The 51,523-nt window shown below is 42.4% G+C and overlaps 6 protein-coding genes across 16 annotated transcripts; 3 read left to right on the forward strand and 3 right to left on the reverse strand.

The window, feature by feature from the left end:
• Nucleotides 1-699: 699 nt before the first annotated feature.
• Nucleotides 700-2,723, reverse strand: LOC116205990. The gene is made up of 3 exons (XM_031538711.1): nucleotides 2,269-2,723; nucleotides 1,852-2,017; nucleotides 700-1,511 (listed from the first exon to the last, which is right to left on the reverse strand). The coding sequence occupies exons 1-3, from the start codon at nucleotides 2,510-2,512 to the stop codon at nucleotides 1,001-1,003; spliced, it is 921 nt and encodes a 306-aa protein (XP_031394571.1). The 5' UTR covers nucleotides 2,513-2,723; the 3' UTR covers nucleotides 700-1,000.
• A 2,834-nt stretch (nucleotides 2,724-5,557) lies between these two features.
• LOC116202779 (probable serine/threonine-protein kinase PBL15) lies at nucleotides 5,558-8,493 on the forward strand. The gene is made up of 5 exons (XM_031534394.1): nucleotides 5,558-6,152; nucleotides 6,978-7,113; nucleotides 7,300-7,436; nucleotides 7,560-7,683; nucleotides 7,768-8,493. Exons 1-5 carry the CDS (start codon nucleotides 5,592-5,594, stop codon nucleotides 8,199-8,201), a joined length of 1,392 nt encoding a protein of 463 aa, XP_031390254.1. The 5' UTR covers nucleotides 5,558-5,591; the 3' UTR covers nucleotides 8,202-8,493.
• Nucleotides 8,494-10,072: 1,579 nt separating this feature from the next.
• LOC116202530 (alpha-monoglucosyldiacylglycerol synthase) lies at nucleotides 10,073-12,033 on the forward strand. Its single transcript, XM_031534109.1, has 2 exons — nucleotides 10,073-11,190; nucleotides 11,332-12,033. Exons 1-2 carry the CDS (start codon nucleotides 10,292-10,294, stop codon nucleotides 11,909-11,911), a joined length of 1,479 nt encoding a protein of 492 aa, XP_031389969.1. The 5' UTR covers nucleotides 10,073-10,291; the 3' UTR covers nucleotides 11,912-12,033.
• A 979-nt stretch (nucleotides 12,034-13,012) lies between these two features.
• LOC116204021 (pentatricopeptide repeat-containing protein At4g19440, chloroplastic) lies at nucleotides 13,013-21,041 on the forward strand. Of its 11 annotated transcripts, none has more exons than XM_031536044.1 (8): nucleotides 13,013-15,970; nucleotides 16,068-16,158; nucleotides 16,277-16,340; nucleotides 16,456-16,569; nucleotides 16,860-17,110; nucleotides 17,828-17,956; nucleotides 20,090-20,279; nucleotides 20,376-21,041. In XM_031536044.1, exon 1 carries the CDS (start codon nucleotides 13,392-13,394, stop codon nucleotides 15,867-15,869), a length of 2,478 nt encoding a protein of 825 aa, XP_031391904.1. In that variant the 5' UTR covers nucleotides 13,013-13,391; the 3' UTR covers nucleotides 15,870-15,970; nucleotides 16,068-16,158; nucleotides 16,277-16,340; nucleotides 16,456-16,569; nucleotides 16,860-17,110; nucleotides 17,828-17,956; nucleotides 20,090-20,279; nucleotides 20,376-21,041. The 11 variants fall into 11 exon arrangements, with proteins under 11 accessions (XP_031391904.1, XP_031391909.1, XP_031391906.1 ...); XM_031536049.1 differs by having other exon boundaries at nucleotides 16,282-16,340; XM_031536046.1 differs by having other exon boundaries at nucleotides 16,068-16,143.
• Nucleotides 18,095-19,598, reverse strand: LOC116204022 (anthranilate N-benzoyltransferase protein 1). Its single transcript, XM_031536051.1, has one exon. The coding sequence runs from the start codon at nucleotides 19,553-19,555 to the stop codon at nucleotides 18,200-18,202; it is 1,356 nt and encodes a 451-aa protein (XP_031391911.1). The 5' UTR covers nucleotides 19,556-19,598; the 3' UTR covers nucleotides 18,095-18,199.
• A 3,375-nt stretch (nucleotides 21,042-24,416) lies between the features above and the next one.
• On the reverse strand, nucleotides 24,417-28,955 carry LOC116204847 (splicing factor 1). The gene is made up of 9 exons (XM_031537177.1): nucleotides 28,524-28,955; nucleotides 27,290-27,617; nucleotides 26,920-27,045; nucleotides 26,775-26,814; nucleotides 26,616-26,698; nucleotides 26,450-26,527; nucleotides 26,312-26,362; nucleotides 26,056-26,190; nucleotides 24,417-25,956 (listed from the first exon to the last, which is right to left on the reverse strand). Exons 2-9 carry the CDS (start codon nucleotides 27,596-27,598, stop codon nucleotides 24,589-24,591), a joined length of 2,190 nt encoding a protein of 729 aa, XP_031393037.1. The 5' UTR covers nucleotides 27,599-27,617; nucleotides 28,524-28,955; the 3' UTR covers nucleotides 24,417-24,588.
• Nucleotides 28,956-51,523: the final 22,568 nt, after the last annotated feature.

The raw sequence follows: 51,523 nt of genomic DNA on the forward strand, positions 1-51,523 counted from the left end.
GAAATCTATCGAATACAAAAATTCTAATAAATTCTGAATCGAAAAACACAAAATAAATAGATCCAAAAGTTTTCAGATAATAAAAAAAAGGCAATTTTTATATACTACCCCTTATATTTGTTATCCATTTTTTTAATCGAAAAAGACTTCTTTTGTCACATAAAAATACATCTTGTATCACAAGAAAGGAACCCATAAGTTCTTTCAGAGTGAAATTATGCGATACCAGACACGAGATAAATCTTCCAAAGAACAATTCATTTGAGACCTCACAGATCCACTCTTTTTTCCTATTCAAAGATCAGCCCCTTGCCTATGTGTTTCCACATCCGAGAAATATAGGCGAATTCCATAATATAATAGGGCGCTATCAAAACCCGATAACATCAAGATCAACTAAGTCTCAAATATCAGAAATAATTGGCATATATGTCGTAAATGGCATTCTGTCAATTTGGAAATCCTTTTACTAACCGATTTGTAATTTCATGACCTCCATATCCACAGCTGAGCGTGTTTAATTATCGCAGGATCAATTCAAATCAGGACCGATCTTTTATATAAATTTTACTGAGGGTAATTGCATGTAGATAGTGCCTTAAAAAGATCATCGTGTTGCCAAATGAAACATCCCAAACGACCATGATCCTCGCATTGGACATCATCATGGGTTGGAGCGTAAATAACTAATAGCATTGATGTTATGAACATTCATTTAACCACCAAACGGGATCGGAGGCAACAAGCAAAGCCAAGTGCCCGAGAAAACGTTTTGCAAGCAAAAAGCCTTTAAGGTGCTCAATAAAATTCTTTCGACGAATTACAACTCCTCGGCATTTAACCTTTGAACTAGTATTCCGAAAGAAATAACCCTATACTTACTGCCTATACCACACAAAAAACAGAGTACATATTTGTCTTTGCTACGTATATTCGAGATATCCGAACACTTGTATTCTGTCTTTAGCAGTACCTCTATAAATGCTGGAGCCTGCCCGAACTATATATGTTTAGGGCTGTCATCATCGCCAAGCTCATCTTCAATCGAGGTCACAGTCATCCTCGCCGAAGCCTGTTTTGCCATCCTCACGATTTTCTCCGCTTCCCGACTTATCCTCTCTTCCTCTTTCATTGCCTTCTTCAGCATCTTCTGCTGCTCTTTCTTAGAGAAAATGCCCAAGTCCGACAGAATATCATCCTGCTGGGACCAATCAAAGCTCATGCCTTTGACTCGATTCTCCTTACTCTTTATCTTCGGGGAAGCTTTCTTGGGGGAGCACCAGAAGCAACCAGTCTTTCTCGGAGGGGAGGGGGAGTTCATCCACGATCTGGATGAGCCCAGAGGAGAGGACGCTGAGCCGAGTTTCGATTTGGATTTGGATCTTGAACGGCTCTTCTCTTCTATGTTTAGTTCCGATGGAGAGAAAATATCATCTTCCATGGATGAATCTGAAGAGTCTGAAGGTGTCAGGATCCCGAGCTTTCTTTCCTTCTCAGTCTCCTTGATTTTCCTGTCACGACTCTTTTGAGTCAATTTACATCACCACGATATGGTGCGTGAAATACTACATGCTACTTTTTTCCGAACTATAATTTGCGAGTGCCCTGTATATTTGTAACGCGCTCTATATACACCACCATGAGATAAGAAATCACACAAAAAATGCATCAACTCAATGAAATGAAAGCGAGGATTTGGCTAGGATGCCGGACCAGGTTTGGCATTTCATTTACTTCAGGCCGCATAACCCAGTAAACAAACTGCACAACAGTTTCCATTATAATCTGCTGCTACCAGCGATTCTGAATAACACAATCCCGATCTCCAATCAGTAGGGAGATGAAACATACCCAGATTTTCCAGTCAGCTTTGAAACCCTTTTCCCTTCCTCGAAGTCCTCGAAATTCGATGATACCGGAAAGGAAACCGACCTCGAACATGACTGCTTAGATCTGCCTCCCCCGTCTGCTGAAGCCGACGAGGATTCACTCTTCTCCTCTTCAAACTTCGCCCCACCTGTTATTATTGGTAACACATACTAAAAAGAACATGGCACAGGACAAACAAGACACTCATAGGCGCAGCAAGACAGAGAGCATACAACCATGTTCTTTGCACTATATACATATATATAAGGAAATTTTCACAGAACTGCAATTTCCTAAGAAATCAATTGAGCACGAAATTGGCAGTGAATCTATCAATATCATAACACCTTCGTTACTGTAGAAGGAAAAATTTGGGAAGAAATAATCGAAGAGGAGCACCGTTTCTGTCGGTCGGGGCCGCCTCCGGCCTCTGCCGACCGGGAGGAGCAGAGGAGTGGGGCTTGGTGAGGGGGAAGGACTTGAGCCTGCGGAAGCGGGAGTCGAGGTCGGGGGGGAGAGGGGAATCGGAGAAGCCGGAGCAGTTGATGGCGGCGACTTGCTCGAGGACGCAGAGGTCTCTGGTCTGAGAGATGAGCTCCTCCACGGCGGAGGAGTCGTCCGTGTCGGAGGAGAAATCCGCCATAGCCCACGGAGCTGAGCTCAGCTGAGTCTCAGTGTGTGAGTGTGAGAATTTCTTCGTGTTTCTTGTCACTTTCTTCTTCTCCACTCACTCACTCATTCCAAGCTTTTCTTCCTGCTGTCTTAGCTTTCAACGGCTATAGCTTAGCTTTCGCATCAATCAGCAATAATCATGCGGGCGGCGTTTCGTCGTCAAAAGCGGGACCCACTGCTCCCCGTCCCCATCACACCCGTCCCTCCCCTCGGGACCCTGCGGGATTGCTCTTTCTTGGCTTTTGGCTCGTTCCATCGGCTCCTCCTTCTTGATTTATAGTGTTCTATTATATTCAAAAGCTTACGTGCTCAATTAATACGACTCGAGTCCGGTAGACTTATTAAGAGTTCTCTTAATCAAATATATATATTTTTTATTTATAAAATTTGAACATAATATCTTATTTAAGAAGAAGTTGAGGCGCATCAGTTGACTAGCACTGTTTCGATGCGGGCAGCGGGAGAGGTTCCAAATCCACTAAATTAAGTTTTGGTTTAGGTGAAGGAAGTATGACTGCCTTACTAATAGTTGAGACCTTCAGTAGTCATATTTCATTTCTGTTGAAAAATGCAATCAGACATTAGGGGTAGTATAAGTGATAAAGGAGTGCTTATATCACGGGAGGAAACTTTACCTTAGAACATATATTAACTCATATATCCAGAATAAAAAAAGAAAGCCATTTCATTTCGATAAAAGATCCACATTCAAGTTCCATAGCCTTTGGGTTCACTATCCCGATCACGATTTTCCTACCCCGTTACAATTACAAGTGATAGAATTACTTTAAACGATTTGTTTGATGGGGATCAAATGGCTGTTCATGTACCTTTATCTTTGGAGGCACTGGAGTACCGATGTGGACCATGCGTCTGAATTTACATATACCATGAGATTTTGGGTCTACAATGTCCTTTTTGGGCCTAACATGGGCCTCCTTTCCCTGGGAAGTTAGATTGGGCCCATTGCCAGTGTCACCCAGCTGGGATGGGTTACATTCACAAGCTTCTCACGGAAAGTTGGAGCTCATCATTCTTCTTGTTCCATGATCAAATCGTCATCAAAGTGGCCACTATCAGGGGTTGCTTGAACCCACCTTCCCCTTTACAAAAATCAATTATGGCAACAAGTTGCATCCTGCCTGATTTGCCTGTCTGGTAGTGTGTGATACAATTTGTTTCTTTTTATATATTATTAAGGTATTTGAACCTCTTAGAGCATCCGACTGATTCTTGAGACATGTGCAGTTGTCTAATGTTCGTAGATCTCGAGCCATAACTAGATGCATCTATGGAGCACGCGCCAATATTCAATGCCATACACCCGTCGAAGAGCACGCATGGCAACGTGACGATTTGCGAGTCACGGAATCAGTAATGAGTCATGGATGAGGTGAGCTTAGCATAAGTAGATAGAGATAAGGAGGAAGAATTGATTAGGGCAGACACTATACGGTATTTATGGGATGGAAAGTGGAGCAGGAGGAAGCTTATTGTTAACATATCTTGAGAGCCACATCATTCTTAGCAACTCCTCTAAGATATTTTGTACAAAGCAAATGCAAGAAATGCTCTTCTCATCACTTCATCCACATCATTCTTACGCACCTCATTTCCAAAAAAAAAAAAGAGAGAGAGAGAAACATGCATTGTTGGTTTTGACTCTTGGTGGATTCCACCAATTCTTCTTATCAGCTGGCATCTTATGACATGAAGTGTGGATTTGAGAATAGTCATGCTTTGCACATTTTGCTTAGGCTTAAATTTTACCCCAAGATATAATTCGGGACGAGGAATCATGTGGATTGATCTAAGGATCAGTTCTGGCAATGAATTACATAGATGTTGCCCACGGGTTGGTTTCTGCAATAAGCTATTACGGTTGAAGTCTAAGCAAAAAAATATTACGGTTGAAGCCCTCGTATACAGATGTACATCGAATGAAATTTCCGACTCAGTCTTGAGTTGAATTGCATATACATCAATTCCACATATCATCTATTAACCAAAGTGGTCCAAGAATGGCTTTAAACAGTGCCAAAACGATATTTTTTCTACAATATTTTAGGTTCAAAGTCGGTTGAAATTGTTAAAGGAGCGGACTGAAGTGTAACGGTACATTTTAGATTCGATCCACAGAACTATCATTTAACAAGATGTGATTGCAAATACAATCTTCGTGAATAGTCCCAAACTTATGGATTCGGCAAACTTGTGCACATGGATGAGATGTATATAGTGCTTCCTTACAAGTTCTCAAACTCGAAACTAAGCCGTTTGATGGGATACCTTGAACTTGATTCGACTTAATTAACATGCGTGACCTTGAATATGGATAAGGATCTTCATTAATAGATCCCATGCTATGGCTAGGAGAAAAGGCCATTAGATCGGGGGATTTGAAACATTGCAGCATAGCTCTATAGATTATTATGTTGCATTGCCGACTAATAAACTTCAGTAAGAGAGTTGGTACATGCTGGCCTTTGCCCAATTGGTCTGTAACTTGTAGGAGTTGGTATAGGATGTTTGCAATATTGGCTGCTAGCACGACCCTACACTTGCTTAGGGTCCCACAGGGGCTTCATCCTGATTCCTCAGCCGTCCCATGCAGTGTGACATAAACAAGTGATCATTCAGAGGCAACCGATGGCTGATAAAGTCGCCTGATGCACATCCGATGCTAAATACATCGGGCAATAGATTGCATACGGTAGTCACTGTGCAGAGGCAATCCCAATTAGACTCGCATCAGGTAAAAGATATATCCAATGATAATTGATCGAATATAAATGATAATGCGATCTAAGTAATATGGAAGCAACGGGATAATTATTTTTTTTCTTCATTTGGCAGGCTGACCATGGCTTACTACAAAAGGCTAAAGGGCTAAACCCTATGATCTAAAGCCTCGGCAATATTTCTGCATGAGGACATGACATATGTGATGACCCAAAGAACAAAGATATTCTTGAACAATGTTGGATTTGTAAAAATATTATATCCCCCTCCATTAATTGGTTGAGTGGTTAAGAGCAGTTGAAGAAAGAATGTCTCTTCCCCCCACTCAAGCCTTGTGTGATCATATTAAAAGCCTTAAAAAGCTAAACAATAATTCCATCACTCATCAACAAGCTCAATCCCCACCCATTCCTCGATCCAATTCCGATATCCAGTTTTGGCGTTGTTCAGCGATGAGAGAGCCGAAAAGCTCAAAGCCGTGGCGGCCCTTCACGGCCAAGTACTGCTGCTCGGCCGAGGATCAGACAATATTCGGCCGGTGCCGCCCCTCGAAGTCGGAGTTCTCCAAGAACATTGCCCCTATGCCTTCCTTCAGGCGGCTCTCATTCTCGGACCTGAGCCACTCGTCCTCGACCCGGATCAACGAGGACCTGGCCCAGTCGTTCGGGCCGGACCTGTACGACTTTCAGCTGAGCGAGCTGCGGGCCATAACTCAGAACTTCTCTAGCCACTTCCTGCTCGGGGAAGGCGGGTTTGGGACCGTCCATAAGGGTTATATTGATGAGAACCTGAGGCAGGGGCTGAAGGCTCAGGCTGTGGCGGTCAAGCTCCTGGACATTGAAGGTCTTCAAGGTCACAGAGAGTGGCTTGTAAGAAATATTTCACCTTATGTTCATTTTTTTTAATATTGCGAATTTGCGAGGCTTCTTTAAGGGAAAATTCAATTAAGTCAAATAAGTTCGTATGACTTTCGTTATTTTTTTAATTAATTACACAAGAAGCGTTACCTAGTACTAAAAGAGGATAAAGGGGACCATAAACAGACAGAAAATCTCAGCAGTGTCAATCAAATGTACAATGTTTTGGTTGCAGGTGGATCGGTATCCATTCCTCCAAGTCCTTTTATTAATTAAAAAAAAAAGTTATGTTGCTACCCTTCATTTTTGCATAGTTTAATTACCGTTCGCTTTGGCCTCCTAGTCCAATCGGAAAAAAAAAAAAGGAGTCTTAAGCTTCAAGTGATTGGTGGAGCTATGTTAGTACTAGATTTTCTTCCTCTGTGCTTCTTTCTTTTCAACCATTTGACGGAAACAATAACTAGTTTTTGAAAAGGAATATTATTTAGTTGAATTTATGTTCCCTTTCAATTTGTTTATATGTCAGGGTAGTCCTGGTACTGTAGTTCGGTGTCATGTCAATTAAAACGATGGCCGTTCGATATGGACCATCATTAACAATAATGATAATTATAATAATAAAAGATTCTGTTTAATTCACATACAAAGCCCGAGTAGAGTTTCCCCTGTATCTTGGATGTCACAGGAAGAGAATAGAAGATGAAGTTCATTTAATTATCTTGAGCCTGCAGGGAAAAGAAAAAAAATAGAAAAATAAAAACAGACAAAAAGCAAAGAAGTCCATTTGATTATGGATGTCTTTTATTATTAATTCCTGCACATACTGAAAAATTGCAGGCAGAGGTGATATTTCTCGGGCAGCTTAGGCACCCACATTTGGTTAAATTGATCGGATACTGCTGTGAGGACGAAGAACGACTCCTCGTTTACGAGTTCATGCCTCGAGGCAGCTTGGAGAATCACTTGTTCAAGAGTAAGCTCGTGCAAGCGCTAGCCCTTGAATTCAAAGTCCATATATATGTTTTGATTCACTTTCACTAACAGAGTTATTAGTCTAAAGCCGGATGACGACAACCTAACACAAGATGCAATCTGATCAATGATACCACTTCGAGCTCAAGATCAACTTTTATATATATACATAGATTATTAATTGCAGGGATCTCGATATCGTTGCCGTGGGGAACGAGACTAAAGATAGCGATAGGAGCAGCTAAGGGGCTGGCCTTCTTGCATGGTGCAGAGAAGCCAGTCATATACAGGGACTTCAAGACCTCCAACATATTGCTTCACTCTGTGGGTTATTACAATTATTTTGTTCCATCACCTTTTTCTCCTTCCCACTTCTTTGGTCTAACCAAGCAAACTGTGGCTTTTCGATCCTCTGGTTAATTTTGGACAACTATTTCCCGTGTTTAGGATTTTACGGCGAAACTGTCGGATTTTGGGCTAGCCAAGATGGGGCCAGAAGGTTCAAAGTCGCATGTCACTACCCGAGTGATGGGTACCTATGGATATGCTGCCCCAGAATATGTCTCAACCGGTAATTGATGTTGTTCATCTGTAATTGTTGAACATGTCAATTTGCGTTTCTGAAAGTGCGGTCTATGGCATGGCGGTTTTGCAGGACACTTGACCACCAAAAGCGACGTTTACAGTTTCGGAGTGGTGCTATTGGAGCTGCTGACGGGGAGGAGGGCGGTGGACAAGACCAGGGCAAAGACCGAGCAGAACCTGGTCGACTGGGTCCGCCCCTACCTGACCAGCAGCAGGAGGCTGAGGTGCATCATGGACCCTAGGTTTGCAGGGCAGTACTCCATAAAAGGGGCTAAGGAAATGGCTCTCTTGGCCCTTCAGTGCATAAGCTTAAATCCTAAGGACAGGCCCAAAATGCCCTCCATTATTGAGACACTTGAAGGGCTCCAGAATTTGAAGGACATGGCTGTTAGCTATGGGCAGTGGTCTGCCACCCCAAAATCCGCCAAAGTCAATGGAGTTTCTCCTAGTAAGGGAGGGCATCATCGGAAACCTTCTCCGGTGACTCCGACTAAGAAGGCATGACAATGGCAGAAAATTGGCCGGGAGACTGAAATTCAATCGATCTGGGTTTGGTGTGATTATGTTGGATTGAAGGAATTAAAACAGGCATCTCCAAGAGTAGAGTCGTGTGTACGAGTAATCGTGGTAATTTAGTTCATGAAAACATGGCAGTTTGTTGCCTCTGTATATATCTATATCATATAGTATATAATGTATATATACGACTGGGGAAGAAACCGTTGGGAGTGTAAAATAAAGCCTCTCATATGAAAATGCAGGAACGAATTCCAATTATCGGAATCGGAACTACCTTCGTCTATCATGCGGTGTACTCTTCCTGTCCATTAGGATCGATGCGTTAAATACAGTTGGCAAAACACGAAACGATGCAATCCAAGCAAGGAAATGAAATCTATGCTCGACGCAAGTCACTGATAGATAAGTTGATGGTAATAGTTAATATGTGAGAACAGTTTTATAAACGAAATCAAACAGGTGGCAAGCTACCAAATTATAATAATACTAGATTGACCTGAGCTTAATATAAATTTGATCAGAGTTCAGATGCGACGGTCATGTTTGATTACAATTTAATTAAATAAATGGTTAAAAGTTTATTATAAGTTAATTACATAGGAAAATGAATAGATGAAAGGGAGAGATGAAAGATAATGATCACATTTACTTACTTAATCATTGAGTCAAAAACCACTTAATGAGTAAGTAAAATTTTTTGATTTAATAAAATAAGTTATTTTCCACTTATTCATACTATTTTCCCGTGACAAAACATTATCTTCCTTATCATCCATTTTCTCTTCCTATACATTTTTTCCTTAACTGATTAAGTGTTTTATTTTTAAGCACTTACTTTATCAAACACCGTTGTATATTCCTTGCACTCGAGTTTCATGGATCGTGTTAACCTCAAGTGCTCACGCAATAATTGGAAGTCTCCTTTATCATCTTTGCTTATAACTGTTTACTCTTTATTTTTCCATTACAAAGATAGGTCCAATAAGAAACTCGATTGATTAGGGCTCGAACTTGAAATCTTTTGATTTTCATGTGCTTCTTGTGTGCGAATAATGAGTTGAATATGTTTGCTATGTTGGCTGGCGATTTGAAGAAAGCGGTTATTGTTGCAGAAATCAAGGGAAGATATTACAAGCAAAGGCCCACATAGCCCATGTGAGGTTGAGAGCTTCTACTTTAACGTAGACTGACTAAGCTTAGCATTGGATATGAGATATGAGATATGAGATTAGAGAGCAAAGCAAGCAAAGTGACCCTCTTACGTGCTTTCAGACCAAGCAAAGCCTATTTTGTGAGGTTGCCTTGGCCTGCCCCTCCCCTATCTTCATTAGTTTAATTATATATATCTATAAAAAACAATTTCAAAAGTCAAACTCGGAGGATTGCATGCTGATCAAATTCTTCAGCCACAAAACACCAAAAAATTAGGCACAAAATCGCTTCAACATGTAAAAATCCATTAATGTATTTTGGTATAATTCCATTTGATGATATATGATTCAAGACACTTGAGGCTTGTCCTGTATCGAACCCCACCGACCCAGCCGGCACGTACAAGTAATGAACACACGCAGCTATTGATTTTTTTTTTTTCACTTAAGTTGGAATTCAATCTAGCCCATGGAAACGTTTGAATCTTACTGGATGTATACGACATAAATCTGAGTTGTACCAAACCTCAGAAGCCAAAATTCAACCATTGCAAATGCGTCCGGACCAAACAAAGTCCAATATCATTCCCCACCATAAGTAAACACCCAACACAACAAAATAAAAATAATTAAACAAATGGAAAGGAAAAAATTCAAAAAAATAATTCCATAGCATGCGAATATTGAATCCTTTCTGCTTTCAAAGGGAAGGGGCGTGAGAAATGCACTCAAAAGAGCAAAACTCCAAACGCTCCCTTGCCCGAGTGCGTGTCATCTGCCTTCTGCCCACTTTTCCTTCACACTAACAAACCCATCCCTCTCCATCCATCGAAATGCATTTGATTCCATGCTTAGAACATCATTAGAACTCAAACCTCGTTCATAGGATTAAGATAAATAAAACACAAAGCTAGCGGTTGCTCCATGGCTTTCAACAACAAAACCAAGAAGGCCAGTCCCACCTTCCAAGCCAACCTCTGCACCACCCTCTTCTTCGTCGTCCTCTTCGCCATCCCGGCCTTCTTCCTCCTCCACACTCCAACCACCACCTCCATCTGCACCAACCTCACCGGCGGTTCCAGTAACAAGCCCTGGTCTGGCGATCTCCGTGCTGCAGAGTTTGCTTGGAACCGCTTGGACTTCTCTGACGATCATGGACACCCCCAGCCGCTGGTTTCCCTGAAGATCGCGGTCTTCTCACGGAAATGGCCTGTGGGGACAGTCCCGGGTGGGATGGAGCGCCACGCCCACACCCTCCACACCGCCCTCTCCCGCCGGGGACATCGGGTCCACGTCTTCACCTCCCCAGTTCCGGGTGGAGCTGGCGTCCCGGTCCCGTCTGAGAATGCCGGCTCGGGAGACCCGCATCTACACTTCCATGAGGGGGAGCCGGGCCGGTGGCGGTACAACAAGGCGTGGGAGCAGTTCGAGGAGGAGAACGCTAGGGAGCCATTTGACGTGGTCCACTCGGAGAGTGTGGCCCTGCCCCACTATGTTGCCAGAAAGATCCCGAACCTTGCAGTGTCGTGGCACGGAATCGCCCTGGAGAGCCTTCAGTCGGACATTTATCAGGACCTGGCACTCCGGCCTGACCATGAGCCTATCTCCCCGGCCTTCAACCGCAGCGTGCAGGGTGTGATCCCCAAGGTGCTCAATGAGATACGGTTCTTCAAGTACTACGCCCACCACGTTGCCATCAGTGACAGCTGCGGCGAGATGCTGAGGGACGTGTATCAGATTCCGACCAAGAGGGTCCATGTGATCCTCAACGGAGTGGATGAGAATGACTTCGGAGATGACCCCAAAATAGGACGCTCTTTCAGGTACTCAAGTCTCTTACAAAACTCCCGTTTCAAACTTAACAGTGCGTGACGATTGGATTAATAATGGACTTACATATTAATCTACCGATTACCTTATAACTTGAGCATCGATGAAATGATCCCTATTACGTGTTTGATCAGGTCCAAGATCGGGGTGCCTTCAAATGCCACCCTCGTGCTCGGAGTCGCTGGAAGATTGGTTAAGGACAAGGGCCACCCGTTGCTCTTCCAAGCCTTCTCAGACATCTTCGCGAAACACTCCGATGTGTATTTGGTAGTCGCAGGCTCTGGCCCATGGGAGCAACGGTACCGAGACCTCGGTCCCCACGTGATTGTGCTCGGCTCAATGAGCCCATCCCAGCTGCGTGCCTTCTACAACTCGATAGACATCTTCCTCAACCCGACCCTCAGGCCCCAGGGGCTTGACCTCACGCTGATGGAGGCGATGATGAGCGGGAAGCCCGTGATGGCCTCGAGGTTCCCAAGCATAAAGGGGACAGTGGTAGTGGACGCGGAGTTTGGCTTCATGTTTGCGCCGAATGCGCAGTCGCTCACGGAGACCATAGACGGTGCGGTCAAGGAGGGGCCCGCCAGGCTGGCCCAGAGGGGGCGGGCCTGTAGGAAGTACGCGGCGTCCATGTTTGCGGCTAGGAAGATGGCCTTGGCGTACGAGAGATTGTTCCTCTGCATTAAGAACGATACCTTCTGTATTTACACATAGATTTTCTTTCCTTTTTTGGATTAAATTTTTGCGGATATATTCGTCTTTGATTCTCTTGCGGAAATTAAAGAGACCTGATTGATTGATTTTCACCCAAGAAAAAGGGAAAAAAAATTCTATAATATCCTTTTTTTTTTTCGCTGTGAATGAAGGGGCCAAAGTCCTAGTAGGAACTAAAATTTAAAAATAAAAAGGTCGTTGATTGAAGTGGTAATCCATAGAAGGAGAACACAAATTTGAATCTCAGGAGATGCACTCATTGAGATGAGAAGTAACTTTTAATACTTCATCCAAAATTACGAGAGTAATGTATTTCACAATTTTTATCTATAAAAAAAAAGACCACGATAATATCTACCGAAAAAAAGACCACCATAATATCATAAAAAAAGAAAGAGAATATACCCCATATATGCATTTTCAACCAGCCCAAAAGAGAGACCCGATTGACAAAGAAAAACAAAATTACAGAAAAGGAATTAATGGATTTTTTTTTAAAAATTTTGGTGGGTTTGCGGGGCAAAGCCTGGTAAAAAAGGAAACAAAACAAACTAAAAAGAAAGAAGGTGGGATATGGAAGTCTCAACTATGATGCTGAACAACACAGATCCTAGAGATGGAGGAAAATCTTCATTACGATCCAGCGATGTTATATCCTCCAGCCAATTAGCCAAATTCCTCGGAAAAGTAGAGTTTGTGGCGAACGGCTATTTCACCGGAGAGGTAGCACACTCACGGTACCTCTTCTGGTGCCATTTATCACAGGCGCAGATTGCATAACACCTGAAAAGTGACGGTAATTGCCTAAATAACAAGATATGAGTAACCGACCCCGGTGCGGGCAACTTTAGTACCCCTACACATTTCATGCTTAAACTTACCTGAAACCTACTCATTGTGATAGGTCCCAACCGGTTTGAGATCTATCTCGTACCCGAGCACACCCCTAATCTGAATTCTCCCTCATTTGGTCCTGATAAGTGATGGGCCAATCCATTGTAATATATCCCAACTAGGCAAAAGCTCTTTGGGCCATGCTCATGTTTCAGCCCAAATGGCGGACAATTTGCTCCCCCCCCCCCCCCCCCCCCTAAAGTCCCAATCCACTCTTCCTCCTCCTCCTCCGCCGCCGCCGCGGCGCAACGGCGGAACCCTGGTTTTGTTTTATTACGCCATGTCCTCCGCCACCCTACCGTGACTCGCTGCCACCGTGCCCTGACCCGTGACCGGGGGAAGAGGAAATGAAAATTCAAACTGGGAGCAATGACCATTTCATTTCCTCTCTCCTCCCTTTCCAATGGTGTGATGCCCTGGAGCGTGTCCCTCTACCCGCCTCTCTCGTTAACCCAACCCACACCCCTACCAATGTCGGCTCCTCCTCCTCCTCCTCCTCCTCCCCCTCCCCCTCCCCCTTCTCAGCTTCTTCTCCTCCAATCCCTTGCGTCGCCCGCTTTCTGAATCACGTCCCCCGGTAACTTCCATGAGGCTCTCCGCCGCCAGAACGGCGCCGGTACTCCCCCCCAGCACCCGTTCCTTAGCCTCTCTCTTCTCCGACCCCCGGCCACGCCCCCGCCGGTCTCCGCCGCCAAAGCAGCTCCAGCCCTCTGCTCCTAATCAGGACCTGCTCAAATCACTATCCTCTGTCCTCTCCGACCCATCCCTCAATTCTTCCAAATGCAAATCCCTGCTCGGGTGTCTGTCCCCGCATTCGTTCGATGGCCTGTTCCTCGCCGCCCGAGCCAATGCCAACCCGAAAACAACCTTGAACTTCTTCTACTTCGCGTCGAGATCATTTAAGTTCCAGTTCACGTTCATTTCCTACTGTATCTTGATCCATCTGCTCATTTCGTCTAATCTCTTGCAGCCCGCAAGGCTGCTCTTTATCCGCCTGCTCGATGGGAAGCTGCCAGTGCTGCCTGTCTCGGGCGGGGCCAACCACGTCGAGGTAGCTCTTGCATTGGCAGATTTAAACTCTTTGTCTGAGCCCGTCCCTACCATTCATGCAGTGGACATGTTTATACATGTTTGTTGCTCTCAGTTTAAGAATTCTGGTTCAAAATTCGCGATTGATGCTTTTAAGGCCCTGGCTGGTCGGAGCTTGTTTCCCTCCCTGAGGACTTGCAGTTTTTTGTTGGGCTTCTTGACTAAGGCCAATGAGCTCGAGATGTGCTATGAAGTTTTTGAGACTCTGTCTCGCAATGTTCCTATGGATCTTCAGCTGTATAGTGCTGCCATTAATGCTTATTGCAAGGGAGGCAAGGTGGAGGTTGCCCTCGGGTTGTTCTCGAATATGGAGGAGTCAGGAGTCCCTCCGAATGTCATTACTTATAATAATATCATGGATGGTCTTTGCAAGAATGGCAGGTTACATGAGGCATTGGTGCTGAAGGAGAAGATGGTGAAAGCCTCCGTGAGTCCAAGCCTCATAACCTACACCATTCTCATTAATGGTTTAGTGAAGCTAGAGAAGTTTGATGAGGCGAATAGAGTTCTCATGGAATTGTGTGAGAGAGGATTCATCTTAAATGAGGTTGTATACAACACTTTTATTAGCGGGTACTGTAAAGCAGGGAGAATTAGTGAAGCACTAATGACAAGGGACAATATGGTATCTAAGGGTTTAAAACCCAATAAAGTTACCCTGAATACCCTAATTCAAGGATATGTTAAAAATAATCAGAACGAGCAAGCTGAGCTTCTTTTGGATGAGATGCTATCGAACGGGTTGGATATAAACCGCGGTTCCTACAGTTCAGTGATTCATTGGCTATGCACCAATTCGAAGTTCGATCGTGCTCTGAATCTTGTTAAGGAGATGCTTTTGAGAAATCTGAGGCCCAATGATGCCTTGTTGACCACATTGGTGGGTGGATTATGTAAGAATGGGAAGAGTTCAGATGCCACCGAACTTTGGTTCTCTCTATTAGGCAAGGGATTCAAACCCGATACAGCTACCTCAAATGCTCTAATATATGGTCTTTTTGAAGCTGGAAACTCCAAAGAGGCTGCTGGTCTTTTCAGGGAAATGCTGCAAAGGGATTTGGGTTTTGATAAGCTCACGTACAACACCCTCATTTTTGGTTTTTGTAGGGAAGGGAAAGTTAGTGAAGGCTTAAAACTCAGGAAAAAGATGCTTAAGAGAGGCTTGCAACCAGACATATATACAAACAATCTGCTATTGCATGGACTATGCACTGCAGGAGATATGGAGAAAGCCAAAATCTTTTGGGACACATGGAAAAGAGAAGGTATGATTTCAAATGTTATTACTTATGGCATCATGATAGATGGGTACTGCAAGGCTGATAAAGTTGAAGAGGCTGAGAATCTTTTCAACAAGTTGGTCAATATGGAAGGGGAACCAAGTGCCGTTGTTTATAATTCCCTAATTCGAGGACATTGTATGAAAGGAAATATTGCAGCAGGTTTGAAACTCTATGATGAGATGAGAGAAAAGGGAATTCCACCTACTGTTACGACATACTCTTCTCTCATGCATGGAATGTGCAAAATTGGCGCTGTTGAGAGGGCAAAAGATGTTCTTGCTAGGATGCGAGCAGAGGGCTTGGAACCAAATACAATCTGTTATACCACGGTCATTCAAGGTCATTGTCAGATTGGTCAGATGGATGAGGCTGAGAATTTGTTACTTGACATGTCTTTGCAGGGAATTCAGCCTAATAAGATTACCTACACTATAATGATTGATGGGTATTCTAAATTGGGTAAATTGGAAAAAGCCACTAAGCTTCTCGAAGAGATGGTCAAAAGTGGAATAGCTCCAGATGCTGTTACTTATAATGCCTTGATGAATGGGTTCTCCAAAGAAGGAAAGGTGGATGGAGCTTTTGGAACTTGTGATCTCATGTCCAGCAAAGGAGTCTCATTGGACGAGATCACATACATAACCCTGATCAAAGGGTGGAGTGAACAGTCAGCTGCTGCTAGTCAAGCATAATGATGGAGCTTTTGAGGAAATTCCAGTTCTTGATTCTGGAGGCAAGTTACTCTTACTTGAAAATTCACAGCACCTGCATCATTCTTCTCCTCGTGTGAACGGTTGGCTATTGCACATAGTACCTTCTTTTCAATGTTTTTATGTTGATAGCTGTTGCTTCATGATCTTAGGGAAACTTGATTCTGGGTTTCGTCGCAGTTTTGATGCCTTAAGAACCTTATACAAGTATGACCATGGTAGGGAGCATGAGTTAGCCATTAGCAATGCAAGCAAGGTGAACATGACTTTGGTAGGGAAGAATACTTATATGTTTCAATATCCCAAATGGGCTTGTCTATTATTCATTATGATATGAACTTTGTTTACCTCATGATATGCTTCTTTTTATGTTGTTTCCCTTGTGGCAGGATAGTGCTGTGGAGGACGAAAATGAATCTCATCCAAATTTGTAGCGGACCACAATTGAAAATGGTTCTCTAAATCCCTTTGCTGAATGTTTAGCCTCTTTTTTTCTTGGTTTAAGCTGCTGAATATTTTATTATTCCTGCTAATTCTGGCCGTAAAATTGTGCTGATGTCAATGATAGGTCCTCCTGATTCACTACTTGATGGATAAAGAATTTTGACACAGACTTGCTGCGTCAACATAATGCCAACCAAGCATTCTTAAAGACCTTGGCGGCTTTTACAGTGTGAATATGGTAATGTTAGATTATGGATCATCTATATTATGTCATATAGCAATGATAAATCTTGCTCATTCATTTTATCTATCTGCTGCTGGGTCTTAGTATCTTTGAAGAGCTTTTTGAAGTTGCTATTGTATGTTTTTATCTCTTGTTTTCCTCAATGGACGCTCTGATAGTTAATGTTGATTTTCCAATGAGTGTAATCTTTTCCTTTTATATATGTGCAAGCAATTCTTTTTGAAATTTTTATGCTGGTTTGCAAATCATTTGCAATCCAACTAATGTTTATATTGATTTTCCAGGACCAGCCCTCTGTCACCCCCTCCGTCGTCTAGCTTGTGAGGACGAATCCCGTCTCGGGGTTGTTGTGCACTGATCTGATTGTGCGGCCATTTGATTTTCTCTAGTCGGCAATCGACATGTTTATCTCTTGCTCGTGTCATGGCAATGGTGTCGTGTTTAAAGGCCTTGCTCAAGGTTGACATGTGGGCTCTTCGGGCTGTATGCATCAGCTGTCCAGGATGATGAGAAGCTTTTCATATTGAACAAGCAGGTATATTCTTGATTCCATATTTCATTTCTATCTGATTATGTGACACTGTTGCTGTCAGTGATTCTTTTCTTATAATGAAACTGTCAAGATCGAGCATCTTACTTGGGGATAAAGGGAACCATTGAGTTATCAAGGGAGTTGAACATTAATAAGCTTTGTCATTACAGAGATAGATTAGAAGTGTTAGTTTTTGGCATACTGGTTACAGATGGGAATCTCGTTTCTGGGAGTTTCTGCTTTTCCTTTTCTGTTTTGCCCTTGTAAATTTTTCTTCTATGAAATTCTTTTGTTTACTATCCACAAACCATAAAAAGATGAGATCCTTACTTGTGTGAACGCTGCATATATCTGCTACACCCTGTAATTAGGAAGCATGCCCAAATAGTCAATCATCTTGAGGCAGCATTAGTGGTTCCTCTTATGCACATGTCTTCTTTCTGGCACTTTGTTTAATACTTTCATTCTATCATCTGCTGAGGGAAATTGTTGAGTGCTCTGAGAGTATATGTTGGTGCTCTGTGTTTTTTTAAGTCGAATAGCCATGGTCCCTGTAAGTTTTATGCAACTGATCAGGGGGAAAACATGTTCTCAGGGCACAAAATAATCACTCTGCGCAGATCCGCAGGGCGCTATCTTGGCTTAACAGCTCCATATTGTATTGTCGATTTCTTTCCTTTTGTCCCCATTTGTAACGTGGACCCTCTTATGATTTCTCAGCTGGTGAAGGAGCTGAGGACTGTAGGCAAGTTCTTATCTGATAATGCACTCATCCCGGGATTGAGATAAGACCCACTATTCTGCTAATGGAGCAGATCTGTCCAAGCAAAGTGCAACAAAAACAAAGAGGTATTCATCTCAAGCAATTTAGTAGTAAAAGTTGACATTACTTTCAGATCTTAGATTTCTCTTATGCTTGTTGCAAACGAAATATCAATCTGGAAGAGTACATACAAGTATACATGAGACTTAATTATGTTCAAAAAATTTATGAAAATTTACATCCTTTATTTATTTATCACTAGAAAACCCAATTCACAGGAATGTTATAGTTATCTTCCTCTCTTAGTTTTAGGAACCATTAGATAATATCTAAAGTTGAAGATGTTTTGTAGACATGGGCTGAAAGATTGGATCCGACTCTAATACAGCAGCTAGCTTGGGCCATATAATGGCCGACAGAGTCCACGAACCATCGTTTCTTGCACTTGGCCTTTGATTCATGTAAGCTACTCCAATCCGTTCTATGGTGGAACAAACTGTTCCTAGTATTGGACTCCCAAACCCAAAGTCCAATTCTGCAACAGGAAACCTTCGGCCTGATGACAAAACAAGGGTTGGCCCTCCTTGACCAAGTACTACTCTTGACAGCATCAAACCTGGCCTGTGGCACTCAATCCAGTCAATTAGGTCCAGGAAGTGGTCCCTATTAGTTACCCTTGAGATTGCATTGTGAACTCGGTTAGCTATTTCTGATAGTGAGCCGTCGTTTAGATCCTTGACACTTGCCTCTCCAACTGCCAAAGAGAGCACGTTTCCTATGTAATTTGACATTGAATTTAAAGAAGAATCTCTGCACATCCTTGTTCTTCCATCAACTAGCCAACCCATCCTGCACTCCTTGTGAGCTTCACCGATCGCGCCCACCATTACTTTCCATATATGAGCTGATAACGCCTCAATTTTGGTCCTCTGACCTTTTGAAGAAGCAAGTTTCTGGAGATGATCGATGCTCGCGGCATCTATATGATAGAGTCGCTTAAGCAAGATATCCTCCTTAGTTGGAATATTTAATATCTCTTCAATTGTGCACTTTACAAAAGCTTGGTTCAAGGAAGGATGGTAGGTTGGAGGGTTGCGTGCTCGTAGGTTTCTTCTGTGGTCTGGCATGCATGAAATTTGCTTGTGTTGGGCTATCTCCGACCATGAAACAAGAAACTTGCCGAAGGCACTTGCATCTCCGAGAGCATGGTCGAAGGTGAAAGTAATCGAAGTGCCTCCACAGGAGAATTGTGTCACTTGAACTTGCAGCGCGAAGTTTGGGTCAATATTTACAAGCTTGCCCTTCATGAACTGGTCAAGATTGTGGAATTCTGTCTCATTTAGAGCAATATCGGCATAGGCTTCGAGAAAGAGAGCACCTGTGTTATCACAAACAATTTCGGGCTCATTGGTTCTAGGGTTCTGAACTATTCGGCCTGCAAATGGATAGAAGTGGTTCAGAGTAATAGTGAGAGAGCTCTTAAGGATTTCAACTATGGACGTGAAGTTTTTAGTTGCTAGATTACGGTAGAAATAGAAGTAGGTAACTGGAAAACGGCCAGAGAGGAGGTCAAGATTGGAGAGAGCTAGGTTGAGACTGTTGGGGTTGGAATGGGTAGCTTGTAGGATACTCTTGCTGGTTATATTGACTTGAAACTCGTCTTTAGTATGATTTTCTGAACCCATGTGAATTGGACGTAGTCCTCTTTGGGTTCTTTTGAGGGGAGAAGCACTTGTGGGTTTTGAGTCACATTATGAGGTAGCATGTAGTTATATATAGCTTCCATGGACATAATAATGTCAAACTTCTAGGTGCTGAAATTCTTGGTACTTTATTTGAAAGATTTTTTTGTCTTGATAGGCATTTGGTATCAAATAATTGATCATTTCAATACTCCGGATGTAGAAAAGCTACTCTCTCTTTTATGTTGGGAACTTCTGTTTTCTTGCCATATTCATGGAATTGCTATGGGGACAGAGTGGCTTTGTGACCACTGTTGTGTTTTCTTAATTTTCAGTAAGGCTTGACTTCAGGTGATCGACTGCATAGTGTTTAAATGTTGAGTATTCTGCTCAGAAATTTAGTACGCCAAAAGAAACTTGTTCTCTCATTGGGAAGTGTTTTTGTCGTTATCATCATTGTCGTCACTCTTCATGCATCTTCATTTTAGAATATTCCTTCATATCACTGCTGAAACTAATTAGTGTTTTATGGAACAGGTTATCTTCCTACATCTCGTTGAAGTTGGAACTGACCTCATTGGGACCCAATGAGCCACTACCAATAGTTTGGTCATTGCACATTAAAAACCTGGCTAGAAGGTGGCAGGCAGAATCATCGTCAAGGAAATCTAAGTGGCCATTTTGCAGGCCTTCCACTAAATGCAGTTGATTACTGCCGAGGGGTCAGGTGATTGGCTTTAATCCCCTTGATTTTGCCTCAACCCGGTATTCGCACGCGAATTGATTTTGATGATCGAGACGTGATTTTTGTGCGTCATCTTAGGAAAATGGAAGATGGAGAGAGGAGGATAATAAATCAGGGAAAGTTCCACTCTTGCACTTCGAGCCAACTGCTGCTGACAAAGATGCTCATCTCACTGTAGTGGATGCATTCGGGTCAGATATTTCCCTGATTGTGGTGGATCACCAGCATACATTATTACGCATTATTTGTTTGTGGCAGGCAAGGACCCTTTGATCTAGCAACACTTTTCCTGGGTCCAATCATAAATGAAGAAAGCTTTTACTCTCTTCTGGGACATATATTTCGTCTGGGATTTGAACTGTCTCAGGAGCTGCCTGTCGCTCGTTCTGAAAGCTATGAGACGCGTTTGAATGGCAAAGGTGAAAGGAGCAATCGTGTCACTCGGCTCGCGAAAGCTATATGAGATAATTTGTATCAGGAAGCTCGTGTGTCTGGTTGGAATTGGATCCTTATTAATGGGATCCAAGACTCTGAATTTCATTTTTCCTTTTTTTTTCTTGGGGGGGAAACCTTGACATGAACATATTCATTGCAAATGTAGTGGGGGGTGTCACTTTGAAGGAACACGTATTGAAAGGTCTGGTCTATGCGTCTCTCGTGATAGACATCTCATCACTAACAACGGTGCAGCTCTTCTCACTTTTTCTTCTCTTTTCTATCTTAAATTATTTTGATTGATTCTTGGATGAGAAGGAAGTTGAATAATGGACTGCGTCCATAGGAGTTGGCAAACGCCAAATTATTTGCTTACATTATTACACTCTTTCTTGGATGGAGGTGTGGGGAGCAAACCCCATGTTTGGCCATTGAATTTTGGAAAGTGGGAGAGATCTTGTGCAATTTCGAACTGCACCGAATCTCTGCAATACTCCATTTTTTGTTTTTTGTTTTTTGTTTTTTTTTAAAATTTTTATCAAATTGGTAGAACTTAGTGGAGTTTAAAGTTTAACTAATGAATTAGAAGTTTTAATGTGACCGCAACCTTGGGTCGTTTGGATTCAGAGTTAAAGTTGCTTTGATTTTGATTTTGATTTTGATTGTGGAAAAGGACAAATGAGATGTAGTTATAAATTTGACTAGGGAAACGTGTGTTTTTGTTGTGTAGTGTGTTGAGTTAAAATTAAAGTTAAAGTTAAAATCAAATTTTTTGAAAACAAACGGGGTAAAATTCTCACGGCACAAGTGAACCAAGTCAATAATTATTTGAGTACTCTGCCCCATTTTGAGATGAATCCATTTATTTGAGTACTCTGCCCCATTTTGAGATGAATCCATTTTCAAAAATATGTTGATGCACAATGTCTCGGAATGATCTGTCACGTTTATACGTATTGGACAACTATTGGTTTAGTTTATACATGACGTGGCAATTTGAATTCACCTAATAAAAGCTCTTGGAGCAAGGCAATTTCTAACGAGACTTAGGGTCACGCGGACGCATGCATCCTGACCGTCGGATGCGTGCGTCTATGTGGGCCCACGCGCATCCGATGAGGAGGAGTCACGCTTTAGCGTGACCAAAGCGTGACCTCGAGTCACTATAGATGCATTCAATAAAAAGTTGGATGACTTTTTTTGCATACCAACTTAACTATTTGAATTGGATGGTTGAGATTTGTTCGAATCACTTGTTTTTGTGGTAACTCCTAGTTTTGCTTCGGTATCATAGAAAAATCCTATATCTATTAATGCTATATTGGAAAAGCACCCATCAGTATAACTTTCGAGTTCCCCAAATACCATCACTACATATTTTTTTTATTAATATTTACCATTCAAAATAGGTCTAAAATTGTAAATAAACATGGATAAATACCATATTTTCTCTCCACAACTCCCCTCTCCATTCTCTCTCCCATTATTTTCTCTCCCTCTCTCCCCATCTCTCTCCGTTCTCACCTCCCTCAGGTTCGTATCTCCCAGCTACCCTTTCTAATAAAGCAAGAAAAAAATTTACAGAACCTTATGCATAGCAAGGGCATGCGTTTTATATACAGGTATCTCAGAAGAAAATAAGTTGTGCTGTACTTTCTCATTATAAGAAAACTAAGTAACTGTGGCAGTTTTACATGCATGTTAAGAACAACTCTCTTACCACCAAAGATAGTGGTTTAATAGTTCAAAACTTACTACCATGTGATTTTGGTAATTCCAACGGTTTCAAGTTTAAATCCTCTATGCATTTGTATCAAAACAGTTGCTAGAAGTGTAATCTTTGGCTTGGGTTTGGGGACATCGATTTTTGTGAATTATACTAGGCTTTTGGTGGTGCTACCTTAATAGGGTTAGTGCTTGCTTTAGTTATTCAGTTCGACTAATACGTTCATGGGTGAACACGAGAATCTGAACATCTGGCATAGGCGGCAAAGTTGCCGCTACTGCTACCCATCATTTTACTCATAAAAGGGCTAATTACGAAAAAAGGCACAGCTTTTACTCAAATTCTCAATTCTAAAATGACCTTTTGGAGATAGTACAGAAATGCACGACATTTCATTTTACTCTCAAATCTAGCATGACATTAAATATTCTGTCAATTCTAACGGTATTGACTGACTAGGCATTAACGGTGTCACATGTTGTCATATTAATCGATGAGTGGACCCACATTTTTTTTATGTAATAAAAATAATTCTGAATTTCTTTTTAAGAAAAGGAAGATAATGGTCGGCTGAAGACAAAGAGAAGAGGGGAGCCGGCGGACTGTCGGTGGTGGCCTCGATTGCGGCCACCACCCCACCGCTGGAGCCCCAATTTCGGATTTCCTCCGATTTCGGCGGTGGTGGCCTCGATTGCAATCACCACTCCCCTAATCGGGGTCAGCAACGACCTCTGTGATGGCCTCCGACCCCGATTAAGGGAGGTGGGGGGAGAGGAGGGGTGGCCGCAATCAAGGCCACCACCGTCGAAATCGAAGGAAACCCGAAATTAGGGCTCCTTTGATTTTGGCAGTAGTGGCCTCGATTGTTGCCACCAACCCCCAATCGGGTCGAAAACCACCTTTGTGATGGTCTTCGACCCCGATTGGGGGGTAATGGTCGCAATTGAGGCCACCACCACCGGGCCCCTTCCTCCTTAGCTTTTAGCCCGACCTTTCCAATTTTTAACATTATTTTTATTTAATAAAAAAGTAGGTCCACTCATCAAATAATATGGCGACACATGACCCCATTAATATCTAGTCAGCCAATACCGTTAGAAGTGATGAAATATTTAACGGCATGCTAGATTTGAAACTAAAATGAAAGGTCATGCTAGAATTGAGAACTTGAGCAAAGATCATGCATTTTTTACATAACTAGCCCTAAAAGAAAAAAAAGGGACCTCTCCTTGCATCGCAACTCAGCTTCACTGTAAATATATATACAGGTACAGATAAATCAATGCTTGTTAATGAAATTAAGGAGCTCAAAATGTTTACATGGGGGATAATTAGAATCCTCTGGGCATTAGTTTTTTCTCCTCTAAATGAGCAGGGACGATAGCTAAGTGAAAGAATGAGATTAATACTATTATGTATTGACGATGAATATATATATAACCGGAGTCGTCAATATGTTAGGTAATCCAGATGAGCTTCTGCAGCACTTTTCCAAGTAAAAAAGGGTCCGGTTATTCAAAAAATTTCATGAATATTTTAAGTTGGTCCAAAATATTTTTTTGATAATTTATTGGTACAAAAAGTTTGAAAACCGTTTCAATGTAATACATTCCGTCAATTGCCCTTGATGCCGTAAACATTTTGCTGACGTAGCGCGTCCTATGTGTCACTTTTATTACGTGAAACTAATCATAGTACGCCACGTCATTTAAGATGAAATAAAAGTTTAAAAAGTCTAATAAAAATATAGAAAATAATAAAAAAAATACAAAAAAGTAAAAATTTAGAAAAATAATTTTAAAAACTTTTAAAAATAATTCTAGTGTAATATTGCTCATTTTTTCCATGTACTAAGTCGGTCTCTATTTCTTCTCTCGAATTTCCAAACCGAGTAATGGAGTGATCAAGTTACAAAGTTCATCGAACCTTATGATAAGCAGAAGTATGACATGAAAGGATAAAGATCAAGTGTAGGTTGCAAAGAAGTCATGAACCTTGATTAAAACACGAGCCTATATAATTTTACAAGATATTGAGCAGACGGTGAACAACAGATATCCAATTTAGAATGCGAAATTAAATCAGTGAAACTCACCTATCTAGTTTCTAGCTACAACCAGAAAAACACTTCTATTTGACCCCAACGGAGGCCATCAAGTCTTCATACTCGGGATCATTCTCCCGTCTCTTCCCACCGCTCAAGTTATCTCCTTGCCGCTGAGGTATGTTGGACATCGTAGTTGGGGAGAACGGGTCATAAACTTGAGGCTCTCTAGCACCAGGCCCAGGTCTGCCGAAGGGGAGATTGCGATTGAACTGCTGGATTGGAGGCAAAAGCATGTCAGCCCGATTCATTGGCGAGCGGAAGATTCCTCGAGTTTCCATCAGATTGCCTGGCCCTGAAGGAAAAGCAGGACCAAGATTTGGCGATCTGACAGCGGGCCCGTAATTCATCTCTCCCATCGCAGGGACCCTATTAGGGAATGGGAATCTACCCGGAATTGGTGGCCTGGGGAATTCTGGGCGAGGTTGGAAATCAGGCACTGGTGATGAACGAAACGATGGAGCTTGAGGTGCTGCATTAGGAGGCAAATACCTCGGCATTTGAGGGCGGTGATGATGTTGAAAAGTGAAGTCACCGAAATTCGGGTTTTGGGGTGCTGCCACTGATGATGATCTCATGGGAGGGAAATTGGGGCCTGGGCTCGACTCAAAAGGGGGTAGAGGTGGTCTAGATGGAAGTTGCGAAGGACTGAGTCCTAGGGAAGAGTTTAGAGGGTTCCCTCGATGAGTAGGCATTCCTTGAGGGCTGTTGTTTATTGGTATGGGCAGAGAAGTTGAGGACGCAGCAGAGGGAAAATTAGGAGGGATGGGACGATTTAGAGGTCCACCTGGTGAGATCAGAGTGGGCGACCCAGATGCAAAGCTTAGAGATGATGGGTTTGTATTGGCCATTGATGTGTTTGAGATTGGTCCCGTGGAAGCAATGTTTGGTTGCGGAAACATGGGATGAGGTCCCTGAGCCATAGACGGTCTTGCAACCGAAGGAAATGGAGCTGTGGAAGACTGCAGAACTGGTAAGACATGATTTCCTGGAGGAAGACGAATATCTGGAGGATGAGGATGATTCATGTAAGGATTTTGCATAAACTGAGATGATTGGTTAGGGGGGAGTAAGTTTGTGCCAGCTAGAGCTGGCTGAGAACCAAACGGCAAAGTCAAGTTCGGACGACTTGAAGGTGGGGAAGGTTGGTGCAGAAGATTATTGGCTAGTGCGGAAGAATTCGGAGGATTAAAGATAGAAGGTGAAGGCATTGAAGCCCAGGGACTGGAGAACTGGAAATGACCCTCAGATGGAGCTCGAGAACTTCCCATGAATGGTTCCCCTGCTCCCTGAGGAGCCAAACCCACAGGGATAGATGCATGCTGTTCGCTAAGAATGTTTTGATTGTCAGCACCAGTAGCAGTAGAGAGAGCAGAAGCAGTGGCCAAATTGCCCTGATACGAAAACGAGAGGATGCTTTAGAGTCTAGATTGAAGGATCCAGAAAAAAAGATTATTTGATAATCTTCTGATGAATTCGTAAACTGAGCTTACTGATACAGAGGTCACTAGCAGCTCTATGACGGAAACTGCTGCATCAACTTTGTCATACATGTCGGCAGAGACATGAATGTAGATCTCTTCATAAGATCCCTGAAAATCATTTCCGTCTACTGGAATGATTTCAGCCTGCGACAAACGAATAAAATCGGTCAACACTATTTCATATAAGTATTAAACTAAGGCAATCTGAAGCAAAGAGCAGTAAGCATTTGTCTAAAGAACAAATGCGCGTGAGCCGTAAGAGTACCTTATCCTTCCCTGCTTTAATGCCATAAACTTGCAATTTGGCTCCTGTTTCCTGGATTACATACCAATTTTGTCATCCAAGTCATAGACTACTCAAGAGTATTCAATAGTATCAGATGGTAGCAAGATAAATTTTTACCTTTTCAAGTCTCTTCCGATTATCTCCTCCAGGTCCGAAAATCAAGCCGATGAAATTGTATCCAGGAAATTCCTTAACCTGGGAAGCATTTACTTTGAGAATGTTCTAATATTTTATGATTGTAATTGCGTGACCAGACAAATATAATTGAAGAACCTGAATTTACCGGAATTGGAACTCTGTCCTCTTTCAGCAAGGGTTTATAATCAGGTGGGGCCTTGTAATTTGCATTTAACTTCAGAATCTCACCTGCAAATAAAGAAATATAGTCATTCCATGCATAATTTAGAAAACAAAAATAGATCAAAAAAGCTCCCAGCAGTACCTATAGCCTCCCGCCTTTCAAGTTCCAACTGTTTTGACTTCTGTATCAAAGATAGGAGGAAGAATGCAGGTTAGGCTTACTGAACGGGAAAATTCGAAAAGTTAAGAAGCAATCATTCAAAATGGCAGTATTGATAGATATGTACCTCACGGTCAAGGACATGACCGGAAGATTTTCCCTTCAGCTGCTCCGATACTGATGGGGAGTCCAAACTCTCACACAACTCTAGAATTCCTGATCTAAGCTGCTGTGTTATTTGGTCCACCCGAGTCTGCTCAAAATTTGTACCACCACACAGGCAGTAATATCACTTAGTGGCACCTGGAATGGGAAGCTTCCATGTGTACCATTCACATGGATAATGCTTAACATTCAGCACCAATTAGGAAAAGGCACTGTCAAAGCTGCCACTGAAGCAGCAATATACGCCCTTCCACAAACTGGGATTACCAGATAACTCAACTAACAAATTACTTGGAATTATTAAGTTAACAATGAGAAGACATAAGAATTACCTGAAGAGCCAAGGCTCTTCCTTTTTTGACAGTGGCATCTTGGGTCAGGTCAGGGCCCCACTTTGTTTTCCTCTGGGACTGCTTGGGACTTTCTTCTTTGGCCGTATCACCGCCAATCAGCTTTTTATTTCTTTGAAAAATAGGAACCAGTGAACCTGATAATTTATTCTTTGGTATAACAAATCCAGACTTTGCAGCAAACAAGGAGACCTTCGGGGTGCTTGTTGATGTCACCAATGAAGCAGTGGCTTCAGACATCTTAGTTCTGGGAGGTTCAGCAATAGATGTATACTCAACCTTTGTACTCATTATTGTTTCAAGTCATTACCTGCAGCCACAGTTCAAAGCATAGCTACTTGAAGACCTTTATTTATTATTTTATTTTTTTGAGGGAATGGCAAATAACATAAAAGCACCAAGCAGGTGCAAACAAGCAGGCACTGAGTAAAAACAATATGTACAGAAAAGCGTGTATCAAGAACAAGGCAGATTGTCTACACACCCAAAGTATTATCAAGAATCCTGAATCTACCAAAAGTATTGTATTTCTAATCTAAGTAGCTGCCGAAGACTTTCTTTCTACTACAAATTATTCATGGAAAACACTGAAAGATGTGATTAGGTTACTGTCAAAATTTGACAGAAGAGTGAGGATTTTCCATGTCCATAGCATTGAACAGAGGGTGAAAAGGACCAAAGGTAGAAGGCAGCTCCTCAACAACATCCTCCCCAACCCCCAGCCAAGAGGGTGTCAATGAAAAGAAAAAAAGGAATAAAAATACATGGAGCGTGCAAGGAAAGGAAAACATTGAATTTAAGTTGCAGTAGGTTCATTACCTTACTAGATCACCAGCCAACCTATACTACATCGTAGCATTGGTAATCCGTATCGACATGTTTGCTATAGCAATAAAATGCCCTCTAAACAAATTCGATTCAGCACATGAAAAGCATATCCTATCACAGACGCCACAATCTGAAATTCAAGGAAATGGAAATGCAGACTACAATCCCACATATGTCGTATACTCGATGACTAAAAGCTACACGTATCATAGAACTACCCAGAAATGCAATCGAAATGTAGTGTAACGATCGAAATAACCAGAAATGTACTGCCTGCATCAAGGCAGGGGCGGAAGCTCCTATCAAGCTATAGAAGACAAAGCTCGAACAAAACCGATCAAGACATACCAATATAGCTCAGATACTACCACAATAGATTGCCGCTTACCATTGCCCCGAGTATCAAAATCCTCGTGCTCAAACAGCCACAGTCTGGCAGTTGCTCTTATTATGCGGATTGCTCATGTTGCCTCTCCGAACTCGTTCTCTCGAGGCCCTAATGGAGGCCGGGGGAATCGTTGATATCCTCCCAATTGAAGCTTGGTGAACCCTAGCTCGGAGGAAGCGGACGAGGGGGCTACGAGAGGGGATCGGAGGATCGGGAATCGCCGGGAGAGAGAATATGACCTGGCCGCGATAGAGGACAACTGCGAGAGCGAGCAAGAATAAGTGACGACGGGGGCGTCGGCGGTGTCGACGGGGATGTCGTCGGAACCCAAGATGGCGTTAAGGGAGTGGGAGAGGAGAGGAAATGCCCGAGGCAGCCGAGAGATGGATTGGAAATGGCGACTGAGAGCTACCGTAGCGATGCTAGGTTTGCAAAAAACAGATATATTGAATAATAATATCATAATAAAACTTTTCCGGTTACAAGAGGGTGAATGTATTAGTACAAGAAAAAGAAATTTTATTCTAATAGTTAATAATTAAGAAGTATGGGTAGTCAGGTAACGAGTACTAAATTTAGAATTTCTTTATTATCATATGATAATATGTATCGTTACACTACAACATCTTTGATTTAGAATTTTCTATATGCACCACGTTATACTATTTTTTTTAGTTGAATTAATAACCAAAAAAATAAAAAAAAATTCACATTTTAACACGAATTTTTCCTTAAATAAAAATGCGCAAACTTTCAATCTTGTATCACATATAGCACGGAGTTAGTTTCTCTGTCAGTTAGACAGATTTTGCTGGCATGCACTTGACAATACCACGTGACTCGTAGTGATTAGTCGAGTGGGACCACGTAGGATTTTTCAAATAAAAACATATGCAGAAAATGTAAAAAAGAAAATCTAAATAAAACCCTAATTATGGAGGAAGAGAAAGGGGACGATGGAAGCCTCACAATAGCCACCACACACCCCAATCAAGATTCCTGGCAACCTCAGTGGTCCTCGGCGACCCTATAGGAGCGAAGATTATAGCCAACGACCTCGATAAGGGGTGGTGGCCGCCCCGTGAGGGCCCGCGGGTTGGAATTGAAATTACCCCAAAATTTGGAGTCTATTTAATTTCGATACAATTCCAATTGGAAGGGTCTTGTCGGCGGCCGTCACCCCAATCGGGATTGTGCGCACCCGAATTTTAATATCGTCGGGGCACGCGAGCGCGCGCCTATGCAACGCGGCTTGGGAGTGTCCACTTTCCCGGGGACGCGCGACGGACGCACGTGAGAAGGAGTCGCCACTTGCCATTTTACGACCCGAAGGTCGAGGGCCGGCAAGTTACCCGGGTCTAGGGGTACGGGGTACACCTAATTGCTAAGGCATATGGTCTGCAAAACCCGAGGTTTCGAATTCGGGGGTTCTGTTACATGCGAGCCTATATCTCGCATGCCCTATCGGTACTCTAGTTTGTCTAGGCTTGCCATTTTTAATTTAATTACCGCTTAATTAAGTTTCGCTCATCTTACGCGTTTTGACACCGTAAATTCGAAGAAACACTCTAACCGTCCACTCTCCGACCGGGATTCTTACATGAATAAATGTACAACATAAATCCTTACATTGTTCTCTCAAATAAATAACATACAAATTACAATAACTGAATCCCGGTCGAATCGCGTTCGGTTATTATTCCACTCGTGCTCATCGTGTGGTTTGAAAAGACTGGAATTGAAATTAAGATACGCGCTCAGTGTTAGGGAGTTAGACCCCGTGATCTACGATTGGGACGTTGGACCCCCTATGGATCATATTCTAAGGGATGGGGCTCGATCTGCATAACAAAACAAGTGCAAGAATGTAACAAAACGGACATAAATAAATAAACAATAGGGTTTTGTTATTGCCGAATTTACATGAATTAACCGATTATTAACCGGGGTATCTTGGCATGCAAATCCTACCCTACACAGACAAAGTGGGTACAAGGTGTGAATCGATCAAGGATCGCCTTGGGAAGGTATTTCGTATTCGGCATTATTTTCCGATGACCTGACAGACGTGGCGTCTGTAGTCAAGTCTTGTGTTCGTGGGTTGCTTTTAGGATTGTTCTATGTCGTGACACTAAGGTTGTTACAGGTTACTACAGAACATGAATTTCGCCAGTAAACCCTAGAACCTAGTATCTAACCCGCTATTGCCCATTTTTGTCTTAGCCAAGTACACAATTAGTCCGGTATTTGTATTTTGAGTCAATCCACTTGAACTAACTACCCGAGACTATGCTAGAATAACAAAAACTCATCGATCGGATAGAGCGGGCTATGCAGATGAAGCTGCGCCTAGACAGGTAGCCCATCCCTACCCTGATACCGTAGTATTTCTCTTATTCTAACCCTAGGGGAGTCGCTAAGTTGCAAATAGACGATTTTGCTCTTGAGGTAAAAATTATTTTTTGGGAAAGAGAGATTACGCAGTGCGGGCCACTTCGGCCTGTGACCAGCGCTAACCGATCCCTTGGACCTTTCAGGGTTGTCAAGAACCCTAAGAGAGCCAAAGGATCGGTTAATCTATCCGGAAGTGATCTAAGAAAAACTTCCACGTCCCGACCTGAGTTTCCTGAAATCAGGTGAGGCCTCCAGTCAAGACGCGCAAGTCTTTCATAGACATCCATGTCACATCGAGCCACGTGTCTCGATTTTGATAAAATTTGCAAGTTTTGAAAAGGACAACAATGCATGTTTGCAACCTATCGACGCGTGTTACCAGTTTATTACCAATTCGTACAAAATTATTAGGGCCAAGTGAATTAATTAATCGCATGAACGTCCAATTACCCCGTTAGTGAAATTATTGATTAAATTAATTAATATTTTGCCCAATGCTCTAAATATTCGGGTTTCAGACCGTCGAGCCGATCATCGATGGACCGTCCGATGCGAATCCTAATTCCCGACCACCTTAGGATTTAAAAATTAATTTTAGGTCGAGTTTGCAGATTAATCCGATTTATGTGAGGTTTCGATTAAAACGAGAATAAAGGATTTAAGCACGGATCAAGAGCATATTACCACATCACGCACGACGAACATACAAATTTACATAACCGGTGCCGCCATGATCATGATAAACATATACAAACATACGCATAAACATAATATCAACGAAAACGATAAAACGGCACCGATTCATGGAAGCGGAAAATCATGCAAAGCACACACGTTGTCATGCCGAATACATATAATTACAGGAATAAAATATTTAAACGGGGCACATACGTTGTCGGTCAGTGATCCAAGTAGGAAAGGGCTGGATATCTTAAAAATGTCCAGGGACTGATTTGAATAAATTTAAAAGAATAGGGACTGATTTGAAAATTCGGATAAAGTTTCGGGGACTGATTTGAAAATTCTGAAAAATTGGGGACTGTGTAAGAATTACTGAAAATATCCCCAGGACTCCTTTGGAATGAATCTGAAAGTCCGGGCTGATATGAAAAATAAAAATGCCCCAAGGACTAAATTGAAACGACACGAAAAGTTCCTGAACCGATTTTAGAAAATTCTGAAAATTTCGAGGACCGATCTAGAAGTATCGAAATGACCGGGACTTGAACGGAAATAATTTAAAATTCAGGGCTGATCTGAAAAAGGTGAAAATGACCCCGGGACTAAATTGAAACAATTTGAAAAGTTTCTTGGGATGCTTGAAAAATTCTGGAGATTTCAAGGACTGATCTGGGAATATTAAAATGGCCGAGACCTGACTGAAAATAATTTTAAAATTTGGGGCGGATCTGAAAAAATAAGAAATGCGTCCTCTGGACTGAAATGAGACAAAATGAAAAGTTTGCAAAAACAAGTTCGCGACGAATCCGATCACCCACACGACCCAATAACGCTCATTTCACATCATATTCATCCAAGCAAGCATAAACATTCAGAAATGGAGCCCTAAACATGCCACTAAGTCGAGGATTTACCTAGTTCGGGAAGTTGAGGGGTGATTCTGTAAATAAAAAAAATTAAAAAATAAAAATTTCGCCGGATATTGGGTTGTTGAGGGAGGATTGGGCCGAGTGGGCCTGCTGGGAGTTGGGTTGGGCCGAGTGGAGTTGGCTGTTGCTGGGCCGGGCTGGATGGATACCGCTGGGCCGTGCCGGATGATTGGGCTGGGCCGTTGCTGGACAGGGTCGAATTGTTGGACCGTACAGACTGCTGGGCTAGGTCGGCGCGATCGGCCCTGGTCGCTACGGGCGTTCCCTGTACGATCCAAAAAAGAAACCGACCCGATTAATGTTGGAATGGGAACCGAGGGGGAGAGGCGAGCTGAGGGAGCCCGGAGATGGGCGAATCGGCCGAGCTAAGGGTTCGCTGGGCTGAGGGACGAGCTGGGAATTTCCGGTCGTGAGAGTGAGCTGGACCGTGGGCGAGCTGTGGTTTCGGGCGTGAGCTGGGGGTTCCGGAAGTTCGAGCTTCGGGTTTCCCTTTCTTTTTTCCGCAAGCTGCCGTTCTTCCTCTTTGAAAAAAACGAGCTGCCGAGGGAGAGAGAGGATCCGAGCTGAGGGGTTCGAGTCCGGGAGCTGAGGGCGGATCGTCCGAACGAGCCGAGGAAGAGAATCGGTGAGCTAAGGATTTTTTTCGTTTGTGAGCTCTGAGAGTCTTTTTTTCCGTCTCCGTGAGCTGCGGGTTTTTTTTTCGTAAAAGAGCTAAGAGAGAGAGATAGAGAGAGAGAGATCGCGTGTCGGGAACCGTTGGCGTGTCGGGCGACGTTGCGTGTGCAGAGGTGGCGTGTGCCGAGGCAAGTCAGGAGGCGCGGCAGGCTCGAGTCGCGATCGGCAGCAGAGGAGAAGCGGAACGGAAGGAAAAAAGGAAAAAGAAGAAAGAAAGAAAGCCAGAAAACGCACAGGAGAAAAGAAGGAAAGAAGAAGAAGGGGACAGTCAGAAGTCAAACTTCTGACCGTTTCCTTCTTTTTTTCTTTTTTTTTTTTAAATTCGAATTCGACGCGCGTACAAATCGAAAATTTCTCTCTTGATCGGGCATCGGAAAAATAATTCGAGACCGCCATCGTGCTTAGAAAAATTCGTTGATCGACATCATGCAATAAACTTATTTTCAATCTCGAATTTTGTCTCGGATTTTGAAAATTGACGTCGATGTACGCGAAATTCGAAAACGTCCCAAATAGTATTATTTTTGAAAAAATCATAAAATTGGGATTAAAATAAGAAAATTTGCTATTTCCAAAAAGTCGTGAATACTCGAGTAATTAATCAGAAATACTTCCCTCACGGGTGGCAAAATGACGATTCTGCCCCTCTGGAGCCGGTGGACCAAAATTGGGTGCTAACAGCTTGCCCCTCTTTGGTTGCATGCTCGGATAGAGGGTGTAGCTAAAGACTATGAGAAGCACCCCGTTGGGTCCCGGCGACTGTCTTGATTCCCTCCTAGTAGCCACTTGTTCTCTTGTTTTGGATGTGTGTGAGAGAATTGTGCAAGTGCATGGACCCTGTAGAATGGTAATGATAGGACTCTGCCCTGCATAAGAATAAAGATGGGACTCGGCCCTGCATAAAAGTAAAGATGAGACTCGGCCCTGTATAAAAGAGATGATGGGACTCGACCCTGCAGAATAGTGATGATGGGACTCGACCCTGCATAAAAGTAAAGATGGGACTCGGCCCTGCAGAATAGAGATGATGGGACTCGGCCTGCAGAAAAGAGATGATGGGACTCGGCCCTGCAGAATAGTGATGATGGGACTCGGCCCAGCATAAAAGTAAAGATGGACACGGAGTCCGAAAAGCAGTGAAAATGGACACGAAGTCTTGAATGCGAAGTCCGAAAAGCAGTAAAGATGGACACGAAGTCCTGGACGCGAAGTCCGAAAAGCAGTAAAGATGGACACGAAGTCCTGGACGCGAAGTCCGGAAAGCAGTAAAGGTGGACACGGAGTCCTGGACGCGAAGTCCGGAAAGCAGTAAGGGTGGACACGGAGTCCGAAAAGCAGTAAAGGTGGACACGGAGTCCGAAAAGCAGCAAAGATGGACACGAAGTCCTGGACGCGAAGTCCGGAAAGCAGCAAAGGTGGACACGAAGTCCTGGACGCGAAGTCCTAGACGCGAAGTCCGGAAAGCAGTAAAGGTGGACACGGAATCCTGGACGCGAAGTCCGGAAAGCAGTAAAGGTGGACACGGAGTCCGAAAAGCAGTAAAGGTGGACATGGAGTCCAAAAAGCAGCAAAGATGGACACGAAGTCCTGGACGCGAAGTCCGGAAAGCAGTAAAGGTGGACACGAAGTCTGGAAAGCAATAAAGGTGGACACGGAGTCCTGGACGCGAAGTCCGGAAAGCAATAAAGGTGGACACGGAGTCCGAGAAGCAGTAAAGGTGGACACGGAGTCCGAAAAGCAGCAATGATGGACACGAAGTCCTGGATGCGAAGTCTGGAAAGCAGTAAAGATGGACGCGAAGTCCGAAAAGCAGTAAAGATGGACGCGAAGTCCGAAAAGCAGTAAAGATGGACGCGAAGTCCGAAAAGCAATAAAGATGGACACGGAGTCCGAAAAGCAGCAAAGATGGACACGAAATCCTGGACGCGAAGTCCGAAAAGCAGTAAAGATGGACACGAAGTCCGGAAAGTAGTAAAGATGGACACGAAGTCCTGGACGCGAAGTCCGGAAAGCAGTAAAGGTGGACACGAAGTCCTGGACGCGAAGTCCGAAAAGCAGTAAAGGTGGACACAGAGTCCGAAAAGAAGTAAAGGTGGACACGGAGTCCGAAAAGCAGTAAGAATGGACACGAAGTCCTGGACACGAAGTCCGAAAAGCAGTAAAGATGGACACGAAGTCCTGGACGCGAAGTCCGGAAAGCAGTAAAGATGGACACGAAGTCCGAAAAGCAGTAAAGATGGACGCGTAGTCCTGGACGCGAAGTCCGGAAAGCAGTAAAGATGGACACGAAGTCCGAAAAGCAGTAAAGATGGACGCGTAGTCCTGGACGCGAAGTCCGGAAAGCAGTAAAGGTGGACACGGAGTCCGAAAAGCAGTAAAGGTGGACCCGGAGTCCGAAAAGCAGTAAATGTGGGCATGATGCGAAAATGCAGGGAATGCAGAAGCAACGACTAGTGTTAGGGAATGGCGCGGGGCGCCGAAAAGGGGCGCTTGGCATTATGTCATGGCTTTGTTGGGATGGTGCAGTGGTAGGTGTGGCTTGCAGTTTGTCGCGTGATTGGGCGCATGCTGGATGACTTGTGTCGCGCACTTGGCGGGGATGGTCTGATCACTATGTTCACTGGGGATGCTGTTGCTTGTGAATGTTGCCATAGTGAAGCGGTGCTGTGGGTTGGACTAACTCTCGGGACCAAGACGTATCTTGTCTTGGTGGAGAGTGAGGATTGCACGTGGCTCTCCTGCAGAGATGGGCACCACTTTCTATTAGTCGTGTGAACGGTGGTGTACGCTGAATGTGCAGGGCTAATGCTACCCCAAATGTGCTGATCTGCCGAAGGCCGGCCTCGCCACTAGGGCGGTTGCTCGTTACTCCGCCGGATGTCGGCTCTGTCGCAGGGGCGATTGTAATTTGTTGGGGATGCCCCGGTCTTGCGATAAAGGGCTCAAGTTCTAGATGAAGTGCCCACGTACCCCAAGGGATGGGGAATCAGAGTCCGCCGTAGTTCCCGCGTTTGTTGTACCTGTAATCATGTCATCATTAGTAAGTCATGGGATTACTAGTGATTTTTAAGCACAGGTAAAAGGATATTTTCGCGACGCATGTTCTTTAGTTTCGGGTCGCCTGGGCGACCCGTAGATCCCATTTTCGAAGGCCTCAATGCGAGGCCTCCAAGGCTCATGTTGGCCATGCACGAGCATATCGAGACATTCTTAATGATGCCCTAGCGGCTTTGTCTATTATTCGACACGCCCGTCGGCTTAGGATCCTTCTCGTTAGGGTACCGTAGGGCGGCTGCGCTTGTGACCCGCATGGGGATTTCTGTGCAAATTTGGTTATACCTCAGTCTATTCATTTCCAAAGTGTTTATGACTTGACTCCCGGAGATGAGTGTCTAGGATTTTGGTTTTGTGGTAGCCGATTGTAGGGTGGCTATGACCCGTTTGGAGTTATGCTATGACAAAGAGAAAAGAGAAAGCTTAGGAAGCACGCTACCCCAAGCCAAAAGGATACATGGGTTCACGCCCTGCAGTGACATGTACCCCCCTTTCTCCTTTGTCCTTCTGTTGCGTAGGCTGTCCCAAACTACTCAGATGGTATGCTTGGTTGCCTATTGTATGTGAGGGAGACTTCGCTTTAGACAGTTGAGCAGTGCAGGAGAACCGATCGAGAATCCTGTTGGAGTAGACAAACTGGTCGTTTTCCTTGGGGATTCCTGGTCCGCGTAGTGTGCGAGAGCCTAGAGTGAATGTTTTATTTATCTCTCGTTTTATTCTCCTTTTGCTACGGTCACCCACCTCGGGGCCGTTCCTCTCAACCTAATGGGGATTAGCTCTCATTTTTCCACGACTGCCCGCCTCGGGATTTTCAGTAGTGCCTCTCCTTGCCCTAGCTTTTGCCTAGGTCGCCCCGAGGGATTTTCGACCTAGCGGGCTCGATTCTTTTGTCTCTCGAGTTTGCAAAGGCGAAAGGTTCGAAGGATTCGACCTCCGAGTGCGTTGTGTTCTGTCTCCATCGAGGAGTTGCGTCTGCCGCTCCCCTTTTTGTCTGGGTTTGTTGATTTCTTCTTCGCATTGGCGGTGCTGGAGTTTTATATCTCAGCGGTGCTTTGTTTTGTTCATTGGCGGGTTTTTCCCGCGTCTTTTCTCTCTCTCTTCATTGGCGGGTTTTTCCCGCTTCTTTTCGCTCTGTTTTTTTTCTTGCAGCTGAGGTCTGTATTGTGCCCCTTGTATTTGTTGGAAACTCCTTGACTTTGCATTGCGTGGTCGCTTTGGTGTGCCTCACCCTATTACGTGAGGGCCGGCCTTTCATGGAGGTTTGGCTCTTGGACATTCGGAAACCGAACTTCGTGTTGCTCGTCCTTGCAAACTTTACAAATGATTTTCGCTATCATCTAAAAAAGAGAACAAGATTTGCCCTGGGGTGCAGGTGACCGAGGTTGCCCCGGTCGTCGTGGTCTGCGTCGGACGCCGTTCCTGATCGTGTCTTGTCGCTCCGTGGATGGTGCCCCTAGGAGGATAGGTGCTCTTGAAGTTGGCGTATGTGCTTTGCTTCGGGGGCCTTGCTTGCCATCGACTGAGATGGTTGGGTTGATAGCATGTGGGTCGCTCAGTCGTTTTTGTCTTCGGCTTCGTTAAAAAAGGGGGGTACTTCCGCATCAAGCCTCTTTCCTGTCGAAGTATAGGGAGAGAGACCCGATAGGAGTTCTCGTGGAGGTGTGAACCCGTGTATCGCTCTTCGCCTGTAGCCGGCATGTCCTTGTGAAGGATGACAAAAAGATGATATAGTAGGTGATTATACGGTGAAATATGTAGTAAGAAATGTAAGGTGGGCCCATGGAAAGTTCCCTTATCTAGCGCGCGACTCATGGGATGCTGCGCATGGGGGACACTCAATTTCGGGAGTTCGGTCATCGCCACGCCGGAGTGGTTAGATTGTGACTAGGAACCACATAGTTGTACTTTTTCCGATTGCGGGTTGGTCTGCGCAGCCGTCCTAGGGAAAGCTCGAGGAGCCGAATCCCATTGGGACATGTGAGTCGGATAGGTCCGACAGAACCAATAGGGCGTCTTCAAAACTGTTCAAATGCCCCTTGAATGGTTTGTTCATGCCGAGGGCTTGTTTTGAAATGCGAATAAATGTAAAAGAGCATTTGAAGGAGAGTGTGTGTTGCCCCAGTAGCAGGTCGGTGGCCATAGCGGAGGGTGGGTTGGGCCCATTCTTCAATCGGCAGCGTGATCGTGCTGGAAGCCCGGTGGTGGGTGGGCTGAGACATGCTATATTCGTTGGAGCTGTCGCCTATGATCTTTCATGGAGGGAGGGTCGGTCTTCAGTGTTTGGAGTCTAAGGAGGTAGCAGAGAAGTGTTTCTTGTCTCGATTGTGGTCGTTTGGGATTCAGGTTGCCTTCTTGTCGGTTATTTCCTGCAATGGGAAAAGGGGAACGATAAAGGAGCAAATTATGTTCGCAATTTTAACGTTAGGGCGCAGGGGATCGAACTATCCTGGTAGGCGTCGTGCGAGCGCGCCGGAGGTGTGTACATGGGCAAGGTGGAGGCATGCTCGCACGACGCGGAAGGACGCACTCGGTTGTGCTGGTGGATGTGCTCAGTTGCGCGAAGAGAAGTGTGCTCGATCACGCGATGACGCTTGGTTGTGTGGGGTTAATTTGAAGCTAGTTTTGCCAAGGAAGGCGGATCGGCCCTCAGGCCACGGCTCGCCTTGCCTTGAAGGGAGGATGAAGGTCGCGGTCGGTCTACCTGCGAAGGAAGCCCTCACTCACTTGTACGGTGGGATGTTAGTTATTATGCGAAACAGTGAGTGAATAGGATGCATACGATGCATGTATTTTAAAAAGCTAATGTTGTCATTTACATTAACTTAAAAGGTTCAAATTGCAATGTAAATTTTGTAAAATAAAGCCCTAAGCCGATCTTCCACCACGCTCGGAGTTTGAGCGAGCTCCTGATCGTGTCTCTGTAGTTCGACGCAGGTTTGGGCGAGATCCCTCTGAGGTTGTGGTTGGCCGACGAGTTCCTCGTCTTTCTCAGCAGCTTATCGGCGAAGGTGATTGATCATGTTGTTGGTGAAGTCGACTATGGTGGCTGTGCCTGAAGTGGGGGATGTCCTGGCAGGTGTGCCGATCTTGGTTTGTGGAGACTCAGTGGGACCCTCGTGTGTCGACGGACTTTGTCGAGGCACGAACAAGAGGCCGAGCAAAGCGTCTCTTACCAAGACGAAAGGAAGACTGACTTAGGACTCGTCCATATGAATGACACCCTAATTTTGTAAAACATATGATGCATGTGTGCGAAGAAAGTAAATACCCACGGCTTAGTACAAATTACAAGGTACATGACTCCTGAAACAGAAAAGACTCAAGTGGCAAGCAGGCCGACTCGATGGACTGTTCATTGAAACCGGGTTGGAGGATGGCATGGAGCTCCTGCAGAATGCATGGTTTTAGTGCTACAGGGACCGTGCTACGTAAGGATGGGGGCTCCCGACTCAAGGGTGTCAATTCCTTGAAACCGAGCGAGATTCTTTTCAAGGCCTAAGCGGCAGTCGAACTGCGCGCCGTACCCCTACTTCGAACCCCTATCTAACCTATGCTCCTATTACCGGTCGTGGGACGCGACCCATAGGTACTTATAAGCTAGTATGATATGCAATGCGTGTGCGGGAAATAAAAGTGCGTAAAGTAGATAAGCGAAAAATTGCGGAAAGCGATAAATAAACAAGCAAACAAAGCAAGCGAGAACGAGCCCGAACCCTCTAATGTCCCCAGTGGAGTCGCCAAGCTGTGCGCACCCGAATTTTAATCTCGTCGGGGCACGCGAGCGCGCGCCTATGCAACGCGGCTTGGGAGTGTCCACCTTCCCGGGGACGCGCGACGGACGCACGTGAGAAGGAGTCGCCACTTGCCATTTTACGACCCGAAGGTCGAGGGCCGGCAAGTTACCCGGGTCTAGGGGTACGGGGTACACCTAATTGCTAAGGCATATGGTCTGCGAAACCCGAGGTTCCGAATTCGGGGGTTCTGTTACATGCGAGCCTATATCTCGCATGCCCTATCGGTACTCTAGCTTGTCTAGGCTTGCCATTTTTAATTTAATTACCGCTTAATTAAGTTTCGCTCATCTTACGCGTTTTGACACCGTAAATTCGAAGAAACACTCTAACCGTCCACTCTCCGACCGGGATTCTTACATGAAGAAATGTACAACATAAGTCCTTACATTGTTCTCTCAAATAAATAACATACAAATTACAACAACTGAATCCCGGTCGAATCGCGTTCGGTTATTATTCCACTCGTGCTCATCGTGTGGTTTGAAAAGACTGGAATTGAAATTAAGATACGCGCTCAGTGTTAGGGAGTTAGACCCCGTGATCTACGGTTGGGACGTTGGACCCCCTATGGATCATATCCTAAGGGATCGGGCTCGATCTGCATAACAAAACAAGTGCAAGAATGTAACAAAACGGACATAAATAAATAAACAATAGGGTTTTATTATTGCCAAATTTACATGAATTAACCGATTATTAACCGGGGTATCTTGGCATGCAAATCCTACCCTAAACAGACAAAGTGGGTACAAGGTGTGAATCGATCAAGGATCGCCTTGGGAAGGTATTTCGCATTCGGCATTATTTTCCGATGACCTGACAGACGTGGCGTCTGTAGTCAAGTCTTGTGTTCGTGGGTTGCTTTTAGGATTGTTCTATGTCGTGACACTAAGGTTGTTACAGGTTACTACAGAACATGAATTTCGCCAGTAAACCCTAGAACCTAGTATCTAACCCGCTATTGCCCATTTTTGTCTTAGCCAAGTACACAATTAGTCCGGTATTTGTATTTTGAGTCAATCCACTTGAACTAACTACCCGAGACTATGCTAGAATAACAAAAACTCATCGATCGGATAGAGCGGGCTATGCAGATGAAGCTGCGCCTAGACAGGTAGCCCATCCCTACCCTGATACCGTAGTGTTTCTCTTATTCTAACCCTAGGGGTGTCGCTAAGTTGCAAATAGACGGATAGATTTTGCCCTTGAGGTAAAAATTATTTTTTGGGAAAGAGAGATTACGCGGTGCGAGCCACTTCGGCCTGTGACCAGCGCTAACCGATCCCTTGGACCTTTCAGGGTTGTCAAGAACCCTAAGAGAGCCAAAGGATCGATTAATCTATCCGGAAGTGATCTAAGAAAAACTTCCACGTCCCGACCTGAGTTTCCTGAAATCAGGTGAGGCCTCCAGTCAAGACGCGCAAGTCTTTCATAGACATCCATGTCACATCGAGCCACGTGTCTCGATTTTGATAAAATTTGCAAGTTTTGAAAAGGGCAACAACGCATGTTTGCAACCTATCGACGCGTGTTACCGGTTTATTACCAATTCGTACAAAATTATTAGGGCCAAGTGAATTAATTAATCGCATGAACGTCCAATTACCCCGTTAGTGAAATTATTGATTAAATTAATTAATGTTTTGCCCAATACTCTAAATATTCGGGTTTCAGACCGTCAAGCCGATCATCGATGGACCGTCCGATGCGAATCTTAATTCCCGACCACCTTAGGATTTAAAAATTAATTTTAGGTCGAGTTTGCAGATTAATCCGATTCATGTGAGGTTTCGATTAAAACGAGAATAAAGTATTTAAGCACGGATCAAGAGCATATTACCACATCAAGCACGACGAACATACAAATTTACATAACCGGTGCCGCCATGATCATGATAAACACATACAAACATACGTATAAACATAATATCAACGAAATCGATAAAACGGCACCGATTCATGGAAGCGGAAAATCATGCAAAACACACACGTTGTCATGCCGAATACATATAATTACAGGAATAAAATATTTAAACGGGACACATACGTTGTCGGTCAGTGATCCAAGTAGGAAAGGGCTGGATATCTTAAAAATGTCCAGGGACTGATTTGAATAATTTTAAAAGAATAGGGACTGATTTGAAAATTCCGATAAAGTTTCGGGGACTGATTTGAAAATTCTGAAAAATTGGGGACTGTGTAAGAATTACTGAAAATATCCCCAGGACTCCTTTGGAATAAATCTGAAAGTCCGGGCTGATCTGAAAAATAAAAATGCCCCAAGGACTGAATTGAAACGACACGAAAAGTTCCTGAACCGATTTTAGAAAATTCTGAAAATTTCGAGGACCGATCTGGAAGTATCGAAATGACTGGGACTTGAACGGAAATAATTTAAAATTCAGGGCTGATCTGAAAAAGGTGAAAATGACCCCGGGACTAAATTGAAACAACTTGAAAAGTTTCATGGGATGCTTGAAAAATTCTGGAGATTTCAAGGACTGATCTGGGAATATTAAAATGGCCGAGACCTGACTGAAAATAATTTTAAAATTTGGGGCGGATCTGAAAAAATAAGAAATGCGTCCTCTGGACTGAAATGAGACAAATTGTAAAGTTTGTAAAAACGAGTTCGCGACGAATCCGATCACCCACACGACCCAATAACGCTCATGTCACATCATATTCATCCAAGCAAGCATAAACATTCAGAAATGGAGCCCTAAACATGCCACTAAGTCGAGGATTTACCTAGTTCGGGAAGTTGAGGGGTGATTCTGTAAATAAAAAAAATTAAAAAATAAAAATTTCGCCGGATATTGGGCTGTTGAGGGAGGATTGGGCAGAGTGGGCCTGCTGGGAGTTGGGCTGGGCCGAGTGGAGTTGGCTGTTGCTGGGCCGGGCTGGATGGATACCGCTGGGTCGGGCCAGATGATTGGGCTGGGCCGTTGCTGGACTGGGTCGAATTGTTGGACCGTACAGACTGCTGGGCTGGGTCGGCGCGATCGGCCCTGGTCGCTACGGGCGTTCCCTGTACGATCCAAAAAAGAAACCGACCCGATTAATGTTGGAATGGGAACCGAGGGGGAGAGGCGAGCTGAGGGAGCCCGGAGATGGGCGAATCGGCCGAGCTAAGGGTTCGCTGGGCTGAGGGACGAGCTGGGAATTTCCGGTCATGAGAGTGAGCTGGACCGTGGGCGAGCTGTGGTTTCGGGCGTGAGCTGAGGGTTCCGGAAGTTCGAGCTTCGGGTTTCCCTTTCTTTTTTCCGTAAGCTGTCGTTCTTCCTCTTTGAAAAAAACGAGCTGCCGAGGGAGAGAGAGGATCCGAGCTGAGGGGTTCGAGTCCGGGAGCTGAGGGCGGATCGTCCGAACGAGCTGAGGAAGAGAATCGGTGAGCTAAGGATTTTTTTCGTTTGTGAGGTCTGAGAGTCTTTTTTTCCGTCTCCGTGAGCTGCGGGTTTTTTTTTTCGTAAAAGAGCCGAGAGAGAGAGATAGAGAGAGAGATATCGCGTGTCGGGAACCGTTGGCGTGTCGGGCGACGTTGCGTGTGCAGAGGTGGCGTGTGCCGAGGCAAGTCAGGAGGCGCGGCAGGCTCGGGTCGCGATCGGCAGTAGAGGAGAAGCGGAACGGAAGGAAAAAAGGAAAAAGAAGAGAGAAAGAAAGCCAGAAAACGCACAGGAGAAAAGAAGGAAAGAAGAAGAAGGGGACGGTCAGAAGTCAAACTTCTGACCGTTTCCTTCTTTTTTTTTTTTAAATTCGAATTCGACGCGTGTACAAATCGAAAATTTCTCTCTTGATCGGGCGTCGGAAAAATAATTCGAGACCGCCATCGTGCTTAGAAAAATTCGTTGATCGACATCATGCAATAAAATTATTTTCAATCTCGAATTTTGTCTCGGATTTTGAAAATTGACGTCGATGTACGCGAAATTCGAAAACGTCCCAAATAGTATTATTTTTGAAAAAATCATAAAATTGGGGTTAAAATAAGAAAATTTGCTATTTCCAAAAAGTCGTGAATACTCGAGTAATTAATCAGAAGTACTTCCCTCACGGGTGGCAAAATGACGATTCTGCCCCTCTGGAGCCGGTGGACCAAAATTGGGTGCTGACAGGGATTGCTAATGACCCTGATTGAGGGGGTGGCAGTTGCCGACAAGGCCCCATCAATCAAAATTGAAAAACCTTGCCAGGCCGCCTCCCCCAAAACAAAACAAAAAAAAAGACAGCAACGGTTGGGGAAGTGGCGGTGGCAATGGTGGGGCTACCCATTGCCGACCCCCATTTTCCCCTTTTTCTCGAACTCATTCATTTTTATTTTATTATGCGAGGCCCCCACCGCCCCTATAGGATCGTCGACGACCGTTGAGGTCGCAAACAACCCCTACTAGGGCTCCCATCGCCGGCCACCTCTCTCCTCCCCTTCTCACTTACAATTTTTGGTTTTTATTTTTATTTTTATAAATATCTGAGTCCACTAGGTCAGATTTCGTAGGCGACATGGCACTTGACGACGCTATGTCAGCGAAATCCATCTAAATTGAAGGAGAAACAATCGTCGTGTGTTAAACGTGATACAAAATTAAAAGATTGTGTATTTTTATGCCAAAAAAAGTTTGTCCATTTTTATGTCAAAAAAAGTTCGTACTAAAATTGTTATAATGTGAAAGTTTGGAATTTTTTTTATTATTAACCCTTTTCAGCCGCACCAACTCATATTTGGAAGCCCTAAATGTACATCCAACTAATTCAAGACTAATTTAGGTTTGACCAAATAGGCTTATTAAGGATAAGGCTCTTACAAGTCACATATATAGATTTTTTTCACTTATAAAAATCGAATTCAAAACCTCACTCAAGGGGAAAAGGTGCCAAGTCTGCCGTATCTTCTCAACTGATCTATGTTAGTATATCATCTTAGACTTCGTGGTAAGGGCAAAGTCATGCTCGAGTGGGATTGATTGAGTCAGCAGGTTGAGAATAGTGGTACTGTCACCAAAAAATGTCACACACATTTGCAGTGGTTGCAATTACTAAAAACACTTCTTACCGGTTGCACATGAAACATCCTTTACAAAACAAAGCTCAACAACGTCTCAAAATGTGAAAAAGGATACGATCTTGATCGGTTGACATACTCAGAAGCTCGAAACTAATCGCGAACACGGGAGCCATGGGCTCTCTATATATATACCATTGGGAACCATTATCGTTACAATGTAAAAACACCACCCTAAAAAATTCAGAGCACATTAGGAAAACCAAAATAAATCGGCTAATAAATGACAGGTACTGCTCAGCCCTTAGATTAACAAACTTCATGTTTGAAGAGACAGGAGTTCTTGGATCACTAGCTAGTATGCTTAATTAGTGATGCTTTTTTTAGCTAGGAGTTCTCGGATCATCTGGCTAGTATGCTTAATTAGTATGCTTTGTTCAGTCCTAATCAGTGATGCTATGTTTAGATAGGGGGAAACGAAAGAAAATGGAGGAAAAATCAACTTGGGTTGATTCAAACGGTTCAGTACTATTCTCCATAAATAAGGTCTCGAACTTAGCTTTGTGAATGGAGAATATGATTCATGTAGCAATTAAACTATTTTTGAAAAAAAGTCAAATTTCTTATTTATATTGATGCATTTAGTGCACAATTAATGTACAAATTCTCCTTTACATTATGCATTATTATTATTATAGATAGATTATAGAGTAGTAATAACTAATTATACATGAAATAATTAGAAAAGAGTTAACATCACTTGGTCCCTCGAGATTTGATCCAACGCTTCAAAATCCGAAAATTTTTTGCAACTATTTTAGCCTAAACATCACAATTTGGTCTATCAATTTGGATATCTCATTGCGCCTCAGTAATCAAAATATGACGTGAATGCCTACGTGAAGTCATTGGCATAATAATATAATTTTTTGACTCTGAGCATGTACGCAATGATGTTGTCTTAATTATACTATCTCTCCCATGGGCGTGATCACTTTTGCACCTAGGAGTAAACTCGAATGTTAGTGTTTTTTTTTTCCCGGTTACAATGGAAGCTCATAAATCTAATGCATTGAAATATAAATAATAAATATCTAATAAACGGGTACAAGTAATCCAATTGGGTATCGAACCTGAAACCTCTTGGTCACCAGGCGAGAGGTACACCACTGTACTATTCCCTCTCTTAATACTCAAATGTTAGTTTACTCGTCTAAATTATTGCACTATTGAATTTCTATCTAAGGAATCGGTCTCTTAGATGATTTCTTGTGATTGATAATAATTCATAGTCTAATTCAACCGAAGTGCGGGCCATACGCACTACATTGGCAATGTTTTCTTAATTAAGATTAACAATATTTAGACCACGACTAATATAATACAGATCTGTCCCCGCAAGAAGGCGTGGGGTCCTTTTCCCTGCTAGCCTCCTCTTCTTTTTTCTTTTTCTTTTTCAATTTTTTTAATTTATTTTTTAAATTTCCTCCTTTTTAAAATATTTTCAAATCTAACCCGACTATGATACCATCTAATTTGGTTGATGTGTTACGCCAAGCAATCCCATCGTTATAGTTGGATCACTTATTTTTAAAAAATTATATTTTACATTTTTAAATTTTTATAATTTTTTTTTTAGTATTTTCAAATTCGACCGGACTACCAAACAATCTCATCATTATATTTTAACTACTTATTTCCAAAAAGTACTTGTTCCACAACTTTTCTTGGAAAAATTAGAAAAAAAAACCATATTAAAATTGCTATATATACAAATTAGGATATATGTAATTTTTTTAAAATTTTATTGTATAATAATGGTCCGTCGGACCAAGGGGGTGAGTGGGGTCCTTTTTACCACTCGCCTCCTCTTTTTTTTTTTACATTTTTGAAAATCTTTACAATTTTTATAATTTTCAACTTTTAAAATTTACTCCTTTTTTCAATATTTCCAAATCAGACCTGACTGAAATACCACGTAATTCAATCGATGTGTTACGCTAAACAATTGCATCATTATAGTTGGATTACTTATTTCCAGAGAACACTTTTAATTTTTTTTACATTTTTTTTTATAATTTTGAACGTATGTGTGATTTGGGAGACTCAGAATATACCATATATGGTCAATCGACACTGATTTTACTTTTCAAAGGGAATTAAGACAACATTTTCACTTTATCAAAGTCATAGTTTTCAAAATTAGGCCTTTTCATGCCTGCACATATGTCAATTCGGATATTAGATAGAGTGCCATATTTTTTTAAAAAAATTTAGTAGTAAATTTTGCTTAAAAAATTATTTATCATGCCGAATATGATTTATGCACATTATGCTTATGTATTATAGATATGCAAATATACCTATATTTGTTGAATTGAAAAGATGCATATATATAGCTTTTGAAAAATGAAATTTTCTTATCACTTAATTAAACATATATATTTATCAAATTTTATTATATAAATATATAAATATATATTAAAATATATGTATATATATATATATAATTATTAAGAATTTTTATTTATTTATATGAATCTATGCACTTGTATTTAAATAAATAAATATATATATATATTATTTAGACATTTACCTTCATGACCTTATGCTATTTAGAAAATTACCTTTCTAACCCCATTTATTGTGATTTTCAACTTCATATATTTAGATTTGGTACAAATTTAAAAGTTTTTCAACACGTAATTTTTATTGTTTCTTCACTGTTACAGAAAAAACCAAATATAAAATTATAATGGTTATTGTGTATCAAGATTTTATCAAAATTCTTAATTTGGAAAAAAATTGAGGTTTGGTTTTGTGTTTCTTAAAAATCTTCTTTTTTTTTTTAGGATTTGTCAGCGCACATGAAATTTTCGCGTTAGCACACAAATATATGCATGGCAACGAAATTGATGAGATAGAAACGAAAATGTTGAAAACTTCCGTTCAATATAACCGGTAATGCAGTATGATAATATAACATTGAATTTTCAAGGAATTGAAGGAAGAGGAGCTTCACGTCACGGAAATCTATTATAGGTATTTAAAATAGTCTTCTTAAGCCCGTGCAACCAAAATCCATTCGTGTGATGTGAATCTATCACGTAGGATTTTCAAGCAATTTCTCAACTCCTAATTTAGTGCCTCTTTATTTACCTTTTTTAATTTAATAACCTATCGAAAGTAATTAATAAAAAACTTAAAGAATGTGAAAAGTAAGTATAAGTTTATTGATACTGTAGTGGTAAAAACTTAATTAATTATGTATATTGTCTTGTGTTCAATACTGTACATTCAAATTTTCTTATTTTTATTATTCTTTTCTTTTTCATATTTTATTTTGAGAAAAAGACATTTTTGGTCATATATTTTTGGTCTTCCGTCAATTTTACTCATATAAATTTCAAAAGAACAAAATCAATCCTATATATTTGGTCCACTAGACAATTTTAGTTCGTTCCATGAAGAGGCATTACGGAGCTGCTAATGTGGTATTGACGCTATTAATTTTGCCCACGTAATAATTTTGTTATTAATTGCAAATTAAAATTATTTAAAAAGTAAAAGAAAAATGAAAAATGAAAAAAATCAATTACTTAATTAAAATAAAAAATAATCTCGAGGGATTGGGTGGTCACCAAGAGGGGGACTGGACTGGGAACTCCCCCTTCCGGGGCCCCTTCAAAGTGACACACATATTAAATATTCAATATTTTATATGGACTAGTGTAAAAGCATGTGTGTTGCATGTGTGTTGACGGCATATATTTTGCTATTAAGTTAGGCACATGATGCATCACATTAACTATATCATCGATACTATTGATTTACCTACAAGAAAAACACAGAGTCTTCTCTTACACAAAGTACTATATTTTTTAATGGAAAGGTAATAATATACATAAAACAGTAAACCAAAAGTAAGTCATTAACATTATTTTGTTAGGGATCTTTAAGACGTTATGTACCTGTGGATCTTGTTCATTTACAAGGGAGACCCATGAACCTTAGTACAATGAAATAAAAATCCTAAATAACTGATAAAAGAACACATATAGTTTCATCACGAGAAGTAAAACGCACCATTATTTGCCCAAAAATTAAAGGAAAAAAAACTAAAGTGATCCAAAAATCTTGACCAGTGTTGCATATTAGCGTACGATATGTACCTCTCGGCTGCACCGCATAAGCTAATTTACCGAGTATTTAATTATCATTGCAATGGAATCAAACATGGTTAAGTGTTATGCATATGCCAGAATTACTATATTCAATAATAACAAAAGGGCGAGAGTGCAGATTCCCTCTTGATTCTTTTTGTCTTGTCAGGAGCTACATGAAGTTAACACGGTTTTCGAGATCCCAAGAGATTATCCTTGATGAACTTCTAGCTGCACATAAATTTCCGATTTCCAATTTAAATACATATTAAGAATACTTTCCATGGAAAAATATTAAGAGTACTCTCCAACAGGTTCTTTTAGCTGATAGTGTTTCCTGAAACAAGGAAGGGAGAAGGCCGTTCGACTCCCTTGCTTGGTTATGGATATCTGTCCAAGTCCTCTATGTCCCATTCCTACATAAACACAGTTAAGGAAGTTGATAACACCTTGTACTTCAGAAGATGTGTTTTCAATGAAAGCATAAACGCTTCAAGAGATTCTTTGGAAAAGAAAAAAGAAAAAAGGAGACTTTAGACATCCAGGATAATGAGGATTTGTCTCCAGAACTCAACTGAATATTTTCCACATTTTCCTTCACAAATCCTCATCAGGTTGAGATAATCCAAGTGCAACCATATTCATCTGTTTCTTCAAAGATAGTTTGTGAAATTACATTGATCGATCACACTTAGCCTTACTTTGATCCAGTCCTCTATTAAGAAACCTCAAAGGGCTCCTTCAAGAGCCTTGAGGGCCTCTTGCCTTCAAGCTCTGGGAGAGACCAAAAAAAAAAGAAAGAAGAAGAAGAATCTTTTGAATCTCCGTCTCCAATTTACGCATCTGATGGTGGGTTAAGTAGTTGAAAAGAAAGATAAGAGTAAAGATAATAGTTACTTTTTCATGTTTACCTTTTCTTAACAAGTCCATATATCATCATTTTAGCAGTTACCTTCATATGGGATCTCTTGAACTCTTTAGAAGGGTGAAGCCAACGAAATATCATATAAAAGGACAGTATTTGACAAGATATTTTGCAAATAGAGTAGATGGTATTCACAGTAGGCCAAATCTTCATCTATTAAGATTCAACATGATTGGAAACGGGTTTAGCCCTAGCCCTACTATCATTAGTAGCATACCTCTACCAAAGCAAAAATCATCAAGTCCTGATAACTGGCACATGCTAATCCTATATGTATCCGATCTTAGTTCTACTAAAAGGAATTAAAGAGGAGAACATGTCATAAGTAATGGACAGAAGAGAGCTAGTACTAAATGCACATATACCAACATAACGGAGATTATTATAGTTTGATTGTGTACACACTGGAACACTATCTATTCTGCCATTTAGTAAAAGTTTTACAGGGATCCACCTATCATTCCGTAATAGGCAAGTGACACCCTTTGTTTAAGAGTTCCACTACTGGGAATTGATTTTGCTACTGTCGCTTTGTTCACACATAGATTCCCATCAATTTTTATTAAAAGAAGTGATAATGAAAAAAACTATATAAAATCTTACAAAAAACGATATAGATAATACGCAATGTAAAAGGCAAGAATAGATGTATAGCACAAGCGACGAGAACGAAAGGCTAAACATGAATGAAAAACCAATGGACTTAAACAAAAGCAGAAGCTAAATAAGATTTAAGAGCCTCAGGATCCCTAAAATCAGAACATGCTAGAAGATGTCTTGAACGCATTCTCTCTGGCAAATAGGAGATGGAATTGCCTTTCCGTTTTGCTTCATTCCTCTTTGACTGAAAGGGTAGACTGCTAGTTGTTCTGTTTTTAGGGCAAATGACCTAAACATATATAAGGAGAACTTACATGAAATTTGCTAAGTCCATACAGAACAGACATATAGCGGTCTAGGAGGGAATGGCAACTTTTTTATTCAGGCATAAGTTGAGGTGCCAATTTCGATCATGTAGACGCAAGTTATTTCTTTCTTCTAGTGAGAAGCATAATTAAAGAGGTACGCATGATATAACTAAGGGACAAAGTGGATAGACAACTAAAGGGATACGTAGCGATCAAATCAAGGTTAAGTAATATATGCACGCCGGAAATATACCTCCATCGTGCAACATCATTTACGATGCTTGAATCTAAATTTCAAACTACTGCAGATGCTGTGCTGTCTTATGAATATCAATAAGTTTAATCACATTCTTCGACAAGTCCTTAATTTATCTTTACCAAAGCCCCCAGAACAAGTCCTTTCTACTTGACACTATTCTTCGACACGCATTCAAACTCCAAGCTTATAATATTCTATAGGATTGAGAGCACAATCAAG

This window comes from Punica granatum, chromosome 4 (genome assembly GCF_007655135.1).
Source record: "Punica granatum isolate Tunisia-2019 chromosome 4, ASM765513v2, whole genome shotgun sequence".
In the NCBI taxonomy this organism is placed as follows: Eukaryota; Viridiplantae; Streptophyta; class Magnoliopsida; order Myrtales; family Lythraceae; genus Punica; species Punica granatum.

Excerpts from the sequence above, each read along its gene's own strand:
- LOC116205990 (XM_031538711.1), bottom strand. The coding sequence starts at position 2,512 with ATGGCGGATTTCTCCTCCGACACGGACGACTCCTCCGCCGTGGAGGAG. Across the intron at positions 2,018-2,268 it reads GGCCCCGACCGACAGAAACG|GTGGGGCGAAGTTTGAAGAG; the intron begins GTGCTCCTCTTC and ends CAATAATAACAG. Across the intron at positions 1,512-1,851 it reads AAGCTGACTGGAAAATCTGG|GAAAATCAAGGAGACTGAGA; the intron begins GTATGTTTCATC and ends GAGTCGTGACAG.
- LOC116202779 (XM_031534394.1), top strand. The coding sequence starts at position 5,592 with ATGTCTCTTCCCCCCACTCAAGCCTTGTGTGATCATATTAAAAGCCTT. Across the intron at positions 7,437-7,559 it reads CCAACATATTGCTTCACTCT|GATTTTACGGCGAAACTGTC; the intron begins GTGGGTTATTAC and ends TCCCGTGTTTAG. Across the intron at positions 7,684-7,767 it reads CCCAGAATATGTCTCAACCG|GACACTTGACCACCAAAAGC; the intron begins GTAATTGATGTT and ends GCGGTTTTGCAG.
- LOC116202530 (XM_031534109.1), top strand. The coding sequence starts at position 10,292 with ATGGCTTTCAACAACAAAACCAAGAAGGCCAGTCCCACCTTCCAAGCC. Across the intron at positions 11,191-11,331 it reads AAAATAGGACGCTCTTTCAG|GTCCAAGATCGGGGTGCCTT; the intron begins GTACTCAAGTCT and ends GTGTTTGATCAG.
- LOC116204021 (XM_031536044.1), top strand. The coding sequence starts at position 13,392 with ATGAGGCTCTCCGCCGCCAGAACGGCGCCGGTACTCCCCCCCAGCACC.
- LOC116204022 (XM_031536051.1), bottom strand. The coding sequence starts at position 19,555 with ATGGGTTCAGAAAATCATACTAAAGACGAGTTTCAAGTCAATATAACC.
- LOC116204847 (XM_031537177.1), bottom strand. The coding sequence starts at position 27,598 with ATGAGTACAAAGGTTGAGTATACATCTATTGCTGAACCTCCCAGAACT. Across the intron at positions 26,528-26,615 it reads AGGACAGAGTTCCAATTCCG|GTTAAGGAATTTCCTGGATA; the intron begins GTAAATTCAGGT and ends AATGCTTCCCAG. Across the intron at positions 26,363-26,449 it reads ATCGGAAGAGACTTGAAAAG|GAAACAGGAGCCAAATTGCA; the intron begins GTAAAAATTTAT and ends TATGTAATCCAG.